Source organism: Gadus morhua, chromosome 23 (assembly GCF_902167405.1).
Source record: "Gadus morhua chromosome 23, gadMor3.0, whole genome shotgun sequence".
NCBI lineage: Eukaryota > Metazoa > Chordata > Actinopteri > Gadiformes > Gadidae > Gadus > Gadus morhua.
The window spans coordinates 16,841,272-16,912,891 of NC_044070.1; the positions used below are offsets into that span (position 1 = coordinate 16,841,272).

A 71,620-nucleotide genomic window follows, 5' to 3' on the forward strand; every position below is an offset into this window, starting at 1 on the left:
ATCAATAGATCGTCCGATATTCAAAATATGGATATATCAACCTTTAATCTCCACAAAGAACATGATGTAAAACTGTTAGTGTTGGGAGTGTTTTTACGGATGTGCTCTGTTGAGAGGTTTTAGAGGATTTATAAAGCGGTGATTGTGTTAATAAATTCACAACATTCCTTTCATATCTGTAAACAGATACGCCAAAATCGATATATCTCTGATAGGCAAATATTGGCCTTTACACATTGGCTAAAATTAGCCAACAAATAAATAGTTTGGGCTCTAGTATGAATGTCTTCCGGTCAGAGCCAGCTAAGCCCAGGTACTTATGACATACCTTTGACGGTACGTTTTGGGTCTTTCCTAGGGAGCTGGCAGCCCTCCTGTTTGAGGACGACTCTCTCGTCGACCTCGATGACCTCCTCATAGAGCACGTCAGGCATGGACATCTCCTGTGGTGTCATGTTCGAAACACAGGTTCAAAGCGGCCCCGCACTGTTTGCATGCTTACATTCACATCCCCCTGAGAACGTTAAGCGCTGTTTAAGTTTTAGGAAATGCGGCTTAAAAGTACACACACACACATGACCAGAAAAGTGTTAGCGGGTATTCTAAGAATAGATTAAGGCTGTATATTTCTTTAAAGTTGTCTTGTAAAAAAACAACTATGTGTTTAACCTCTGTATAGTGGACGGTATCTTTTGCTCTGACAAACGTAGAAAAGTATAACAGTCGACCCTTTTAAGATTAGATAAGAGCTGAAGCGATATGGTCAGGGTGGCTTTGGGGTTGTTCAGTGTAATTTATACATGTTTCGCACAGGGGGTCAGCTTTAGCTGCGCAGACAATATATAATTTACAGACATTAACAGCTGAGACCAGGATTTATAAGTGAGCACAGAATCCACTAATGGAAAACCGGTCTCGGGAGCAAACTCCAGCAGCACTCTCTTCAACACATTAGCTATTGGACCACACCAGCATGCCTACTTAGAAAACAGTCCAAACCCTGCATTCCTTTGGTTTGAGTCAGTATGTAAACCTAAATAATTGTCAACGCCAATGCTAAGCTCATAGTACTACATTACTGAGGCATAATAAAAAAGGGAAATAACTAAAGTATTGTTTTTTAGCGGCGTATGTTATGTAATCTTAACATTACTTTATTACACAATTTGCTGCTGATAATCATTGGCCCTGTCCCAGATCGGTAGTAACCCATCCATGAATTATCTATGATGGTGTACCATGGAAGTGATTTTCATAATAAATCTTAAGATTATGAAGTGAATGATTGACTGTCAAAAGAGTTTCAACACAGTGTCGTGTTTCCTAACACAACACAGTGGCATAACCATATTTATCAGTACTGATAAAAAGTCTGTAGCAATCGATGATGATGTGTATGGATGCTTGAGAGCTTCCTTCTGAAGACTTGACTAAGAGAGAAATAAAACCAGTTACTGCTAACCAGATCAAAGAGCTTGGGCCTGGCCTGTGTGCCGATGTGCAGCAGATCCTTAAACCCCTTCGTGACCAGAAGGGCGGTCCTTTCTCCTTCTCTTTCCAGCAGCGCATTGGTCGCCACTGTGGTGCCCATTCTGATCCAGCCAATCAGAGAGGTGTCCACCGGCTGCTCCCGTGGGAAAAACTTGCCAGTTTCCTGTCCAAACAGACACCAAAACAGCAACAACAAAAACGGTAAAAAGTATGGCAACAGTCAAATTGGGAAGCGACAATTATAAAATATATGCATTCAGGTTTAAGCATGCAAGCACATTTTAAAAAGGTTCAATAGACAGACAGACAGGGACACACACACACACACACACACACACACACACACACACACACACACACACACACACACACACACACACACACACACACACACACACACACACACACACACACACACACACACACACACACACACGTCCTTGTATCCTCTATTGGTTTACAGGTTATTCACGGCTCTGACAAACAGGCATCACTGCCAAGAGGGCCCAACCAAAGCCATTTCCACCACTCACACACACATACTTAGTACCGCTTCTCGTTCAGCTCACCTCCTCCAATACTCTGCGAATCCCCTCTGTGGGAGCGTCCTTGTAGTTCTGGGGGTCCCGAGACAGAAGTTTGAGGACGCGCTCGCTACCATCTGGAAGCCTGGCGAACACATCGGTGAAGGTGCCACCCCGGTCAATAGCGAAGTCGAACTTCCCCTCAGTTTCAGCCATCTTGACTCGACAGGGAACGCTATTCCTAAATGAGTGAAAAGATGGATCCAAGCTGAAACACATGCCGTTTCCGACGGTTATAAAATGCATATTGAATGACAATTACATGTTGAAAGTTATAAATACTATTTTTTAATGTCATTAATTTTTGTCTTGCAGTTATTATTTTATGCAAACATAAACGACACAACTGCAATGCAAATCGAACATGCTTAAACCTTAATTCAGGCACAAACACAAATAATGTTAAAACATAAAGATATATATATATCTATATATCTATATCTATATCTATATCTATATATATATATACATATATATATATACACACACACACACACACACACACACACACACACACACACACACACACACACACACACACACACACACACACACACACACACACACACACACACACACACACACACTACAGGGTGTATGGGCCACTGATGAAGAGCTGATATAAAGTAGGATAAATCTAAGTCGTAGATCAAGCTCTGAATGATATAACTCGAAATTGGTGGGTTTCAAATAGAAAGAATCAGAGAGTGAGAATACAGATGGGACATGCCGTTCTTTTCATCGTTGAAGGATACATTTCATTCTGCAATTGAAAGCCTACACTTCCTGACATTCAACCTGTAATGTTCCGAACCAAAACCTTTGGTAGAAAGCAGAGAGTAGAGACACAATCTATAACTTGTTGTTTATCGTAAATGAAAGCGAAGAAGGGCTGCAAGCGAGGTCAACATGTTAAAGTGTTATGGTGCAGGACAGCTATATTTAACCAGAAAAAGCAATACATTCACAGGATTGTGTTGGAGTTAAAACGCTGTGAACTCAGGCTGGTCATATCTGCAGCTTACATTTAGCATAAGCACTCATACAACTCCATAATCATAATAGGACATTATTTTGCCTGGTTTGACACACGTACCTCGGTGGTTATTGTGACTGCACGGGGTTCTTTCCAAAAAACTATCTCAACCTTAATTCGACCCTTCCACTATCCAGTCAGTCCTTGCATGCAAACTAATCGTGACTCGGAACCAGAGATGTCGGACACTTGATTTTTGTATTTTGCTCAAGCACTCGCTCCGCCCCGTCAACGCACTGCCAATAGCCTGCATGGATACTTTCTGTCTCCCCACAGACGCCGTAGTCCGGGTATCTGCCCCAATTTGACATTTGAGTCCACGAAATATTGCCTTTGGTACTGCAACCTTGAACTACATCTCTGTGTACTAGTCAAATAAGGGGTTTATTCACAGCTTTTAACCAATACTGTGGTTTAACAGCAATAAATATTTGTAATGTATGGTGGGGAATTAATTGAATAATTTAGAATAGTTCATGGAAGGAGAGGATTTCCATGCCTGCCCTCCGGCTCCATCTAGTGGCGAATAAGTGATCCACCCATACGTAGATATAATAGACGGATAATGCATCCAGGATAGATAGATAGATAGAGCCCCTTCTGTTTGTTTTTCCCTGACCGTATGCCTCTGCCAGTTGGATACAAATTAACGACTTTTGGTAAGCCGGTTAGCGGCCCTGATAGGGATCCTAATGTTTTTTTTATTTTTTTTATTAAAGCAAGGATAATAACCTTATTGCCTAGAGAGGATTCTTCTGTTTTCATATGTGTTATTACAATACAGTCCCCCTACAAGTGCCTTCCCGTTACAGCATGTTATTACCAACTTCCCAATGTCTCCAAGACTTCGTTGGATATACAAAATGTATATTACAGGACACATTCACTCACTCCATCAGAGACAGTTGGGAGACATTCTCACTACGTGATGATATTCGTGCCAGGGCCCTTTTTGTTTATCAGTTGGCAGTTTTTTCTATTGATGGTATTTTTCCTTTCACGTGACTAAAACGTTCGTAATAACACTCATAGCAACCAATCAACATCCATTTAGAATTATGCATTTACAAATATGACGTCACAATTTGTTTCCTAAGCGATATATTGTGTTGTGCAGAGAAAACATTTGACATTGCGAGTAGTCGAGAGAGAGCAGCTTTTGTTGAAAAAGAGAGATATTGTGCAAAACGACTTTCGACTTTTTTCTAGTGAAGTATGGACGGTGAGTTCCCTGCTCTGTGCAGACCAGTATATTTTTGGTGTACCGCTGTGAACGCTTCGGGTCTTCCGAGAGCGCCTCGGCTCAACACCGCCACCCTCAGTTCAGAGAAAGACGCACGTTCAATTTCGATACGAGTTGCAGTTGTAGAAAGATTAATCGAAAGAAAACTGTTTGTGTTTCAAAACTTGGCATCCTTTCTGGATGACGAGGATTTACCCTCACATCAGGTAGCTGGTCTCGACATTGAACATGCGTGTCTTTTTTTACCTGATGGGGGTGCTGCTTAAGACACAAATCATCGAAATGTAGGTTCCCTTGGAAGAACCTCCTAAAACCTTTTTTTGTGTTATCCCGGTTTATCAATTGGCGTTGAAACTGTAACGTTAAACTGAATGCTTTCACATTGCCGGGACATTTTAAAACGGGAGCGCAAATTTTGTACGTAGCCTAAAAAAAGAGAATGTGTTTATTTTCTTGTCGAGAAATGTATTCTCACATGCTTTATGTTTTGGTATTATTATTCGCTTTTGGAACTGGTGTAGAAAATAATCTCCAACCATGATCCATTTTTAGTAAAAATGGATCATGGTTGGAGATTATTTTCGAGATGATAATATAATTACCCATGTTATGTAAAAAATTTTTACATAACATGGGTAATTATATTATCATCTCGAAAATGTCTAGAATGCATGCTCGTGATTCAAACAATTCAATGATTGATAAAACAGTTGAGAATTAGTTAATCTGACAGAAAACAAACATAATTAATGTTCATCCCCATAGCTCATTAACTTGTATGCAGTCACGTAACTAAAACGTTCCTAATAACACTCATAGCAACCAATCAACATCCATTTAGAATTATGCATTTACAAATATTTCGTCACAATTTGTTTCCTAAGCGATATCTTGTGTTTGTGCAGAGAAAACATTTGACATTGCGTGTAGTCGAGAGAGAGAGAGAGAGAGAGAGAGAGAGAGAGAGAGAGAGAGAGAGAGAGAGAGAGAGAGAGAGAGAGAGAGAGAGAGAGAGAGAGAGAGAGAGAGAGAGAGAGAGAGAGAGAGAGAGAGAGAGCTTTGTTGAAAAAGAGAGATATTGTGCAAAACGACTTGTGACTTTTTCCTAGTGTAGTATGGACGGTGAGCCCATCAGGTGAGAAAAAGGTCGATACAAGTGCAACTTGTATCGAGATTGAACGTGCGTCTTTCTCTGAACTGAAGGTGGCGGTGTTGAGCCGAAGCGCTCTCGGAAGACCCGAAGCGTTCACAGCGGTAAACCAAAAATATACTGGTATGCACAGAGCAGGGTGGGATGGGCGCTGCTAAGACACAAACTGTCGAAATGTAGGTTCCCTTGGAAGAACCTCCTAAAACCATTTTTGTGTTAACCCGATATGATCAATTGACGTTTAAACCGTAACGTTAAACGGAATTCTTTCGTTAATGAAACATTAACGCACATTTCGTTAATGGCCCGACGTAGCCTACTAGAAAATAAAATAATCATAAACTAGTTAGCAATTTTTTTATTTTTTTTTACAATTACCGTACACAATACAATTTCTTTGCAACATTTACAAACCAATCTTCGGATGTTGCTTTCATGTAAATATAGGCGTTTTCTAATTCCTGTTGTCCTCTCTCTCTATATCTTTCCCCACGTCCTATTCTCTCTTTGAGTGTGTGTGTGTGTGTGTGTGTGTGTGTGTGTGTGTGTGTGTGTGTGTGTGTGTGTGTGTGTGTGTGTGTGTGTGTGTGTGTGCGTGTGTGTGCATGTGTGCGTGTGAGAGTGTGTGTGTGTGTGTGTGTGTGTGTGTGTATCTCTCTCTCTCTCTCTCTCTCTCTCTCTCTCTCTCTCTCTCTCTCTCTCTCTCTCTCTCTCTCTCTCTCTCTCTCTCTCTCCCTCCCTCCCTCCCTCCCTCCCTCCCTCCCAGATCAATCAGTCTCTGTGTCAAAAGGCGACCTGCTAACGACCGAGTCTTCCTCTTACCTGGTGGAAGACTTCCTTGGGGAAGGAAGCTTTGGGAAGGTGGTCAGATGTGTCCGAACAACCACTAATGAAAAGGTGGCTGTTAAGATCATAAAAAAACACCCGAAGCTGTTAGCTGCAGCTAAGCAAGAGGTAAAACAAAACACATTAATATATAGTTTTTTAAATATATATTGCTAAAATTCTAATTGTGTTTGTTTCTTTTTGGTACTATTTCTTCATGTGATATCGCATTGTAAAATATCTCTTTAACCTGCTCTTTATTCTCAGCTTATCATGCTGAGGTTGCTCAGATTTCTGGACCCGGACAGGTGTGGGATTGTGAGATGGATGGGGGTCTTCAAGCACGGTCCCCACATCTGTCTGGTGTTTGAGCTCCTGGAACAGTCTCTCATGGACTTCGTTGAGCAGACAGCAGACAACACTCTACCTCTGATGCAGATCAAACATATAGTAGCACAGGTGAGGTTGGACCTCGACCTCAACACAATTGTACTGTCGTCGTTGCTCTCGAAACAAAATACATTCTAGTATTTTGTGTTATCTTGCGTGTGTCTTATTGTGTAAAAGACTTTGGATTCAATCAATAAACTTTGGTCTTTGGTCCTGTGAAAACCGTCGTTTCACACCAAAAGCTGTAAATGATGCAAAATCGCCAAATAGCTCAAAACGCAACGCTGTCCAAATTATTTACAGCTCATATCGCTCTCGCGTTTTCTCGCGTATGTTTACTGGGACCACCCACGCCGACGAGAGATCTACATTCCGATTGGCTGGCGGTCATTTACAGCCGAAACGCTACTAGCTCATTTGCATAGAGTTGAGCCATTTTCAACTCTCATTTACAGCTTTACAGCTTTAAAGCTATCGCTCAAGCGTTTTTTCGCTCCAATCGCTTTATCGCTCATGTCTAATAGAAAGTGAATGGGTGTTTATCGCTCAAAACGCTTTACAGCTTTTGGTGTGAACGCACAGTTAGACATGACTCATGTTCTGTGCGTTCACACCAAAGGCCGTGTTCACATCTAGCGTTTTATGTAATAGGGAAAAGTTGGGCCGACCGTTTTTTCAACAAAAAGAAAAGCTGGCAGCGTTTTTTGCCCTAAAAACGCCAAGAGCGTTTTTCTATCGCCTATAGCAACAAACCCATTCTAGACCCGACGTTACTCGCCTACTATGTATCCAGGCTAGGGCCCATTAGGCATGTCGTAGATCTCGACATGTTCTGTAATTTCAACTATTAATCGCTCCAACGGCACTTTCCCGAGTGATTTATCTGCCATTGTTTCTTGTTTTGACAGTTGAGAGTTTCCTTCGTGACAAAGTGTCAAAGTTCCGCTTGTGATTGGTCAGTTGCCCAAAAGACGCCGGACGTCGGCCGCTTTCTTCCTGAAAGTTGACCTTTTTCAACGCTCCGTATGGCAGAAAAAAACTCTGGGAGAGGCGTTTAAAAAAACGGCCGCGACTTTTCAAAAACGCTCTGCTCCATAGGAATATAATGTAAAACAAGCGCTGGCAGATTTGAAAAAATGCTAGATGTGAACACGGCCAAAAGCTGTAAAGCGTTTTGGAGCGTAAAAACGCTTGAGCGATAGCTTTAAAGCTGTAAAGCTGTAAATGAGAGTTGAAAACAGCTCAACTCTATGCAAATTAGCTAGTAGCGTTTCGGCTGTAAATGACCGCCAGCCATCGGAATCTAGATGTCTCTCGTCGGCGTGGATGGTCCCAGTAAACATACGCAAGAAAACGCAAGAGCGATATGACCTCTAAATATTTTATACAGCGCTGCGTTTTGAGCTATTTGGCAATTTTGCATCTTTTACTGCTTTTGGTGTGAATGCACAGTTAGTGTAACTGTTATGAATGTTATACATGAACTTCGCCACACAACCTAGCAAAATATGATTTCCGGGAAGCTTAACCGTCACTCAGACGCGGACATTAATGCCTCATTTCCACCGAACGGTTCGATGCGATCGGTGCGGCTCGGACCAGGGCGGCCGATTACCCACGACCAACGGGGTAATCGAACTAATTACTGTTTCCGTCGTTACAACGCCGTCAGCGTTACTGCACGTTAAATGCGGTGCGTTACCATGAATTGATTGAATAAACTGGCTCTAAACACAAACTGCAAGTGAGGAGACCGGGTGGATTGCCAACGAGATAAGAGATTATGATTGGTTAAGGCAGAATCATGCTTCATGGTAGCCAATCTGAGCCAGTGTTTTTACACACAAGCCAGGACATGCGCGCCACACACGCACACGCACACACCAAACAGATTCGATGAAGCAGCAAAAATGGCGAGTCCGGCCCAATCTGATGAAAAGTTGGCATTTTCTGTAGTATTCGGCAGATTTTCCACAGCCTTTGCCACCAGGCAAATTAAAATTCAGTTGGAAGTATATCAGGGCCTTGAATGGGCAGTTCAACCATCTAACACATTAAGGCCAAGAGAAAAGAGTGTAAAGAGAGTTATTCAGTTACTATCTCGGCTACTTTTTGGAACAAGTAGTGAGTAACTATAACTAATTACTTTTCTAAAGTAACGTTCCCGACACTGCCGTCGACAGACGGAGGTTGTGTGAACAAGGCACGTAACCGAGCCATCCTGGTCCAAGCCGCACCGATCGCACCAAACCGTTCGGTGGAAACGAGCTGAGACGCTCCTATTTTCAGTACTCCTCCGTTGGGATAGCAAGCGGTCTGAAAGGTTTTGCTACACATTGCCGTCACCTTTTTCTTTGGGCAATCGCACCCCCGTAAACCGAATTTAACGCTTACAAAATAAGAGAGTTGGGAAAGTCTGAAGTATGAAAGATAAAGACGTTATTATCAATTGCGAACAAGTAAGAATATTACATTACATGCGAGTTAGTTTGCAAAATAACCAAAGAACCACTCCCCAGACCTAAGCCTATATGCTCCCTTCTGTCCATCCATCATCCATATGTCATTACCTCATCCAATGCATTCTTCCCTTATTTTGACGTTTTCTGTACTTACAGTACGCTCTTACACTGCTAACCAGTGCTCCCAAGTCCTCCTCTCGGCTCACAGACTGTATCTCATCCTATATGGAAAATATTAGCAACACACAATAAACATTTCAAGCTGCTCCATCGGCAGAACACACTACTACACCTCGGTTCTTTGCAGCCATAAGGGTAGCATACTGTAGCTGTTCTAGGGAGGACGGAGTGGTAACTGTCAAAAAATATTGATTTTCAGCTGGCCTCAGCCCTTTACCACCTTGGCACCCGTGGGGTCATTCATTGCGACCTGAAGCCGGAGAACGTCATGATGACAGGAAAGGACACTCAAGTCAAAATCATCGACTTCGGCTTATCGATCCATGTGTCCCAGGCTAAAATTGGCCGCGATTTCGGGACCCTCTGGTACAGGTTAGTAACTGACAGCCATCCTGACTTGGTTGGTTCCTATTGGTTACTAATTAGAATGGTTGCTCCAATTTCCTATCTTTCTTTCATTTCAGATCTCCAGAGGTCATGCTGGGTTTACCATACACAGGCATGACTGATATGTGGTCCCTGGGTTGCCTGACAGCCGAATTGTTAATTGGCGACCCCATTTATCCCGGCTACACAGAGTATGATATGGTAACTCTAACAGCGTGTTTCAAAGTCAAAATACCAAAAACCTTTTACACTAAGACAGTGTCCAAATTACAAGTCTGAGTCTTTGGGGATCATTGGAAATATTTTTGAATGAACAATAATAATATTCTCCCACATAATCCAAGTGTTGATTGCTAACAGGAAGGATGTGTTCACGTGTTTCAGTGGGCATACATCATACAGACCCATGGTGAGGTTCCTGATGCTATGCTGGAACAAGGCGTCAAAACTCCTTTGTGCTTCACCAAAGAATCGCTCTGGAGACTCAAGGTATCGCTATACGTGTCTGTCTGTCCACCTGTCTAACAGTATCTACGGGTCAATAGAAGTTAACCAAAACAGAGGCTATTTTCCAGACAAAACGGGAGTTTAGGAAGAGTACGATGATCAAGGTGCCCAAGAAGGACCGGCCCAGATCGTTCTTTTACACCTCCCTGGAGGAGGTTGTCGAGGTAGGTGTTGATCCAGTCACGCTGTAGATGGAAATGCATTGGCCATTTGTGTCCCATCTGCTTAATCATTTCACTTTTAACCTGAAGTCAGGATATCGGCCAGGCCAACCTATCCCGCCCAGCTTCAAGGACCTGTTGAAGAGGATGCTCCATGTGGATTGTGACCAGCGCATCACACCACGCGCACTGCTGAAGCATCCCTTCTTCAGCTTCCCTGAGCCCACTATGGTCCAGCCCTGCAGCAGCTGCCCTGAGCCCAGTGTTGTCCAGCCCCACAACAGCTGCACTGAGCCCAGTGTGGACCAGCCCTGCAACAGCTGCCCTGAGCCCACTGTGGTTCAGCCCTGCAGCAGCTGCACTGAGCCCAGTGTTGACCAGCCCCACAACAGCTGCCCTGAGCCCACTGTGGTCCAGCCCTGCAGCAGCTGCCCTGAGCCCAGTGTGGACCAGCCCAACAGCAGCTTCAGTGAGCCCAGTGTAGACCAGCCCCACAACAGCTGCCCTGAGCCCAGTGTGGACCAGCCCAACAGCAGCTTCAGTGAGCCCATGATGGTCCAGCCCTGCAGAAGCTGCACTGAGTCCATTGTGGACCAGCCTCACAGCAGCTATTCTGAGCCCATTGCGGTCCAGCTCTGCAGCAGCTACACTGAGCCCATTGAGGTCCAGCCCTGCAACAGCTGCCCTGAGCCCAGTGTGGACCAGCCCAACAGCAGCTTCAGTGAGCCCATGATGGTCCAGCCCTGCAGAAGCTGCACTGAGTCCATTGTGGACCAGCCTCACAGCAGCTATTCTGAGCCCATTGCGGTCCAGCCCTGCAGCAGCTGCACTGAGCCCATTGAGGTCCAGCCCTGCAGCAGCTGCACTGAGCCCATTGAGGTCCAGCCCTGTCAAAGCTGCTCTGACCCATTTGTGGACCAGCCTCACAGCAGCTGTTCTGAGCCTATTGTGGTCCAGCCCCACAACAGCTGTCCTGAGCCCAGTGTGGTCCAGCCCCACAACAGCTGCCCTGAGCCCATTCTGGTCCTGCCCTGCAGCAGCTGCACTGAGCCCATTGATGTCCAGCCCTGCAGCAGCTTCATTGAGCCCATGATGGTCCAGCCCTGCAGCATCTTTCCTGAGCCCACTGGGATCCAGCTTCACCGCAGCTGTCCTGAGCCCACTGTGGTCCAGCTTCACAGCAGCTGTCCTGAGCCCGCTGTGGACCAGCCCTGCAGCAGCTTCAGTGAGCCCATTGCGGTCCAGCCAAACAGCAGCTGTCCTGAGCCCACTGTGGACCAGCCCTGCAGCCTACCTGGGAGCCACACACCTTCTATGTCAGAAGAACAGAGGGAGGCCCCATTAGACAACACAGACCGTGGCAAAGGGTAGGTCGGCCATTCACTCTTCAATGCTTCCTAGATCCGCTATTGATTTGCTTCCTAATATTATGCTTTCAACAATCATTTGGTCCTGGGCTCATGCACTGCTTTATTGTCTTTTTTATCAGGATTTGTTGATGGAATTAAAATATATTAAAATCTTTTCTCTTGATTTTTTTTATTTGATAGCACTGCATCAATACCTACTGCTTCCCTTGGGGTTGCGGCGGAGACTGTGGAGGTCAAGCCAGCGGTAGCAGACATCCCACTAGGTTTGTCAGAAGTCTAAAGCCTTAGTCTACTCATGTTTGTATTTTATGCTAAAACATTAATGTCCTGTTTTGGTGTCATTTTCAGATTTCACCCAAAAGAAAAAGAAGAAACAGGGCAGAGCAAAGCGGTTCTTCAAGTCGGTTTTGGGATCCTTCTTCTGCCATGGGGACCAGGAGTGACAGATTCACACATGGACCAGCCCAACAGCCGCTGCTGGCCTGAGCCCCGTGTGGACCAGCCCAACAGTTGCTGCCCTGTAAGCAGCCTGGACCAGCCGCTGCCCTGCCCCGAGTGGACTACTACCCCAGCCCGGTGTGGACTACTGCCCTGAGCCCAGTGTGGACTACTACCCCATCCCGGTGTGGAATACTGCCCTGAGCCCACTGTTGACTACTGCCCTGAGCCCAGTGTAGACTACTACCCCAACCCGGTGTGGACTACTGCCCTGAGCCCACTGTGGACTGCTGCGCTGAGCCCAGTGTAGACTAATGCCCTGAGCCCACTGTGGACTACCTCAAAAGGCAGCTGCCGCCCTGAGCCCACTGTGGACTACCTGTTGCCCTGAGCCCACTGTGGACTACCCCAAGGGCTGCTGCGCTGAGCCCACTGTGGACTAATGCCCTGAGCCCACTGTGGACTACCTGTTGCCCTGAGCCCACTGTGGACTACCCCAAGGGCTGCTGCGCTGAGCCCACTGTGGACTAATGCCCTGAGCCCACTGTGGACTACCTGCTGCCCTCAGCTCACTGTGGACTATCCCAAGGGCTGCTGCCCTGAGCCCACTGTGGACTACCTGCTGCCCTGAGCCCACTGTTGACTACCCCAAGGGCTGCTGCCCTGAGCCCACTGTGGACTACCCCAAGGGCTCCTGCCATGAGCCCACTGTGGACTACCCCAAGGGCTCCTGCCATGAGCCCACTGTGGACTACCCCAAGGGCTGCTGCCCTGAGCCCACTGTGGAATACCCCAAGGGCTGCTGCCCTGAGCCCACTGTGGAATACCCCAAGGGCTGCTGCCCTGAGCCCACTGTGGAATACCCCAAGGGCTGCTGCCCTGAGCCCACTGTGGAATACCCCAAGGGCTGCTGCCCTGAGCCCACTGTGGAATACCCCAAGGGCTGCTGCTGCCCTGAGTTCAATGTGAACTACCCCTAAGGCTGCTGCCCTGAGCCCACTGTGGACTAACCATGAGCCACTGTGGACTACCCATGAGACCACTGTGGACTACCCCAAAGGCTGCTGGCCTGAGCCCACTGTAAACTCCATTGGCAGATAAAACAGTCTGCATTTAACTGTAATAAACTCCAAGTCCGGGAAGCAAAATGTCTCAATGTCAGTGGTGGTGCACCATGAGTTACAGACATATATGCACACACTGCCGCCTTTATCCTTACCGGGGTCAGCTGTTTGGTCCGCGGTAAACAGTCCGGCCTGCTAGCTCAATAGCAGGGATGTTCGGAATCAGCCAGGTTTTAGTGAAGACAAAGCACAGCCACGTATCCTGTTTGAATGTGAAGCCTCAGTCCGAGTTTGTCGATCTTGTTGACAATAGACTGGGCGTTCCCCAAACTGTGGACCACCCCAAAGTGATTTGTCTGGTTTGTCTTGGATTTTATTTTAATATGACATTTTCTTTAAATGTGAAACTTTTAAGTTTTTATGCTGCCTTCTTGGCCAGGACTCCCTTGGAATTGGTACAAATGTCTGCACTAAGCCCTTCCTGCACGCAGTAATTTACTTGTCTTTACATGAATTTATCCTGCATCGTACCGTCACCTGTCTGGTATGTAGTATTTGATGGATTGAATGTGTTTTTACCTGGCTGATGCAATAAAAGGTCCCCTAGTGGGTTCATATTGATTTGACTCTTCATCCCAGATTATTTATATAAATCTAACTTTGAAGCTTAACGAAAAAAAATCCCTGAAACAAACATGGTCACAGCTGAAACAAACAAGAATTACACCAAGATTTTCTTTTAGCACCAAAAATAAGATATCACTGCATAAATAGTTTGCAGGCGTCAATATATCAATCGCTCATCGTCAGGCCAGGGGTAACTCTTGGTCCCTGTGCCGCAAAGTGGTGGCAGTTCAAGGCAATTCCCCATATATTGGGCTCACTGGTCACCACTTGAATGTGTATTGGTTTGTTCTTTTAAAAACATTTTGCCACCAATATCCGTTAAATCCCACTGTTGGCCAGCAATATTTCTCGCTGCACAATGTGGTTAAATTCCCTTGACCATCCCAGGTCAGAATCCCAAAGTAAATTAAAATTAAAATGAGCTATGCAACTGGCAATTTTCAAGATAACAGCAAATGGCTAATGCATGCTTTGAGACTGAGAGTAGGGATGCTGAAAATACATTCTACATGTTCAGGCATAAAAGCACAATTGGCTCATAAGAGATTCCATAATTATATCAACAATGTATGGACAAATGATTAAGCTATGTTATTGTTCCAGGATTTGTGATGCATGGCAGATGAACTCAATAATATAAGCACATTTAAAAATCACTTTGCTAGACTGGTTTAATGATGTGCCATATGCCCTTGTATTTAGCAGGGGTTAATCTAAACCGGGAAAGAGGGGCGCTGCGCCTCCTTGTTTCAACCCAGCGCCTCCTTGTCGAAAATTTTAAATTACTTAAAATCTCCCGGAATGGAGAGCGAGCGAGCAAGACCGCGCACAGGAGACAGACGTGCTCCTAACCGCGTTCGCATCTGTGTAGCGAGCGCGCAGCACAACAGAGAGGGATCTAGAAACTGTGCATGAGGCAGTGTGCACGTGAGCCTCAGGCGCCTCCTGATTGGCCTGGATCGGTAAGTCAACCAATCAGTTTACAGTGTAGGCGGGCTTTTATCTCTTCTCCCGAACCAAATTTATCAGTTCAGTTCAGTTAAATAATAAAGTGTTCTTCCAGCAGGTTCCCGAAGTACGTGTTTTTTTTTCTATATACATTACTGTATGTAATGTTCTGCATCTATGGTAACTTAGCCATTTTGAGTAATTTGGCCTTACTATACGAGTCAACATACTGGTCCTTCACAAGCCTCAGAATGATCCATTTCTACCTCACCTTCCCCCCCGCTCGGTCGCTTTGCTCCCTCGCCATTGATGTTTTCCCCCTTGTGAATTTTTTCTAGAAAAACCCCTGATTTAGTGATCTGGGCATAATGAAAGCTTTCTTTTAAAATCAAGGGAGAATCACAATCATCACTAAGATTTTGGAAACAAACTTTAATGGTGACTTCAGAGCGACAACAGTATTTCATATCAAATGATAAATAGCGGTACGCAGTACGGTTTGAACATAGTGCTCGGGAAGTGCCAGAGACAGTTCTAGAGCATCTTAGAACAGGGGAGTGGTGGTGGGGGATCTAGAAACCTGCCAAGTCTTCTCGCACTCCTGGGCCTGGCCTTTATTCTTCAACCTCGCCTGGGCTTCGGATGTCGTCGATCTTCAAGATCATCTTAACCACCTGAGTGGCCAGAGAGATCTGCTGCTTCTTGCCAATCAGTGTCTCAATCACGTGTTGCTGCTTCATGTCTGTGGAGGAAGAAGTTTGGATTTAGTTTCAGTTCGTCTATAATTGGCAGTCACAATTTTGGAAAAAAAAAGAAAGACAGATGAACCGGCTATCTTACCGTTGGTGTTAGCGTGCATGCAGTCGATGCCAAGGTGGGGCTTGTTCTCGGAGACCTGCTTGGCTCGGACCTCTGTCATGGTCTGGATGGGGTTCATTCCACTGTTCTCTGCCAGGGCCATAGGGATGACCTCGAGGGCATCGGCGAAGGCCCTCATGGCATACTGCTCCAGAGACGGACACTGAGGGGCAAAGGGTGGGCACTCAAGTTAGAGGGCGTGGTGCGTCCGAATAAACCAAACTGAACTTTTAACACTTGATTACAATATACCAAAACAGCATCACAATACAATTAATGTGCAACACGATGCAATACCTTATCTGCAGCCTTGTTGACGGCCAGGGCACATGCAATCTCAGATGCTCCACCTCCATACACGATGCGGTTGTCTCTGACCAAGTTGCGGATGACGCACAGAGCATCGTGGAGTGCACGCTTGGCTTCCTCGATGATCTAATGAGCAAAAAAAAATATATAAATAAATAAATGGAAATGCTTTGTTCCACTATCCAAGTAAAGAAATAAGGAACAAAGGGAAAAACACGCCCACCATCTTGTTGCCCCCGCGAATGAAGATGGTCACGGCCCGGGAGTTCTTGCACTCCTCGATGACCAGCATGCGGTCCTTGGTGGTACCGAAGCAGATCTCCTTCACCACACCGGCCGCGCCCAGCTTCTCAGGTGTCAGCTCGCTGAAACGTGGAACGATACGCCCTCCGGTGGCGATGGCAATGAGCTACGGAAAAAAATAATTATAATGTAAGGTTAGCGACTCGACACAAGTCAAGACTGGGCACAATACGGGTGCCCAGTGTCAGCCCCTTAAAGCAGGTAAAAAAAATTTTTTTGCACTTTTCCTGTACCTCAATCTCAGGCCCTCCGACCCAGCGCACTGCAGGCAGCTCATTCTGCAGTAGCAGATGGTTCGCCTCGTCATCAAAGCCCCACTGACAGATAGCCAAGGTGGCCCCATTATCCTTCACCTATGCAACACCAAAACATTAAAAGTCAGTTCAGATGGTGAGACGCTCAGACAAACGTGGCAGTCACTCCATTCAACACTTATGTTGGGAGGGCGTCGATGTAGCCACACTGACCTGCTTGATCATCTCCAAGAACTTTTCCTTCTCGTACTTCTGAAGTGCTCTGTAGTCCTCGACAGAGGTCACATCCAACTTATGCTTGGTCTTGGGCTTTGGGGGCTCAAACGGGCAGGTGAGGATAGCGATTTTTGTGTCTTTCAGAACCTGAAAGCAGAGATGACCAGCAATTAACATTTTGGTCACATGATGAAAACCGCATCTCAATCAGCATGGGTGATCGTACCTTTGGCATCTGCGGGTGGCTGAACTCTTTGTCCATGATGACTCCCTTAATGAGCTGCGTGTCCTCTAGTTTGCCTCCCACTTTGCCCTCCATCTTAATGAGCTCAAAGTCTACATCCTTTCTGTCCATGCTGGCCACGGTGAGGACAGCGTTCACTGCAATCTCAGCCATCTGTCTGTGGCACCGATTGATCCTGGAATACAACAGCCGATCATTATCCTGTCACTCTTCACTTTCATATTATTAAGAAAGAAGTGGCCGCAAATTATATATATTTTTTAAAGCAAATGACAAAATCCACCATGTAGAGGGAACTCACACTTTGGATCCCAGAGTGGTCATGGCAGTCTGGATGAGTGGTTCTCTGTTGTTGGGATCAAAGGGGAAGGTCTCGCCAATCTTGTCCAGCTGCTTAATTGCAATGGCTGCCGCCTGATCGTACCCATCGGAGATACGAATGGGGTGGATCCCCCGGTCCAGGAGAAGCTCAGCCTGCTCAAGGAGAGCCCCAGCCAGCACTGTAGGTCGGGGACATATCTGAATCAATACCCCAGTATTGAGGACTACTTGCTCCCGCATTGGCTGAGAGCAGATGGCAGATCCCTAAATATATTGCCATCAGCTAGTCATGCTGGTGGTGGTATGATATGTCACCATTAAATGCTACTGGCTAGTTAGCTGAAGAAAGTTTTTTTATTCACTCACTGAAACATATTTTGCTTCATGCATCTCCATCAACAATTTGGAATTGTCGTACTAATGTCAAATGCTTTGCACATATTGGAGGTGTTCTATTGCGTTCTTTTGTAGAATAAAAAACACAAAATCTGCAAATGGTAACATATTATACAATACACATTTGAACATGAAAATCCCCTCCATAAAGTAGAAATGGCATTCTCAGGGCGACGGTAAATTATTTTCTTGGCCTTCATATAAATATGATAACTTGTAACTTTTGAAAACATCTAAAATATAAATTGTTTAAATTGATAAGTAGCCCTTTAACGAAAACACCAGCTTTTTCAAGCCCAAGAAATCCCAAGGATCACTTAACTATTAATTCACATGATTTTAGAAATTCGAAGGGCCTGCATGTTAAACACATTATTTTCCCTTACCGACAACTCCAGTTGTTCCATCACCAATCTCATCATCCTGTGACTTGGATAGCTCAACCATGAGCTTGGCAATCTGGTGGTCTACATCCATCATGCCGAGAATGGTGGCGCCGTCGTTGGTCACCGTCACTTCTCCATCACGGTCGACCATCATCTTGTCAAGGCCTATTCGAAGACGATTGTTTAATCACGGGTAAATCGTGTCAGGCATTCATTTCATGTTTGATTGAGAGAAAAAAAAATTGTGTCAATGCGTCAGCAATAATTTAATCAGGCGCAGTTATTATAACGGGCCTGGTTGCTTGCAAATATCCACAGGGATAAGTATCCCTTTAATATAAATAGGCCTTAAGTTGTACCCACCGTTGGGGCCAAGGGACGTCTTGAGGGTGGAAGCCACAGCCTTGGCTGCCATGATGTGAGACTGCAAAACAACGCCAATGTGTCAATTAGCATTAGCGGTACCCCAAGACTTCACATCCTGCATGGTCATGGCAGTTAGTAGTTGGGTACCAACAAAGTCGGGATGCATTGACTGAATCAAGTCAGCAGGCGAATTTAATATGCATAAAAGACAAAGAAACCGGCAACGCCGCAGACAAGCACGGTCCAGACGTGAGGGAAAACATCTTGAAAAGCACATGGGCGGATGGGTTAGCATCCGTTAAGCTCCGAACTAACATACGCATTTCTCTGGAGCTGGCTGAAACGATGTAGATGGCCGGGGTTTGCGTGTTACTTAAGATGCATTATATAAATGGATATGGCATGAAACGAACTAGGTTACTTTTCACAAATAATTCTGAGAAGCAGAGATCTATGTCGCACAGTGTGTAAAGCTAGCTAGCCCATTGTACCTTCAACGCGTCAAGGCCCGAGAGCCGTGTCTTCTTGTCCTGGTCCTTGATGATGATAAATGGCCTTCCATAGTCATCAAACGCCAGAGTCCCTAAACTCGACATGTTGCTGAAGGACTGAGACCCCGATGGAGTCGTGGAAAGTACAGATTATGATTTTTATGAGGAAAAAGTAGAGCGTGGCTTGGCTGCAAGTCACACGGGTCTGCCGGCGACTTCTGGAAGGATCTAGGGGCGGGGAGGGCGAGACCAAGTGAATTCCGGGAGACAAATCCCTGAGACATGTAAAACGGTTGGACTTTTCGAATAAATATGTCTGAATTAAAATTGTATGTGATTTATGTCTTAATGTATTAATTGAGTATGTGTATATTTTTAAATACGTTCTGTAATTACATTGTGATATTGTGTTTATACAATGTGGTTGCATCCAATATCGTGCTATCGCGATCTTTAATCACAGTCTCGCAGTCCTATCGGCATCTAAACAACTCCCTGGGAATTCTGGGATTGACTGAAAGTTACTGAAAACCGGCAGTATCTTTTGACAGGTACATTGTCACATTTTCCTATTTGTTTGGAACCTCCTGTGGATCAACATGTCGTATTGTAATCGATGTTTACATATCGCCTCAGATCAATGATGATCCGATTGGCAGGTAATGTCTTCGACACTTCCAATTGCTTCTATAAGCTATACATTTTTTATTTGGGCAGTTTAATCATTATAGTCCAGAAAATGTGTATTTTATTAAGTCCTCGATTTCTCATTAATGTAGACAAGTTGCTTGGCTCTCCGAGCCCACGTGTTCTGTGACTGATGTAACATCCGGGAGTGGCTGTGTTGATGTCAAACGAGGATGCTTTAAAACGTTATCAATATCAACTCTTAACCCTTTTTTGATTACTCTCCGGTTTGAGCATTATTTTGGTGAGGGGACTTATAATAAATATATGTGTGTGTAGGCCTATCTTTGTCTACATTTTATTCGACATGTATGCTTTTATGCTGCTTAGCCTAACAAGCACATCGACTTTGAACTCTGTGAATATTGAATACATTCATTCATCATAATTTCAAAAAGCCACTCATTAATATCGTTTTTGTGTTTGTATAAATTATTTGGACATATCTATCTGTTAGGTACAACCGCTTTGTAAATAAAACTAAACTCATGTGGTTAACAGCTCGAATAGATTAGGAGTTGATAATAGTAGCTTTAGTAAATAAACTATTTAGTAAATAGTATTGTAGCATTTTCATTTGAGCAAATTTTGTGAGTCAAACGTACCAACGGAACTCATTCCACCGGACCACACGTTAACCCTACAAAGAATGGGACAATAGGCTAAAATGCGAAGCAAACCTTTTAAAAAAGGCTAACAAGTATTACACTGATCTTTCTCCCAGAATGCCATGTGAAAAGCAGCCCCGGTTCTTGATTCTTTACGGTTCTCAGAAGGGGCAAGCTCAGTCCATTGCTGAGGGGATAGCCGATGAGGCAGCCGAGCATGGGCTGGTGGCGGAAATCAGCTGCTTAAGTCGGCATGAAGAGGTAAGTAGCCCTCACACTGCCTGCATCACTCTGCTTGCAAGCAATCCTTAATGTTATTAGTTTTATCTTGAATATGTAAATACAATGCAATGCAATTCATGTGCAACATTTTTGTAAGCACACACATGGAAGCAAAGAACAACAACTAACATATTGACATTGACATGGTTTGTGTTGAAAGATGCAATGACCTTAGAGTGTGTAAGCATACCATCCAAAGAGAAAAAAAAAATAGGTTATTACCTAATCGGTCACAATCGCCAAACATAGTGTAGGCCTATGACAATACAGCTGCATTGCAAGTTCACCTGATTACTGATCAGATACATCCTTTTGACAGTACCGTTTGGAGAGGGAGAGTGCTCCTGTGGTCTTCATAGTGTCTACTACAGGAGATGGAGAGCCACCCGACACCACACTTAAATTTGTGAAGACCATCAGGGCGAAGACCCTGCCCAGTGACTTCCTTAAAAACCTTCAATATACACTCTTGGGTAAAGATAAGTTCATGCAGGGCTAAGCCTATGTTCAGTTTATATTTATTTCCAATTAAAGTGTATGCGTGTGTTTGTACTTACATGTATATATATATATAATATGCTGTTCAATACATATATACTTTCAATCTAATATTTGGCTTACAGGACCACAAGTGTGTGTAATTGTGAGTTATTGCCATTACAAGAGATTATCCCTGTCTTTAATAAGCAAATATATACTTACATACGTGTACATAGGTTCCAGTAGCCATCAGATTAGGTTATAAAATAGTGTTCCCTCAAATGTATGTGGCAAATGCTGTTCACACCTATAGATCCAAAACCACTCTAATAGGTGATCCAAAGATAGAGCATCTCCTGGAACAATTGTACTGGTATATTCCCTTCATGCAGGTAGGCGTACCCTTCTCAATGTTTAAGTGTCCTATTTTTTGCCCCGGCCCACTGTAGCTTTAGGAGACACAAACTATGCAAATTTCTGCAACTGCGGGAAAACCATTGACAAGCGGCTACAGGAACTCGGAGCCAATCATTTCTATGCAACTGGACACGCAGACGACGGAACAGGGTAAGTTGTGGAGAAAATGGCAGGTGACTGATTACTTATGTATACGGCTGATTCGTGGTCACGTCTCTACATTTACATTCAGGGCATTTAGCAGATGCTTTTATTCAAAGTGACCTACACAGGTTCATACATACATCCACATACCGACAGTGGCGTCAAACCCAGCAAGGCGACAGCGGAAGAAATTGGGGTTGGGTGGCTGGGGATCGAAGTAGTAACCTTCCGGGTTACAATTCCACCCGCTGTACCTCCTGAGCCAAGCTGGCCTCTGCGATTTTTGATTGATAGTGGCTGCTTGTGGCTGCGTCTGTTGTTTCAAAGGCTGGAGGTCGTGTTGGATCCCTGGATAGAAGGAGTGTGGGACGCGATCAAAGCAGCCTTATCAAAGATGTCATCCAGCAGTCATCCGCCACTCAAAGAAACCCTCAGTGACATGACCAAGGAAAACCCCGCCCCCACATCTCCACCACATGTGGAACTGAATCGCCTGAGTCTTGCAGACAACAAGACCCAAGACTCAATCAAAGCGCCGTTCGACTCAGACTCTAAATTGACGTTAGGCGGTTTGCCATCCACGGAGGTCACGGGGTTGAGCTCTGAGTCGGACGTGGCTGCTGCTAAATCGGCGCAGGAAGCACAGACCGACCAGGTCAGAGAGGAGTGTGTAGTGGCTGAACCCTCATTGACATATTCCCTGCCACCGCTCTCACAGTCCTCCCTCAACGTTCCCGCATTGCCACCTCCCTACCTGGAGGTCACACTGCTGCTGGAGGACAAGGCAGAGAAGGTAAGTGGTTCTGTTCAATAAACAGTCAGATTGACAGGTGTTCTGTCCATCAGATTGTTCTTTCTATCAGTCTTTTAGGCATTTCACAAGGCCTTGTACAAGCAACGACTGTCCTGTTTTTGTCGCTTACCTGTCCTTTTCTCCGTTAAACCTTACAGTTTAATTCATCATTGCATACCGAGACGTTTTATGAAGTGCCTGTAACCAACGCCGTTCAGATGACGAGAGGAGATTCAGTTAAGAAGGCTCTATTGCTAGAGTTGGATATCTCTGTAAGTATAACTCTAACTTCAAATGAAAAAAGGTGGCCCTTTTGTTCTTAAAGTAGTGTTAGATATATGCAAATCATGTATCTGGCTCCTTTTATTGCGGGCAAATGTTTTTTTTGTTATTATAGCGCGGCTTCATTAAAGTAAAGTGATTTCGATTTTTGGAGGTAATTAGAAAACGCTGCAGTGGTTTGAGACAAAGAATGATTGGCTTTGCCTACTCAGTCATATTCAATCATATTCCTATTACTAATAAGTGTGAGTACGTTTTCCTTTTGAACTGTCAAGCCGACAATCTGCAGCTGTTGCGTGGCAACTGCGGCACCTCCTGCACCCCCGTCATGAAGTTTAGTTTATTTCGTCAACTTGAGTCAACTCGGATATTGTTCAAGTTGTATAATGAAGGAAGTGCACTCCGAACAAATGTGTATTCTTTTCCTTTTTTTTTTTGTCACTTGCATCAAAAAGACGATTCCCTTAAAAATAGAGAGGATCTATACAAGAATAAAGGCCAAGCGTGTGTTTCAAACATTCATTGTAAAAATGAAATCCTTTCTTAAGGCCCATCCGACGATGACCTACATGCCGGGGGACTCGTTTGACGTCCTGTGTCCGAACAGAGCGTCTGAGGTGGACGCTGTCCTCCTACGGTTGGGCCTGCAGGACCAGAAACACCAACGCGTTCAGCTGGCTGTGCGGAGAGACACCCAGAAAAGAGGTTAAATCCAGCCTTTTTTATTAAAGTGTATGTAATTTGAAGTTTGGTGGAAGAATGAATTTACATGATTCATAAAATGTCACACAGCTTCCTCCTCCCCCCCCCATCAAGCAATTTAATATCTTGTCAAAATATATATTTTGGTTTAATATTTTCTGTCTGACAGTATAATCTGGGTCTGGGTTGTTCTCTTCGGGAATAGTGCCAATCATGTTGCACAGAAGTAACACCTCTTGTTCTGTGGTTTAAGGCAACAACAAAATGAAATGTCACATTTTTGTTGTTTGTTACTCTCTTTTACCATCTATTTAATGAAAGTAATTGTATAACTAAGTGAATGTGTGCCAGCCTAACATTATGACCAACGTTAAACTGCTGGGGCCTGATCTATTTTGACACCAGGCAGTAAGCAACTCCCACCAGCCATCCAATCACATCATTTTCCCCAGCCCCAATGTCCAGTTCTTGGAACTGTGGCCCATTAAGGGAGCAAGATGGGCCCCGGGTTCCATTCCATGTGTCCTCTGACGCTTATCTTGTCCTGCCCCAAATCTCTCATCCCCATCTCATGCGCCAGCCGCTGGGTGATGCAAACTTTTTAATACATGCCTTCATCCAACCGACCACATCTTGAAATTCAAACTGCATTCAAATGAATGCCCGACCTTGTGGTTATATATTCATATGCTGGTGAACATTAGCTTCTATCTTGTGCTGAATCTTTTTTTACTTCTTCACTCCTTGGCTCCAGGTGCTCAGACACCGCCACACGTTCCTGATAACTGTACTGTGCAATATCTGCTCACGTGGTGCCTGGAAATCAGAAGTGTTCCCAAGAAGGTTAGTTAAGCTTTGTTCCCTTCTTTGGGACTACTTGGCTACTTTCAATTTCCACGATTTTGTTACTCATATTATTTAGTTTGGGTTCTTAACAATTGAAGTAAATATTCATCCAGCCTTCATGTTCAAAACTGATCATGATATACAATATTATTTTGCTCTGAAGTGGTTAAGGCTGAATCTCACAAATTGAAAGATTGGTCTGATGTAGTAAAATATCTTATGTCCCAATGAATTGGGGGAAATTGCGTGCTTGCTTTAATCAAGCAGGAGCTTGATTTTGGGATAGGATTTCAAAAGCCAAAATATTGTAACTTTTATGCCTTACCGAATGCTATAGCTCATTTTATGCACATTTTGTATTTGTATGCAGTGATTTGTATGTTTATCCATCTTTTTTCTTCTTTCATTGCTTGTTTGTTCTATGTGCCGAATGTCGAATGTTTATCTTTAGTAAACAGAATATATTTGTAATCTAAAACACATCTCCATCTAAATATATTCACTTTAATGCTTGACCGCCTATGAATAGGCCTTTCTGCGGGCCCTGGTGGACTGCGCAGGGGACAGTGGGCAGAAGAGGAGGCTACAGGAGCTATGCAGCAAGCAGGGCTCTGCAGACTACAACAGGTTCATCAGAGACTCGTCCCTCTGTCTGCCGGAGCTGCTGACAGAGTTCTCCTCCTGCACGCCTCCTCTGAGCCTCCTCATAGGTGAGGAAGCCCACCATTTATCCCCTCGTACCATATTAAACATTGTCATGTTTGTTAGTCTCCTAATATGGATTTAAGGTGTGTGTGCGTGTGCGTGTGCTGCATACATAATGCATGTTGACGGGGAAAGATGTGATACTGGTGAGTTCATTAAATTAGCCCAACCCACCCGCTGAGATGATGACAACAAGAAAGTAGACTCCATGTGGATGAAATTGTGATCGTTTCTTTAGAATTTATTTTTGATGGATTAATACTCAGTCAGTTTTGAATTAACTTTTCCGGTGGTGTTCTCTCGCCTACCCGCTCTTTGTCTTCATCCGGTGTGGTCACAGCTGTTCCACCTCCGCTGTTGTACAGCAGCAGGCGGAACAAATGAAAGCAACACAGAGGGCCTTTCCCGAAGACCTTGCTCTGGAAAATATCTCAGTTCAGGCTTTACGGCGCTGACAGTGGATGTGAACAGGACGAGCCAGCACCGCAAAGCATCAGGAAGTTCTTGAATTATTTAGTGATCAGTCTTATTTATAGTCCGGGTTCCTGCCTTAAGCTAATAACACTGAGCTTGACAACGCAAGTGTCTTCAGTGATAATTATGATTGACATAGGTGGAAGGTGGTGAAATGATGGCTTTTGGCCAGGAGGACGCCTGGGTGTAGGATATTGGTGTTCGTTACACATCATCATGTACCTCACATATCCCCCAGGTTATGTCAATTAAGTCCTAGCGCACATTCCTTTCCATATTTTTTCTTCCACTTGAAAATACTGTCAGTGGCCACTAGGGGTCAGCCTATCTCTAGTTGACTTTTAAGTGTGTGTGTGTGTGTGTGTGTGTGTGTGTGTGTGTGTGTGTGTGTGTGTGTGTGTGTGTGTGTGTGTGTGTGTGTGTGTGTGTGTGTGTGTGTGTGTGTGTGTGTGTGTGTGTGTGTGTCCGTCCATTATGTTACATAAAATTCATGGACCATTTTTATGTCAGTGGTTTCAAAGAAATGTCACTTGCAGATCAATGCCGGTTTTAGTGCTGGACTTAAGAGTTTTATGTTTGTTTGACTCTTGGGCCTATCTTTTATTAGGGATCTATAATGAGATAGTTGTAATAAAGGGCTAAAACATTGTATTCAGTACTTAAACCCCTCCCCATGTAAAGTTTGATCACAGACTGCAGAATGCGGTTGAAACCCTTGAACCAGCAACACGATTGCTCGTTCTATACTCCACAATCTCTCGACAATGCTGTTAGTGTCTATTGGCACCTTGTTGCGTGGTTGATACCACTGTGGGTGGCTGAGTATGTATAGTGGTATTTTAAAGTAGAGCTGGCAAAAGCACTCTCCGTGACCCGGTGGTTAGAGAAGCGCTGTATAGTACGAAGGGAGTTTGCAGTTAGTTCTGGTCGTCGCTGCAAGCTTGTACACATGGTTGGACTCTTGGGCTTACCTCGGCACCGTGCATCGTTAGTCTCATCGCTACTTCAACCCTCCAACTCAAATATTTATATACGAGGCGATAAAGGTTTCCATCACTTCATTAGATAGTCATCGAGTATGGATCTAATACGCTCAGGCCGAGAACTACTAGACAGTGAAATTAGCTGGATACTATTATGCAGAAGTTCAATTATAAAAAAAAAAAAAAAAACGAAAAAAGAGCTGTGTCACACTACCAGGCCTTCCCGATGTTGGATAACCTCTGTCACCTCACTTGCACACTGCAGCACCTTCCTCCATTCCCCCCCAAACCCCCTCCCCTCTCCCCCCTTTCCATTGTCCTATCGCAGAGGTGAACCAATGCAGAATTGGCGTTCAGGACCTCCTCTTCCTCTGCTGCTGGGCTCCGCAGGGCAACAGCTGTTGGGTGCAAGGCTGACGTCGGGGTGTAGCGGGGGGCGCCGGAGCCGGGGTGACTTTTCATCGGGGGGGGGGGGGGGGGGCAGGCTCACTTTCCCCAAGGACACCGAGCACGGAGGGTCATCCAGGAGGCGTGGGTTAATGGCCAGGGCTGACCCTGCGTGTGACCATCGCGGTATGTTAGCGGGTCACCGGGCGCGTTTGTGCTTCATTAGCCTGAGCCGTAAGGCACTGGGTATTTTTGCTGACCAGTGTTCACTCAGGTATATGCATCCCCCCCCACCCCCCCCCCCCTCAACCCCATCCCAACCCAACCGTAAATAGTAAGGGCGAGGAGGCGTGCACGTCCAGATGTCCGCGGCCAGATGCCAGTCAGGTGTGAACGGGAAAAGCGTTAGGTGTGAGATAGGGATTAAATATCTGCCTCTGACGGGATCTGCAGCCTCCGCCGCGTTGTCATGTTTCATGGGGTTTTGTCGCATAAAAATGTGGTCAGTGTTCACGTACCATCACTGGGGAATGGAGTCTTTTTTTCAAGCTCACGCTTTTCATTTCTGCTCCCAACAGAGGCTTGTATGACACTGCCTTTGGACTAGTTTAATCCTTTATAGTATCCTTTATAGATGAAAGAATATTACACCTTCTGGAAAAGGTGTGAAGATATACATCTATGTCTATATAGATATCTACACATCTATCATTGATAGAGATGTGTATATATATATATATATATATATATATATATATATATATAGGTGGATGTGTAGATTCGTAAGATAAAGTTATTACTGAATCGTATTCAGATGTAGTACGAAGTACCTAAGTGCTCATCTTTTGCAGTCAAAATGAATACCACGTGTGTGAATGTCCCAAATGGGTCATTTCAAAGGCTGTTTCAAATGATTGCCACTTTACGTCTTTGAATATAGTCTGACTCTGTGACCAGCGTCTATAACTAGTGTTCTTCGGGGGGGCCTGCGTCAAACTTACCGGCGGTTTCATCCTACTGATCACCAGTGCGCTGATGCAGACCGGTGATGGATGGCTCTCCATTACTTTGTGTTGCTCAGTGCGAACAAGTTGCTGCTCTGCATTCTGCCTGAAGTTAACAAGCACGCCACGTGGCAAGCTGCTCTGCAAAAGTGTCTGTTTTGACCCTGTAGCACTATTCTGGACGATGGTGGGATTGGTTGTCCAGAGAGATTTCGTTCTTTCAAGATGCCTTGGAGCCTTGTTTGTGGTTTTATAACAAAACATCGACCACTCATTATAAATAAATTAGTGGTCTTGGAAGTTGTATTAGAAATGCAAAAAAGGGATTTTTCCCTTGGTGTTGATGCATACCTTGCGGGCCTTCTTAGCAGACAACCTTATGTGTTTTTCTACACTCTTACCTTGGATCTCGGTATAAACAGTTGAAGCCCTTCCTTTCCACAAGTGCGAGATGGAGGGGTTAGTCACTCACCAGGGTACTTGTTCAATTAGTGAATGAAAGTTCAAGTTAAAATACAGTCATCCCAACCGCGTAACATCACAACGTGCTGTGAACTTCTTACATTTTCTTCTGTAGCTTAAAATTAACTATCCTTTATCCTTTTAAAAAATGACCCCCTGGGAATTTTTATCTGGCCAACCATTATACACCTTTCGTTTAAATCCTTCCAGTAAAATGTGGCCCAAATCCATAATTTATCAAACACATCTGCAAGAGGGCGAGAAAGAATGTGTGCTTCACATGTCAAAGTGGGTATCTACCCGTGTAACGCCCTGAACTGTTTAGGTGTCAGCAAAGGAGAGAAGGGATTTAATACAGCTGGCAGTCTTCCCTTAGTGAACGGAAAAAGACCCAGCTTTATACATATGGCATGACTATACTATAAACAGTTTTGTTTATCATTGAGTAATTATTAGCAGACGGAGCATAACAAATTGGATAAGACTGTTTTTCTTGCACTTGACTTTGACTCCCTTGAAATCGGGCTTTAGTGCAGGGGAGGGGGCGGTGGGAGGATTATACATATTTCTCATGTGCCACCATTTCTATGCTGCTGAGAAACAGGCCACCTACACGGTTCGACATTGCAAGAAGGTCTGTTACCCACGGGACAGACGTATGAACACTTGGGATTCAGTCGCCCCGATGTAAATATAGAAGCGCGTCCTCCGAATGCGCCTCAGGGTGATGGCCGCTGGTCGGGAGTGAGGTTGAAATTAGGAATCTGTTCTTGGTGCTCTCCTGTCTGTTATTAATTCTTCGATGTTGCCCAACGACTCATGATGATGTATGCCGGGGCTTGTGCTTCATATTTCAGAGCATCTGCCGAAACTGCAGCCTAGGCCGTATTCAGCAGCCAGGTAAGTTGATGATGGGCATCCATTTGTAATAGCGTCTTTTCTTTTTTTTAGATTTTAGGCTATCCATAACTAAGCACGATGGAAAGCACTATGAATATGGGGAGGTCTGCTTTGAATTGCAGCACAGCGGTGGTGGTACAGCGGGTTCCACCATTACGTTGGCTTTGAAAAAAGTCTTGCGTCACACGGATCTTAAGTGCATCCAAAGCACTGTCAGAATTCTCCCAGCGCCCCTCATTAGCTCGCTCTCCTCTCTTGCGCTCGTATTTGAAGAGAGCGGTAGCCGAGATTCAAGGGGAGGGATGGGGGTGACTCGTAGTTGATCAGATCAGGTGGTGAGACACTGGGCCTGCATTATTGATGCTGTGGTCAATGGACGCCCCCAGTGGAACTCTGAGAGTGAGGGATGAGGCCACCCGAGAGTGCTTCCTCTTGTAATGAGAACCTGGGCGAGAGAGGCAGGGAGACGGTGGGAGAGACACAGGAAGAAGGTGGGAGGGCCCGACCAGTTGTATCTCTTAAGTGGGAACAAATTGACGGGCGTTTGTTTTGGAAGTATCGTCTGGTGTGTCGGCCGCCATCCTGTTGTCTTTCGTCCTCCCTGGACGACATCTAGGGGGGATGTCACGTGCATGTGTGTGTGTGTGTGTGTGTGATTTCTTTTAAACTTTTTACAGAAGCCTTCGGGAGGTTGTTTTCCGAATTGACCTCTTCATTTCATCCTCTATTTTTGTGCTTTATATATATATATACCTGTCACCCATAACACACACCTGGGGACATCCTTCTCTCTCTGATTTAGCTCCACTCTCAGACACCCCGGGAGGCTGCGTTTCATCTTCACCGTGGTGGAGCTCCCAGCATGCCCCGGGCGACCCGAGGGCCGGCGGGGTCTGTGCAGCGGCTGGCTGGCGGACCTGGTCGCCCCCGTCCTGGTGTGTCCCGGGACCGACGAGTCATCATGCGGCCAAGCCCAGCTGCCACAGGTAAGAAGTGAAACGACAGAGGCAGAAGCGCGTAGGACTGAGAGTGCTCATCGGGCATTCGATGCGTGCCGGACCACTGGCCCGGGACCTTATTTCCATGTGGGCAGATTGGGTGGATGCAGAGGGCCCAGAGAGGTTGTTACGTCAGCGGTGCTTTTGGCTTAAGGCCCCATGCAATCTAAAACCAGACGCTTCGTTGCTTTTACTGCAGACTAGGCTTGCAGATTCTGGACATTGTTGTTTTCTCCGTGCTCGCTCTCTCCCACCTACTCTTCAGCCAACGCTGTAGTCTCTCGACCAGGTCAGAAAAATACAGACGCATGCAGTTTTTAGTTCGTATTGTCTTCCATTAATGACATTCTTAAGAGGCCCTCTGGTGAATTATGTCTGGAGAATGCCAGACATTGTGTGTTCAGTGGTATTTCTAGTGAACCAAAAAAAAAAGAAAACGTGTACTGAAATGCCTAGGCCAATGGCATTAGAATAAGGAAAATGCCATCGCTTTTGTCTTTGCCTTCATTTCAGCTTCTTTACTTTCTTTATGAAGAAAAAACCTCAAGATTTCCTTCTCGCACATCATTCCAAAGGGAAATCTAAGCTGTTGTTTTGCATGGTTGAATAATAAACAGCAGTGTGAACCAAGCGTTCTGGCTCTAGGTTTGCCATCAGTGCTGGTCAGGTAAGCCATTAGTAAAGGCTTTTGCATTAATGGAATAGTATAGATTCTGGATGATCACGGTAATGGGTCTCATTAGTCTAAACGCTCTCGAATGATCTCCGACCGTAGATCCACGTGAGAATGCGACCGAGCGGGACCTTCCACGCCCCCACGGACCCCACCGCGCCCCTGATCATGGTGGGACCGGGGACAGGGTTGGCCCCCTTCCTCGGCTTCCTGCAGCAAAGGTACCCCAACTCATACCCCCACACCACACTCTCCACACTACACACTCCACACTCCACACCCGATCGATGGAAATAGGTTCTTTATTTATCCCCCAGTGGAAATAAAGGCGGCACACATAAGCACATGGGCAATGTGCAAATTAACAAAACCATCAGATAAAATCGCTAATTCAGACAAAAATAATGCGGTCCCAGAAGATAGCAGTAGTTGCACGGTACCATTCCTGTGGTGAGGGTTGTTATGTTTGTTAATTTCTGACTTTTTTTTGTGTGGGCTTATTTTAGTTCCACATTAAATACATGAAAAGTTGTCCACTTAATTAACAAAAGGATACGATAGTTGGCTACCGATCTGGCAGGTGCTGTTTTCTTTATAATGTAGCTACGCAGTGGACAACATTTTCAGCTGAAAGCAGGCGTTGAAAAGTTCACCGCGCGAAGGCGGACGGTAAGCAAGCACCAGCACCAAAGAGAATTATTCCAGCGTGAAATCCACTATCATTGGATGACAACTTGAACATCCAAACACTGAAGCGGGGCCCTTGAGTGCAGCTTGTTGTGCTTAAGCCTTCTTCCCTCATAGGCGGTCTTGCATAACGGCACGTCTAGGTCAAGTAGGTTCCACCGGTTTATCTGCCCGGCGCGGCTGCGATCACATCAGGGATCGTTTCAGAAGCTCCGCGTCTCCTCTATGGGAATAAACCCGGGATCACCCCCTCCATCAATTCCCGTGTCGGGGCTTCAGAGCGCAGTGGTCGGAGCGCGGGGTCAAACTCGAGCACAGATGAATATTGATTCAAACGTAAAGACTTCAGCGGGCGACGAGGCAAGCGGTTAATGTAAATCATTACCAGTAATTGTGGAGGAGTTTGAGCGGGCGTATCGACTGTGGGCCGCGACCCCCCCCCCAACCCTCCTCCTATTGGACCAGGTCGTGGCCTCATCTGACTGAGACGTGGAAAGTTGGATGACTAGATATGTGTTCAAGTACATTGGATTACTTTGTTTGATAAAAACGTGTACATCTTAAACCTGTACGACGGTTTAGATCTTAACCACACACTGCGTGGGAGACTGATACCGGCCAGGATCACATGAGGTCAGGTAGCTCAACCACTTTTTTCTCTCTGAGCGAGTGAGTTTGGAGACCCCAAAAAATCCTCTTAGCTTCTAAAAGTAAATTCCCGTGACCCCGTTGAGAAGCTCTTGACACTCGTTGCCCGTGTCATCGAGAGAGCGATCACGGCCTCCTGGTGACGACCGTGACGCCAGAGGGGAATTGCACGTCTTCGGAAAGCTCTCCACTCACTGACTCACTTACCAGAAGGAGCTGTCGGGTCATCTCCGGGTCAGAAGGGAGCGCTTGGAACCGTGGCTTCCGGGCAATATCCTGTGCCACCGCTGACACGATCAGGAAGTGACCCGGTCATGCTGCTGGAGTACCTATCTGCCGCAATCAGCGGCAGAGATCAAAGACGTGCCACAGGGACACCCGTACCTGGGTGGACGTGGGAGTGGCGCGGACTGATACCGGTACAGCTCTTGGTCATCACACCGGTACCCATATATTACTGTCCAAATCTGATACTGACTTTTCTCATTAAAAGTTTTTCGGATTTTTCTCATTTTAGAATGGATAAAATATTCCAAACCTAGCCAAGTGTAACTTTTTTCTTAACAAAGGCCAGTAATTATGCATGTCCTTGGCGGTGAAATAACATTGAATACAATTTTTTGGCTTTATTAAAAAATAAAAAATAATTACTAGTAGAGAGGAAGATGCCATGTTGAACAAAGCCAACTATTTATTTAGTAACTGGAATAGACGTGCTATGTATGACACCCTGGTCACGATGAAACGGGCCTAATTTCCGGTCAGAGAAATGATGCAGATTCAGTTTATTTCCACTTCTACAATTATTTATTTAATTATCAATTTCATAGGAAATCCTCAGTAGTGCAACAGATGGTTGGTAGGACATTTGAGTGTGTGTGTGTGTAAGGGGAGGCTTCTCCATTGAGGAGAGGGAGGAAGATCCTCCCTAACATTGTTGAGAATAAAAAATTTAGATTGCCCCGACTATTGTAATGAATTAATGCCCTTAAATATGACTACTTTATTGCCTTTGAATATATAATGTTTGTTTCCCTGGGTAAAGGGACATTAGCACCCCCTATCGCCCATTGACAATTACTTCAGTGAGGAACGTCCTCCCTCCGCCGCCGTTCACTCCCATTCATTTTCCCGAAAGTACTGGCGGCCGGTGGATAACATGGGTTTCAATGGGAGAGAGGAGGAAAATCCTCCTCTGAGTGGGTGGGACCTTAAGGGGTCTGATTCGCGCAAAAATCTATCCGTCTGCGCTATGAACCAATAAGCAGGATCCCTGGATGTTGAGCAGTGTTGCCAGATTGGTCCGATTTCCCACCCAATTGGGCTACTTTTAACCATGTTAGGCTGGAAAAATTATCATTGGGCGGGAAATCTGCCCAATCTGGCAACACTGTCGATAACAAACCCGGTCTGCGTTGCCGCGGTGCTCAGTCTGAGAGACGCAGAGCAAGTGAAATCTGCGATAGCGAGATCCTAAATGCACAATGGAAACATTGGAAACGGAGGACATTGTTAACGTCTTATTACAAAAACCATTCCATTCATTCAGAAAGAGGTAGACCACTTCCCAAAATCAAGGTCATCAGAAGTAATGGCAACGTCAGTGTTGTGAGTGCTACATGGTTTGCTAGGTACGCATGACTTACTGGTAGCATTACAAGCAATTGTAACTGAAAATAAACATAGCTAAATAACTTCAGTCAGTGAGGGCAAAAATAGGCCCAATAATAGGCCCAGATTTTTTTATTTACTTTTACAAATCAATAGTAGGCCTGATTTGACTAATATGCTTTGCATCCTTTCCTTCTCAAATTACAGTGATGCCACTGCTGGCTTTGTATACATTTTGTTCACATAACTCCCTCCCTGCTATTTTGTAGTTCACCAAAACACCCTGAAACAACTTGAGTCTCACATTCTTATGCCACCATACACCAACAGTGCAAGCAGGCCAATGGCAACCAAGCGCGCAGTCCTTCCTCCCTCACTTGAAAAACCACCAGCCGCCACTGGTGTGTGTGTGTGTGTGTGTGTGTGTGTGTGTGTGTGTGTGTGTGTGTGTGTGTGTGTGTGTGTGTGTGTGTGTGTGTGTGTGTGTGTGTGTGTGTGTGTGTGTGTGTGTGTGTGTGTGTGTGTGTGTGTGTAAGCACAGGTGTGCACAGGTGTGTGCAGGTGTGAACAGGTCTGTGTATGTGTGGTTCCTGGAAGGTCAGAAACAGAAGAAATTAGCCAGGGGCTAAATCATTACATTACACTAATGTGTAATGTGTGCCTCTTGGCTAAGTGATAAGCAGTACGAAGCCTGGGGCAGGGTTATTCAACTGCTTTTTTAAAGGGGCCATATTATTGAAATCTAAGAGGGGCCGGAAAAAAATATTTGTTGCATTTAAGCACTTAAATGTTACCATAAATAACTGAATAAAATGTTGAGTCAAACATTTCTAGATAGACCTGTGTTCTTAATGTATTGTAAATGTATTTAAAAAAAAAAACAATAAAAATAAATGGCATCAGCCATAAATCAATTCAGTAGGTGATCAGGTGATAAGACACTTGTATTTCTAAGAGAAATTTATGTTGTTCACTTAATCAGTCACTGCATCTTCGAGGACATCTGGCTTGCAGTCTTTCACTGTTTAAGAATGGGACAAAAGTTATATTTTTCTTACCAAGAATCCATGCAGCATGGAGTGAGGCTATGATACTCCTCTCTTGTTGCGTACACGACCTGTACCCTCTGTTGATAATTCAGAGTGAGCCTCTGCACTTTGATTCAAAGAGTATCCGAGCCCTTTGGATAAGTTCCCTTGAAGTTGAGTGATGCTGCGCTCCTCAGATTGTATTATTGTGTTACTGCGATTGCCTCGTTGCAGATCAAACGTTTGGTCTTTGGACCCAATTTACAAAAACATATTTTACAGTCGATTCCATGCCTCCACACCGCCTGCCCTTGCACCTTCTCAATGTGGATAACAAGATTTAAGTCCTCAAACGTGTAGCAAAAGCAGAGACACTTGTTAGCGCCCGCACAGAGACGTAGGTCGTAGGGGAGGGATAAAGCAGATAAAACACTTTCCTATTGGAAGACATTTAACAGGCTCTCCATCATGCTTAGAACCCAGCAAGGGGAAAATGTATTCTGATTGTTCTAATAAATCATCTGCATGCCGCCAGTTGAATAGGCCTGGCCTAAGGTGATCAAACAATAACTGGTATTTGAAGTCCTCAGGTAAATCCCCATGTGGGCCAAGAATGGCCCACATGGGGCCATTCAAAGTCCTGTCTTAAGCATCGTCCTCATCTTCCTCCTGGAGCTGAAGGCATTATGTTAGGAATACTGTAGGCCGATGTCAAAAGCCAATTCCATGATTCTGCGAATGATAGGGTCATTGTATGATTTGCTGGTCCGACCTGAGGGTAGCAAGGAGTAGACTGGGGGGGAAAGCTGGTGCAGGATCATAGAATAGATTTGCTGGCAAGCAGGAGACACTGCACTGGCTGGTTGTTGCTTTGCTAGCAAACCCCTCTTGGGGAGCAGAAATGGAGGCTGTCGCGGTTACTTTGTGGTTAAACCGGGCAAGAGGGAGAGCTGGCTGTGGCCAAGATGGCCGAAGGGCAGGACTGCGGCTCGCAGCTTGGGCTAGAAGTGTCTGTGGCCTGGTCAGGGGGAATAACGGCAGGAGCTGAGCAGAGTGCAGCTGGCGTGATGCTGGTGTCTGTCGAGCATAGGAGGAGTGGTGGGAGTGGTGGCTGTCTTCCGGAGCTTGACTGTAGGCGAGGGCATCTGGTGCAGTGTGCAGGCGGCTCCCATGGTGAAGCCGGTCTGGCAGGCTGGGGGGGGGGGGGGGGGGGGCGGGGTGGGGGGCAGCAGCTTTGACTCTGAGAGGTTCAGACACACGGTACTGGATGCCCACAGCAATGCAGGTGCTCTGCCTTGTTGGTTAGCACGAGGGATGATGGGGAGATTGAAGTAACGGTCGGTGGATATGGGCGGTGGAACTCACTGGAGGGAGGGAGGTAGTTGAGCAGAATATCTAGTTGAAGAGGTATTTCCTTTAACACTCTCTGGGCCCTATCTTGCATCTGGTGCAATTGACTTAATCGCTGGCGCATGTGTCGTTGCTAGTTTGCAACTGGCGAAGAGCGTTCTTTTCCCTCATGCGCCACGCGTCGGTAAATTAGGGAATGATCTTGCGCCCCAAGGGGCGGCTCGGCGAAAGGAGGAGGCGTGTTCTGGCGCAAACGAGGAGGCGTGTTCTGGCGCAAACGTTCCCTGGTGCTATTTTGACGTTTCAGAAACCACTTGCGCCACAAACCAGGAAATACCTGGTTTAGTCAGTGGCGCGTTGTTCAGATGCTATTTTAAGGGCGCATGCATAATGTTACTTGTGCGCCTCGCGCATACACTTTCCTTCTCTCACCTACCTAGCCACACATTCTTGGTAAATTATTTGGGAAATAACAGCTGATGCAGCGGTAATAAGTTGTACGTTTAAATCAATGCATCTGCAAACACCGTACAGCGAACACATATTTTCTTGACAGACATCATGTACACGCCCATAACTTTTAGGATTGATGAGTATTTGATCGTGAGAAAATATTGTTTTACCGCGACTGAGTGTGTGTGTTAAAAAGAATGAATCAATGTGGGCGCGCGTGACACACACACGCGCGCATCCATCTGTTTAAACACACGCAAACTAAAAACGTAACGCACAATACGTCCTTGGCAATGTATATTAAGGGGGGGACACATGCATATTAGGAACACAAGTCAATAACGACAATGCATACATACTGATAAGAAACAATGTTTATAATGTATTGCGTGTATCATTAAATAGCATTAAATAGAACCACATTAAATAGGACTCAGTTGTGGAAGAAAACCTTATTCCATGTGTGAATTAGGCCATATTATTTGGCCATAACTGAGCCATTGGAAGTTTGAAATTCATGTGCATCTGTCTCATCGGAGACTGCAGACGCGCTGTCAAAATATCAACTCGTCAGATTCAGATGCGCTCATGGCTCTTAAAGGGGATGGGAGCTTGCACTCTCATTGGTTTATTGCACGTTACGCCCAAACCCCACCTACGGGTAATTAGGCTACTTCAGACCGACCCTTTTTAGATTTGCCCCGGGCGCAAGACTCATTTTTTGCGCCGGTAAACTAGCGACATCGCCATAGAACCGCCCACAAAGCTACTTGCGCTTGGCCCTTCTCACTTGCATTTCAGACCGTTAAAATAGGGCCCTCTGTATCAATGTGGAGCTCCGTCAATTGGTTGGTGACCTGCATAATGCAGGCCTCCCTCCTACCCCTTCTGTCGGTGGTGATGCTTGGCTCAGCAGCTACAGCAGAGCTTTGAGGTGAGGATAACCTGAGGAAAATGTACCGGTGGGTTGTAGTCTGAGGGATCCATTGCTGAATGATGATATTGTGGTGGCGGTGAATAAAATAAGATAGTCTTTGTTTTTCCAAAGGAGGTTTGCCTTGGACATATAAAGTATCTTGGGTTAAATCTAATAACATATTGTGTACATACAGTACATACACAGGTGGTCACCCATACACATTTCCACATGCATGCACAGACTGCGATAAACAAACATATTGTGTACTGAAACATCGTCCGACACGCCTGTAATCACATAATGATATTTTCATTGAATTGTATTTTATGGTTTGGTCCTCTCTAGTAAAAGTCTCTTGAAGAAGCCATGGCGCAGCAATAAGACGATCCGACTTGACGGACGGCTTGTGATAGACGTGCTGTTGACTTTGGTCGTGATGAAACGGTTTGATTCAGTTTGCTCGTAATCTACATTGATTGATGTGATTCACAATGACAACTTCAGTGGTGCAACACAGGGAACCTGTGGCATTTGAATACGTATGAACAAAGGTGTGGTTTTACGCACAGGTGTTCTGTTCCTGAAAGGTCAGGAACAGAACAAATTAGTCAGAGGTAAATAAGCTTTGCATCACGACACAAACATAATTCCAGTACTTCTCTAAATGACAGGCTCAACAATAACAAATAATGAAACTCGTAAAGGCCGATTGCAGGGCCCCAACATCACGCCACCAATCCCCGGTACGAGATTTATCCTGTGACAGCGACTGCATATATGAAAGCGTATGGGGTATGCCTGAAGGGAGGGGAGGGATGTTTTTCAGTTGGGTACAAACATAAAGATGAGTTGTTGTGTTTAAATAAACCAAATGACATGTGGCATTTAATGCTTGCAGCTGTCGATCATTATTGCCGTCTAACAGAAGGTATTGTACGGGCAAGAAATCAACAATTTCTTGGTCATAAAATGCAAGCTGCTACAAAGTTGGCGCATGCTGAACAACAGGTAGGCCTGATGGAGAGATGTGCATCACGCTTGAATATGCACATGCAGGCAATGTAACAAGGGTTCAACGCTTTGCTATATGGGCCGACTCTGTCTGTCTGTCTGTCTGTCTGTCTGTCTGTCTGTCTGTCTGTCGGCCAGCTGAGTATCGTAGCGACAGCTGTCAATGAGGACCTGTCTCTGGGGGACCAGCATGCAACAGAACCTGAGAGAACTTGAGCTTCCAAACAAAGCCTCAGATTCCGCTGCGCGATAAGAGATAACAATCGCCATCTTGTCAGCGGGATGCTGTACACGCGCCTCAAGGCCGGTCGGCATGACAACAACACGCGGCACGGTTTCGATCCTGTCCTCTATAAACCCGTAGCGCGGCCTTCACCACCTTCCTTTGCTAATCGATGCCGCTGCTTTCAAAACTCTGTCGTATCGCCGGCATCAGGTGCAATAGGAGGCCTGGCATGTGATCAAAGCCACCCTTGGTGGCACCTGTGATGCTTTTAGTGCACTCTGGGAGCGTCTGGCATCGATTACTTTGGTCTAGCCTCTATCGAGGCTGAGGAATGGAACGTGCGGAAAATTATTTCCGAAATGTCCAGATGTAGAAATCTGGGAACAGATAAAAAAAAAGTTGGGGAAGGCGTCGCACTGCCTCACTAACAAGCTTCCAAAGAAACTTGTCTCTCGCGTAACATTGTTTAAGTCAGCTCAGGCGAAGGGCTTAGCACATTCAATATCGCAGTGTGAACGAGCATAAACAAACACCAGGTCTCCATTTATCATTCCAACCAGACAGCTGATTACAATTATAGCCTGTGTTGCTGCTCCTGTATTCGGCTGAATGTGATTTAAATTCAACATGCAGGAGGGTAGAGGAGAAAGCTTGTAAATGGGAGTAATCATTTTGCACAAGCCGCTGATTAAGCCCGGAGTAGCGTTGTTTAGCAACTTGCGTTGTTTTTGTTTGTCTTTGGTTTAGTCGTTGTTGCTGTTTCGTCTTCCGCTGTGCCTTGGAAGAGTGAATCTTCTTCCCGCTGAGCTGCCAACGTCATTCATGCCACTGATGGTGGACGCGAGATCACGTGCGATAATCACTGTGTTTGCCTGGTCCTCGGGGCCCAGCGTGCTTCCCGCGTGCTTCCCTTACCACCCGGCGCTCATCTGAACGCCGCTGAGAGGCAAACGCCCCCCGGGACACCAAATAGAGTTCCACCGCACATTCTGCTCTTCCCCTGGCGTCGGTCCTACATTCTAATTTATATGTGTGTGTGTGTCTGTGTGTGTGTGTGTGTTTTTGTATTTCCACCGTAGGTATGCATCGCGATCTGATTTGTATGCAGGGAGGGCGGCCAGAGTGGTCTGCTCAGAATGGGATCCAGGTTTTTCATATTGGTATTGATCCCTCCAGGGCAGACGAGAGAGTTGAAGAGAGGGAGTCGGGTAGAGAGAGAGAGGGGGGGGGGGGGGGGGGTAGGGGGCTGATGGGGCAGAGGTGCCTAACCGAAATGAGTTTACTCCAGGCTGTTTGTAGATCAGAGGCAACTCTTCCCTGATGCTAATGGTTGGAGGGGTCTGGACTGGAGGGAGCTCTGCCCCCCCATTCCTCTCGTTCCCCCTCCCACCCACTTCTCACCTTTCCCCCTCCGTAGGTGAATAACAAACTTCCTCTGCCTTAACATTCCTACTAATAGAACAAATTAGTCTCATCTACTCTTCGCTTTTTGGTATCTCTCCCTCCCAGTGGTTCAGCGGTGTTTGTTGTATTTACCGCGCGGTCTTAATGGGTGGAGGAGTGAAGGTTGGGGTGCATACGGCTCCATCCTAAACAATATCCGTTTGGGCGTTTTTACGAGCGCAAAGAAAGCGCTGTGGAAGTAAAAAGGCAAACAAAGTGGTGCTCTATCTCCCGGTGAACGCCCGCCCCCCCCCCCCCCCCCCCCCCCCAGGAGGGCGCCGTAGCCTTTCCTGGAGATGCAGCAGCCCGACATAAGAAGCCTAATCTCCATGTCTCTCCGGGGAGGCAGATCCCCCCCCCCCCCCCCCCCCCGCGCCTTCGTCTCTCCTCCCCCTTTCCACCCATCAACTCCCCCCTCCCTCCGTCCTCCTCCCCAGATGGGGGTATCAGATAAAGCCGTCCCACCATTAAAGGGTCATGTGACTGATTGCTTCATAAAAAGCGCCGCGGCTCCACTGTGTCATCGCGCCGGCATTACTTGCTGCAAAGGACTCTGGGAGAGTTGCCAAATTCACACACGCGCCCTCGCACACAAACGGGAGGATTCACGTGTCCATGCGACATTTGAGTCGTCCTTTTTTTTTTTTTCACGTGTGCGGCTTCACACGTGCACATACACGTGCACACACACAAACACACATGTACACACATACGCACGCACACACTGTGGACTGGCCTCCCAAGTGCCACCTCCCTCAAGCCGCTGGCGGGGGACGGCCTCCCGTGTCGTTGTTGTTTGGGTGCGAGTTAACGACTTGGTGTTAATGTCCTCATCGCCCCACACACACACACACCGAGATGATTCATCCGCTAATTGCCAGCGTTCCCTTCATTCTTATTACAGACAATTAATGGCAGCGCTGCTGCCGTTTACTCTCTGCAGCCCCTCTGTCCGCATTGATTATCCCCTGGAACCCATTGTTCGTTATAGTTCTACGTGTCTTTTTCCCAGGGAAATTGAGAGGCGAGACAGCCCCGAGGTGGCGTTCGGCGAGACCTGGCTCTTCTTCGGCTGCCGCCACAAAGACGGGGATTACCTATTCAGGTGAGATTGATGGCCGCGGTGTTTTTAACGGGCTGTTCGGGACACACACTCATTTGCATAGAGCCACAGCCATACACATACCGATGAGTGTTTGGGGGGGGGGGGGGGGGGGGGGGGATTGACAAAGCCGTAATGCTCCGTCTCTTTATGGATATATTCATTGTGGCAGCCCTCGTAAAGCGGCCAAAGAGTTTTGGTCTTTTCCCTTTTCTTTCCGTTTTTGATGAAATGCCGAAAACAAACGATGTGTGTTTGGCGGAGTGGAATTCCTCCCAGACTGCCAGGGAAAAGACTGCAGGGGGAGAATCCTGCTGGGATACCTTTTTTTTATTATTAATTTTTTATGTGTTCGATGCTGGACATTTTTCGACTTTCCCGCAGCATTCCTATGAAAATTTATGTATTGGGTTTTTCCAATATTTTTTCTTGACAGATTCATTTGTTGCAATGTATGTCGTTTATGAACGACATGCATACATTAAGGTAGAAGTGGAAACCTGATTTGAAATGGAACAATCCAAAACGGGACCACTGGCACACTGGTTCCAGGGTTGGTTGGCCTTTACCTTACTGAAGGAGTGCTGTTTTCTTATCAAGGCATTGATGCTTCCACATGAGTAATAAATGGTGCTTCTCCTGCCTCGAATGCGCAAGGCACGCTTATGTTTCCATGAGTAAAGATGTTAAGTAGTGACAAATTGGGTTTGGTGGTGATTATGGGGATTACATCCAGACCTTGTCTTTTTAACGATGCCGCACGCCTCGCAGCACTTTTCCCTCCGTGTATGCAACAATGCGTCCTCCAAATTGTTACACATTGCTTCATTTATCAACACAGACGTGTACAAATGTGACTTTACTTTCAGAATGAAGGATTGCTTGGTTCAGGCTTTGTACAAACACAGGCGTCGTTGCTGCATGTTCTGGGCAGAGTGGTGTTCTGTGTTTCCATGGCGAGGAGGGACATTCAGAAGATGATGTCAGGGACGTTTGTGCCCGGAAGTGTGCTCAGGGACATCTTCTGATTCACGCAGGGCATCGACAATGTGGTCATAAGCCATTCGGCTTTGCCTCCAAACAAGTAACTACTTTGTATTTGTATGGCTGGATGTTAATACGCCTTGCATGACCTCGGTAGAGCAAAGTAGATTCCTGATTGTTGGGCACGAAACACAATCAAATGCCATTATTGTGATTTGGCATTAATAAGAAGGAAAAAGCTTGACGCACGGCGATCACCGCCCCAATCCAATCACCACATTTGCTGCAATCAAATCGAGCCTCGAATTAAACTGAAATGCTGAAGGGGAGTGAGCTGAATTGGCATTGAGTGAGCAACCTTTAAATCCAAGACAACCCCAACAGTTCAGTACGGTTCCTGTTAATTGTTCTTTAGGGCCTCACCCACCGCCACACAAATGTTGTCCCATCAAACGCAAACCCCCTACCCAGTGTTGACCAAAGACATGGTAGTGCCCATGCTGTGTGTGACGTTCCAGTTACTGGATCCATCCAGGAAGAGAGTGTGTGTGTGTGTGTGTGTGTGTGTGTGTGTGTGTGTGTGTGTGTGTGTGTGTGTGTGTGTGTGTGTGTGTGTGTGTGTGTGTGTGTCATACTTGTGAGCCATTATTCATTGTCCCCATATCCATATCCTTAAAAATAAAAAAGTCACCAGTGGGGAATAAGTGGTCCGTTGAATTTCAACCAGGTTATAAATAGCGTGCGGTCGCCCCGACGGACTCGTGAGACAGGATGTAATGAACCCTCTTGTGTTTCCGAACCAAAAGTAAAAAAGTGTCAAGTTAAAATCAACCCCATTCACCCCCCCCCCCCCTCTCTGTATTTAACATCTGTAGTCGAAAGCTAGCTCAAATATTACCCTCCCCTCAAAAATAGTCTCCCTGTCTCTCAGCCTCTCTGTGACTCTCTCCCCTGTGCAGGGTTTATTTATTTCCAGTCTTTCCTCCCTCGCTCCATGGACTGTATTTTCAGGCTGCCAGGAAAAATGAGACGGCATGCGATCTCCTTCATTAGCAGTCTAGCCACATTGCCGTGGTCTGTTCTCTGTATAAACACATCACCGGGCTACCTGGCAGGCTCCCCTTCCGGAGCTCCTCCAATACGGTTACGGTTTTTGTAAAAGCGAGCCATTAGTACGACCGTGTGCCTCTCGGGGAAGGCTGGCATCGGCGGGCGCGACCCCACTCCACACCTCTCGTGCTAGGGGTTCAGGTCGCTCCGTCTCTCCTAATCCTCTTTGTTCGACACTCATCTCCTGTTCCTTTTTTTTCATGCAGTGAAACGTGAGGTGACTCGAAAACTTGAGATTTTCCGGTTATCTCTTGTGCAGTGTTTCTCTCTCCCGACATAAAGACCTGTTGGAGAACAAACGCAACCCGGTGTTTAGACTGTGGCCTCCGAACGTTGCTAAAACAAACCCGAGTCTGAGGATTGCTTCAAAACACACTCCTAAGGCAAATCCTTGCTGTGTGTTTGTTGTGTGTCTGTCTGTCTGTATGTCTGCTCTCTGAGATGAGGGTGTGCGTAGGAGGAGGTGTGTGTGTGTGTGTGTGTGTGTGTGTGTGTGTGTGTGTGTGTGTGTGTGTGTGTGTGTGTGTGTGTGTGTGTGTGTGTGTGTGTGTGTGTGTGTGTGTGTGTGTGTGTGTGTGCTGTTCCCAGCTGCTTCTTTAACTAAGGCTCCCCAAACTTTTGCTCTCTCGCTATCTGCCTTGGTCGTTTCCTCCCCACTTCTGAATCCGCAGCAAGCAAAGCGCTGGCGAGAAACCCACCGGGGAGTTCATGTTGGCAGCCAGTTCCCCGCTGGGCACCAAAGGTTACAGGCCTGGAAGGATTAATAGCAGAAAAAAAAGAAGAAATGTTACTGTGACTCAACCTGGTTTGATTTCGTATTTTCGTATTTAAGTGATACCTTGCCACCCTACGTCCTGTTTTATTACGAAACGTCTGTGGGTGGTAGAGCGGTTTACTTTGACCCTATTTTTCTTTGTTTCTTGCCTAGAGTAATGTTCTACCGAGGCGTGATTTTTCTCGCCTTTTTTGTTTTCGCTAAGGAAACGCGATAAGGAGTGGGGGGGTTATGTACCTTTAAACACGCGGCGGGGCATCTCCACGAACCACGCTGGAAAGCTGAATGCTTCCGTCGTCAAAAGGCCGCGTCTCACCAGGAAAGTAGAGCGTGCAGAGTGTTGATGTGTAACGACGTCGTCAAAGCAGCGCTCCAGACGAAAGTGAGCGCCACTTAAGACCGACGTCCCGGTGTTAGTTAACGCACCACCTCCCCTCACGTTCGCTCACTTTAACCCCCCCCCCCCCCCATGTTCACCCTTGTAACAAAAAATCCATCCATGTTGTGGATGCTGTCGCCTCACCACTGAACCCCTTCCCCTGCTCGTCTCGCTGTGTTTCCCTTCCCCTCGGTTCCCCAGAGAGGAGCTGGAGGGCTTTGTGTCCAGCGGGACTCTGACGCATCTCAAGCTGTGCTTCTCCAGAGATGCCGCGGCGGCGGCGGCGGCGGGGGGGGAGGAGGCGGCGGTGCCCGCCGTCTCGCAGCCGCCACCGGCGTGCCCCAGATACGTCCAACATAACCTGCGGCTCCACAGTCAGCGCGTCAGCCGGCTCCTGCTGCGGCACGACGCACGTCTCTACGTCTGCGGGTGAGCGCGGCCGCACCAGAGCGCTGGGGGGGGACGGGATGGTTGTGGTGGTGATAAAGATACGGGGGAGGAAGGTGGTGATAAAGCCATGGAGGAGGAGGAGGAGGAGGAGGAGGGTGACGATAGTGATAAAGGTGTTGAGCAGGATGATGATGTTGGTGGTAAAGCTGTGGAGAAGAGTGATGATGATGGGGATAAAGATGAGGAGTAGGATGGCGATGGGGATGAAGCTGTGAAGGAGGATGGGGGTGAAGTGATAAAGGAGTAGAGGATGATGTTGATGATTGTGATGAGGAGGAGGATGATGATGATGATTGTGATGAAGGTGTGGAGGAGGAGTATGATGATGATGATTGTGATCAAAGTTTGGAGGAGGATGATGGTGATTATTGTGCTAAAGGTGTCGAGGAGGAGGTTCATGATAGGATAAAAGATGATTTCATTTCTAAAGATGTGGATGTGAACAAAGATAGTGGTACAGATGTGGAGGAGGAAGATGAAGTTGATGATGAAGATGTGTGGAGGAGGGTGAAGGCGACCTTCTGATTATCTGGAAAAATGATGATGTTCGAACATTTTGACCAGTTCTTTTCTCAAGGGGTGCATTTACCGCACTCACTTACCTTTTGAGATCAGGAAAAGCCAATGTTTTTTTTGGGTCTGAAAGAGATTGGTACATCCAATGTACCACTTCAAAGAAAACAAGAAAAGAAAAAAAAAAAAACGGTGTTGGCTCTTCCTGACCCAAAAAGGTAAGTGAGTGCTATAACACGTCCTCACCCACGATAACCTCAGCTCTCCGTTCTTCATCATCAGCGATGCACGGAACATGGCGAAGGACGTGAACGACACGCTGATGGAGATGGTCAGGGCGGAGCTTCAGCTGGACCAGCTGGGAGCCATGAAGACACTGGCCGCACTGAGGGAGGAGAAACGCTACCTGCAGGACATCTGGGGCTGAGGAGGAGGAGGAGGAGGAGGAGGAGGAGGAGGGGGAGGAGGAGGAAGAGGAGGAGGAGAAACACTACCTGCAGGACATCTGGGGCTGAGGAGGAGGAGGAGGTGGAGGAGGAGGAGGAGTAGGAGGAGGAGGAGGTGGTGGTGGAGGAAGAGGTGGAGGAGGAGGAGGAGGAGGAGGAGGTGGTGGAGGAAGAGGTGGAGGAGGAGGAGGAGGAGGAGGAGGAGGAGGAGGTGGTGGAAGAGGTGGAGGAGGAGGTGGTTAAGGTGGTGGGGGCAGGAGTTGGGGGATAGAGCGCTTGGATCCCCATCTTTCCCCTCTATCCCCCACAAGGACAACCCTTATACAAAAGGATGTAATAATTAGGTCCAGCAGTAACCTTGGCAACTGTGGGGGGAGAATGAAAAGAAGTGCCGTTACTTAAAGTTGTCCAACTAATAAAAAACACATTTTTCTCGTATGGGAGTATGTTGTGTACTGGCCCAGGGACATCTCTCCACCAGGCCGGCTCGCGCCGTACGTTGAGAGGAAGGAATGACCTTGGGTGCGGGTTCGGCCCTGCCGGGGCTAAAAAAGGCTTTTAGTGTGGATGATGAGGCCCCCGCACTTTTCTCTGTTCTGGGGAAAGGCATTTAGTCCAGCCCAATCTCGCCTTCCCAATGTGAGTAGTAGACTGAAAGTGGATTTTGCAGGCGGTTTGGATGGTGAACAGCCCCCCCCCCCCCACCCACCCACCCACCCACCCAATCTGTGGCTCTTTTACCAACACCGCCGAAAGAAAATGTTGTAAGTTGTTACTTACCGGTATCGAATTACATCATATTTTTTTTTTTTTTTTTTATCAGCAGTCTCTTCTCCTTACTTTGTTTTTTTTATGCATCACTGCCAAACTAACAGCAAGCTACATCTCAGTATTTGGTATAACATTGTCCATTTATTGCCAACGATACATTTCCCATTTCTATCTCAATTTAATTGAAATGCATGTGTTTTAATATTACATTATTACATTGTGGACAGTAGTGATATCAGGACTATTAATATAACAGTTTATTGCTTTAGCTTCTGCTACTGTGCTGAGCTGCTATGGAAACAATGAATGGTTTCTCAAACCAACTACCCCACACCAGCAAATAAACCAGTGTAATGAAATGCAACTGTGCCCTGATGTGTCTTTGGGAACGGAATGATGATCATATGAAAAAAAAGTGTAGTGTTTCTCCAATAATCAGAACCAGCCGTCCTACTATATAGCAGAACTTCTGGGGGGGAGACGGCACAGAACTTGGAAACTAAAAACTGCAAGGTGTGGATGTATAGCTGTCGGTTGCTACACTCAATCTCCTTGGCTTTTATTGGGTTTCCCCTGACAAAGGGAACAGGTCGGGGATGTAGGAAGCCTGTTTATTTTTTGGTTTGCAGATAATGATTCACGACGCTGGTGCTTCATGTTGCCATGCAGGAGATCTCTCGCTCTCTCGCGGAGTGAGTGTGCGGTGACGGATGGTTTAACCTGTGCACACTGATGACTCAATGAGCAACAGGTGTGCATCCACACCCAGCCCCAGAGTCCAAAACTCAGCCAGGTGAGGCTGACCAAACCAGCCATCCCCCACACGCACCCTGCCTTCCAGTACCCATACACTACCATACTATTCAGTGTGCTAGAATCGCTTAAAAATAATAAAAACGTTAAAAGCGTCTGCTAAATCTAAACATAAGATACCAGGATGTTGTGATAGGTCCGGTGGTTGCACATCCGGTGGCAACTCAAATCATGCAAGCCAGCATGCTTTTTTTTTGTCAATTTTCCCCCGCAATCCTCTGCACACACAGCAGAAGATGGGACACATCGATTGAGCCTGCGATGGTCGATGGCGCCACTACAGGTGGGCAGCGAAATCCCCTGCGTGTCCCAATTGTATGCATACTGTGTGCAACAGTACATACTTTCTAAGGGTAGCAACAGTGGGTACTCGTACCGCAGCTACCCTTACAAAGTACCTACTGTGTTGTTGCACACAGTATGCAGTGTGTACTACAGGTAAAAATAAAAAGTTTGTGATTTGGAAGGCCGCCCACACGCCGCAGTGGCGTTCCGCCTTGTTTCCCGTTCCGAAACGTTGGGAGTCCTGACAAAATGTTTTAGTTTGTCTAACCACCCACTAAAGTAAACCACTGCCGGCCAAGTTTGCGTTTGCGGTTAGCCAATTACCTGCTGCCAGCATCATGATTGGTCTAAATAAATATAAATTGCGAGAAAGTAAAGGGTCTGTTCCCCTGGATTTCAACGCGTCTGCTATTAAATAATTTATCAAAAGTTGGATTCTTGAGACTATTTTCCCACTAAAGCGTGCTGAAAGCAACAAGGCTGATATTAAGGATTAATAACCTGCCATCGAGCTTCACTTTAGCAGTCTAACTCGGTTTGGAGGTAATCGTGTTGTTCGGGGTGACCTTGGTCACCAGAGAAAGCTGTGGCAGGCTTGTTTTCTCTGTGCCGCTGTACACAGAGTCCCGGACGGCCGCTTCCTGGCATCTCATTCAGCATTTAGAAGGTCTTCTTGTAAGAGTGAGTCAGAGAAAGACTAGTTTCACCCTGTCAACCAACAGCACTCTGGATGACGTTTCACTCAATACACTGTCGTTCGGTCTGGCTTTGCGAGACTACACTGTTCCTGACGGATAACCAAACCTCGTAAAGTCAGAGAGAACGATCCACTGCAGTACATGTAATATATAACAGACAGCATTTGTTCAGCGCTTCTGTTCAAAAAAAGGCTCAATATGAGTACAGTGAATAACACGAGTGTACGTTCATTCTTAGCATGGGTGGGAATCGATCGCCCTAACCCCGTCGGTGGTCCGACTGAACGCTGCGCTCATACCAGCTGAGAACGAATAAGCGGGTCAGTCCACCACAGGCTGCCCTCTTGCACCCCTTTGCCCTTGCTTTTACCCTCAATCTCTCTTTGTCGTTCAATCCTCCCCCCCCCCGCCCCAGGTCTTTTGGGAAACAGTGCAGGTTTTCCCCCAGAGTGGTCCCAAGAGGTGAAAAAGATGGGTGGATGTTGTTAGCCCCGTGTCACCTCATCAAGACGCATGGCTCCCACTTAGCCTGGTACTACTCCGCTCCACTTTGTCGTTCGTGTCGGCGAGATGAATGATGTGAATTAGGAAGCGCGTCGCAACACAAACGATGAGCGTCGTCAGGACAACCGGACTCCGCTGAACACAATTAGTGGCGAAGAGTTATTTTTCATTCTTTAGACCGTCGGAAGGAAATGAATCACACACACAAACTCTCTCAACCACACACACACACACAGACGCACACTAGCGGCACGCACGCACACGCACCGCGTTGACCTTATTTATCTAGCCTATTAACATGCCCTCATGAAATCTAAATAATGAACCCCACCATCCCCTCCAGTCCCTCTAACCACAGAGCCCCCCCCCGCCCTTTCACAACCCCCTTCAACTTCTGTCCAATCACCCCCCCTGACAGGCACTCTGGACTGATGAACTTTCAAACGCTGGCGCCTTAATTAAAATGAAAAGGTGGGGGAAAGAAAATGTTCAAGGTGCCTTCTTATCCTGCAGCTACAGCGGGAGACGCGGACTATAGGGGACTCGGTATTGGAATAAATCACCGGTGTGTACAAGGTGCAAGAGGGGAGGGGGGCTGGGTTTCACCGAGAGGACCACAGTGGAGTTGGCTCCGTGATGGATACCAAGAGAGGGGTCTTAAATGAAGCAGAAAGATTTGTGCTGGAGATAATGGCCTTCATTATGGAAGTGTTGAGAGAGGGATCAGCAGAGAGAGGGGTTAGTCTCCTAAATGGAGGGATGCTGTTTTAAGTCCCAATCAAGTTTGTACATGATGGTGTGAAACCCTTAGTAGAGAAGGCCTGCTTCTACATGTTAGATGTGTCTGTGTGTGTGCGTCTGTCTGTCTGGGTGTGTGTGTGTGTGTTTGTGTGTGTGTGTGCGCGCGCGCATCTGTGTCAGTGTGTCAACTGTGTCTGTGTCTGTGTGTATGTGTCTGTGTCTGTCTGTCAGTGTGCGTGTCTGTGTGTCAATGTGTTGGTGTCAGTGTGCACGCTCATCTGTTACAGTGTGCGCGTCGGCTGTGTGTGCGCGCCTCCACTGCAGCGGGAGCGATAATGACTGTAAATCCAGACATGTACACGCTGCTCCTCCTTCTCATCGGCATGCGGCACTGAGTGCTCCTTAATTAGACGGCTTGACGATTTATGCAATTCGTTTGGCTCAGCTCTGGCAGGATTTGCCCCACTATTCAAACAAAGCTGCCAGTTACAGATAGAGAGCCCCTGTGGTGAAGAAGCTAAATCCAAACTTGGATTGCGAGGCAAATTCCCTTCTTCGTGACAAGAGGGGGTTGAAATGGCAAATAACCCGGGGCTGGTGTGCGGGGGGACGGCTTTGATAACATTGCGTGACCTTTAGCGGTAAGGAGAGCCACCTGGGGAGCTTGATTTGTCAGGCGACATCATTAAGTAGGCATACAAGCGAGGTGGGAGTTTTTAAATGATTTACGACTCTAGTCAGTGATATTACTCATGGCCGTTAAGACAAACGGTTACTATCATGTTACAGTCCCCAGGAGGGGGGCAGAATGCACAGTATCCTTGTTTCATTACGGGCGAGGAATTGACATTGTTCCTGGATGTCGTCAAGGTGCTGCTGTGCAGATGGCAGCCGGCTTCTGTTTTTATTTGTCTCACCTGTGTTTTATTCTGAGAGGAACCGGACGTTTTCACTCCCCCGCCTGTGTTGTCCTTTCCTCGGAATCTATCACCCGAGAATGTCAACTCAGCTGCCTGATGCGGCATGCAAACACGCACACACACGCACACGCACACACAAAGTGTAAATTAGCATGGCCCAGCTCCAGAGTCCCAGCTGTGTGGGAACACAAACTTCAGCAAGTGTCAGCAGCAGTGTAAGAAAATCTATGTTTCTCCCCCCTCCCCCCCACACCACCCAAAAAAAGAGGTGCCGAGGCACTTCTATTGAGTTGGTGTTTGTGTCCCCACCGAGGAAGCGGTGTACTGCTTTGTGTTTATTGATGAGGCCTGCGATGCCCACATGCTTCTACAGAGCAAACATTGGGCTGTAATTGGACCTGGCAGATGGGGAGGATGTGTTCAATAACACACCATTGTTCGGCGGGACGACCTGGAGGATGTCAATTGTATAGTTAAACATTTACCGCAGTACACTAACTCGCAAAAAATAAATAAGAAAGAGGAATAACAATGGTGCGAACGATGACGTAACACGTCATCAATATTAAATGTTGGCTTGTCGAGATGAATAAGGTGCAAGCGAGGGGCGCCCTCCAAAAAGCATACTCTCTGACACGGCGACTTATCAACAACAAAAAAGCCTTGCGGCTTTGCAGTATTGGGTTTAACAAATCAGAAGTCCCGCCGCTGGAGGACGCGGTGGACGTTCGCTCAATCTGCATTTGTCAAACACATAAAACCCTCCCCCGTCCCCCCCTCCCCTCGGATAAATTGCCTGAGCGTTGGCAAACTTGCAGCCATGCACGAATACTTTCCAGGATTTATCGGCCGCTCGGCGCGTAGGCATGGAGTAACGGTTTATGCAAATGAGAGTTCAATGATGGGATGCGTCCACTGAGGTATGTAAGTGATGCACGTGCACACGCAGATGGATGTAAGGCAAAACGGATTGATTCATTGATGGATGGATTGCAAATATATATATATATATATATATATTATATATATTGAATGACGCATTCGTACGCCAAATGCATGCAGCCAATGTGAACACTTCGTACGTACGCAGACATTTATAACCACAAATTGAGAAGGGATGCAGGCATATTGAATAACCCTGACACACAAACTTTCTTTCCGCGAGCCACTTCACTGATGTGCCTGAACTGGAGATCATTGGGATAACAAGTGAGCCGAGTTTGCATCGCACTGCCGGCAGGTGCGGCCCAGACGGGCTGCAGCCTGTGTAAACACGGGCTGACATCGCGGGCGGCTCGGACGCTTTTCTCATTTCCTCCGTGTCGGAGACCGAGGATGGCACCAGGACTTCCCCTAATCTCCAACAAGCCCACATAAGCAGCCGTGATCCCAAGTGTGTGTGTGTGCGTGTGATGTGTGTGTCATAACGCATGTGTGTGTGTGTGTGTGCGCGCCTGCATGTGTGCGACGGTGTGTGTGCGTCTGCGTGTTTGTGTGTGCACATCAAAGTGTGAGTGGGTGTATGTGTGTGTGCAAGCTTAGTGTTCACCTTAATCCACCTTGCGATAGAGAGAAAGATGGCGAGAGCTTGAGAGGCAAATGGGATGAGGGGGGGGGGGTTGACTGACCGCTCTGAGCTGCAGAGAGAGTAATACACAGCTCGCCAAGGCAAGGGAGTGAAAGTGAATGGCACAAAAAAGTACATCCTACACCTTCCAAGAGCTAAAGGGGAACAGGAAAGGAGTGCAAAGTTGTCTCTGCATTATGAAAGAGAATAGAGAAGTCAGAGTTACGTGTGCGTGCGTGCGTGCGTGTGTGCGTGCGTGTGTGTGCGTGTGCGCAGGAGGGGGGGGCGGCTGGATGACCGACACACACTGCGCCTCGGCGTTGACTACATGCTGGGCGGTGATCTCCAGGTCCAACACTGACCCCTTCATATTCATCTGGCCCCTTAGTCGGACCCCCCATCACCCTGACATGCCCCCCCCCCCCCCCCGGACCCCCAGACTCTTGTTTCTCGATCCACTAGGCATGCTGGGCTTGTTGTAGTGGTGGGTGGGATGTGTGTGTGTGTGTGTGTGTGTGTGTGTGTGTGTGTGTGTGTGTGTGTGTGTGTGTGTGTGTGTGTGTGTGTGTGTGTGTGTGTGTGTGTGTGGGGGGGGGGGGGGGGGGGGGGGGGGGCACTCGGCATTCGCGTGTGAAAAGAAAGTTTATTTTATCAACAAGCATGAGAAGCAGAGTAAGTTGATGAACAGCCTCAGAGGGAGAATAAGGCTTTAGGGATGCATTTAAAAGCGAGTAAACTGTTGGAGCGATTAATCATCTTCCTATAAAGTGACAGCCCACATATGTAATGGCACAGCTGGGATTCCTCCCAGTGATCACTGCCTTATTGGGAAATCTCTTCCTACAAAATAGCAATTACCCACGTATCTGCGGCGACGCTTTGCGTTGTAGTTCCTCAATCTCACGCAACATTGTTCATCTAATGTGTATGTTTTTATTTCATTGAATTGGATTGCATTTTTTGCACCACACTTATGATGATGTGTGATGATGTGCATTCTATTTTAACTGACAGTTTTGTCGTGTTGACGCATCTTAACTGAAATGGAGGCAGATAGAAATGGCAGATAAAATGGCGGTTAAAAAATGCAACTAAAAACCTTAAAAACCTTAGCAGAAACCTAGGCAAGAGTTTTTCGTCAAATTTCTTTGAGATGGACTCCCCAGAGCCTTTAAAAACGCAGTGAACACACGCACTAACACACATATGTACAGACCCACAGACACACGCACACACACTCACACAGGCAGCCACACATGGCTAAGGCTTCCAGATGTTTCCTGATGTGTGGGGTGGTTTTGGTGTATCTGTGATAAATCAGTTTCTCTGACATGCATGCAAAGGGCTTGTGAACTGCAGAGAAATGATGAGAGTGAGTCAGAGCACCGCGGGCGACTGTGTATGTTCACTCCAAAGAAAACCTCTAAACATGTAATAATCCATATGAATGATTGGATTTATGCTTGGATGCATATGTTCAACTAATCAGAACACAAACCCACAAGCACGCATGCACGCAGGCACACACACACATGGACTGGTATGGACTGTATCGAGGGAATATCATATGTGTCAATACAACATGAAACTGTATTAAACAATACAAAACAAAAAAGTATTGCACAGATATTGATCTCCATACGAAGTAGATCAACAGAAAAGGAATAGCAACATCAAATATGAATTGACAACTTTAATGCAGACACTGAGCATGCTCTCAATCAATATGTAAAGACATAGTATGCCTGTTATAGCAGCTGCTGCTGTGTTATTTCTACTGCTAATGCAAAAGTTTGAGTGCTGCAAGTTCACTTGTTAGTCAGGTCTTATCGTAGACAGTAAATATTAAAACCCACCAGACATGCCGTGTTCAAAGAACGATTTATCGGAATTTGGAGTTTGATTAAAGGCTCAACATAAAAAGAACAAATAAATCGATGGCTCCACCACCCTCTCACACAGATTTAACCAAATCCATACAGTAAAATAGCCGTTCATTTAAGAACAACAAACATGTTTTTCTAATTTAGTTCATTTTAAACAGACTCAGAGAAAAACCAAAACAAACAAATCCATAATAAATCCACCTAAATATCTGTGCTACGTTAGAGAGAGAGAGAGAGAGAGAGAGAGAGAGAGAGAGAGAGAGAGAGAGAGAGAGAGAGAGAGAGAGAGAGAGAGAGAGAGAGAGAGAGAGAGAGAGAGAGAGAGAGAGAGAGAGAGAGAGAGAGAGAGAGAGAGAGAAGGAGGACGAGTGATAAAGATTCAGAATAAAAGGGCAACAGATCAGAATTGAATGTGGTTATGGTAGTGGATGTTGTAGTGTGTGGGCGGTTGAGGTGGTTAGGCGATGCGTGGGGGGGGGGGGGGGGGTGAAGGAGGCAGAAGGATAATTGCAAGGGCCAGATATGGAGAGCAAGCGGGTAATGAGGCGAGCTACTAATTAGCCACTGGTGTCACTGGCCTTTTCCGCTGTTGCCTAGCGAGCGCACGTGAGTGTCATAGTTGGGAACATAAATAAAAAGTGGATACCTGGATATAGATCATGCGGCCCGTTGTCGTCGGCTAAAAGGTAAAAGGCGTAGGGTTGGAAGCAAAAATTCAAAGCCGAAAAAGGAAAACTCTTTCAAGCTATTGCTGAACTACAACCACCTGCTTGCATGGGTTCAACAGACAAAGGAAACTTTTTTACTCCCCCCTCACCCAAGTAAGGAATCATTGTATTCATTCATTAAAAAGAAGAAAATTGTAGAACCCATGTGTAATAGGTCTATAATGGAGCCGCTCTGAGCTGGCCTCCTCATTCTGATCCCATCTCGGCCGCAGCTGAGCCGGGGTTAAACGCCCCCCATTGTCGGGCCGTGTCTGTCTTTCTTCTCCCCGGAGCTCCGCGGGCGAGAGGGGAGAGAGACGGAGAATAGTCGCCCGGATCGTCTTCCCGTCGCTCCCATGCTATTTCCCCCCCCCCTTCGGACTCCTTATCGCCAGGGTGATGAAGGGGATGACACTTCACTGTAATTTCCAGAGAGAGCCGAAATTTGGAGTGCAGCCAAGTTAATTGCTTCCCCCCCCCCCCCCCCCCCCCCCCCCCCCCCTCCCCCCCCCCAAACCCCGACATCATTCATCTTCCTTGGAAAGGATGTCGGTATCATTGACCGACGGTGAACTGATGTGGCCTTGTGGAGAGTCAGGGTTTGTCTGGTGCATACATAAAAGTGTGGACGGAATTAAAGAAGTGCAAGGGGAGCCTGGTCTCTGTGTGTTCCCTCTCCGTGCCTTTCTAACGGCTGAGTGCACTTTCAGACGTTAAGTGAATAACAATCCGCCGGCACAAAAGCAATTAAAACGCAATTCCGTGGATGCAATTTTGTGTCATTGTGGCATCTACAAACGTCTCAGAGTTAGAAGTTATATTCTATACCAAAAAATATAAAAGTTATACGAGACATTTTGTGAGGCGCTGCGTTAAACAGTTTAACAAATGTGCTCATTTCCCTCTTGTCGTTTCTTTTATTTCTTTCTAGTTACAGAGTAAGCTCTTGAGGCACGCGAGCTCACACACCAGTCGTCTCCCATACGGTTTGCGTGTCACTTTCGCTTTGACCTTTCGCAGGGGCTCCCCCTCAATGAGCTTCAAATCCCCCCGGCCCGTTCAAGCAACGCCGTGAAACACATTGGTGTTGAAACGCACGTCCTCAATCTGCACGTAGGCTAGTCGTCTCCTGACGCGTCGCTTTGATGGGCTTTGACAGAGAACCTTCCCCTTAAATGTATTTTTAAGGGGAATAACAACGGCTCCGTCTCGCACTTTGGGTGACCCACTGGAAACTATGCTAGTTTCTTTCTCGAGAACTACTCGTCGTGACTCTCATCAAGCCACCATTGATTCGGATGGATCTGCACCCTCACCCCCTCATAACTTCCCCTCGGTTCCACCTGTGAAAAATGAGTCTCAGGGGAGAGGCGGGAGCAGATGAAGAATACCAAATGCACCCACCCTCGTAGATGTGTTCAATATCTCGCAGCTCCATCCGACAGCGTCAATATTTTACAGCGCCATTAAAAATGCAGTGGTAAGGGAGATGCCTAATCACAGCCCAAGCAGATGTTTTGCGAGAGAATCTCATTAAACCTCCTTTTTTTTTGTTCATAATGAACGACACTGTTTCCCGTCAGCCTTTCGGTGCTGTTTAACAAGTCGTCTCATGCGGCTGAGATGACCCGTGTGTGAGTAACTAAACACATAGGACACGAGAAGCTGTTTTTTTTTCTTCCTTTATCGTGTATTAAAGACGGGACGCAACTAGGGGATGAAAAAGACACCGTGGACCGGTGATTTGATTGGAAAACGCCGTTCCCCGAAGAATCGTCGCCTCTCCTTCGGGAATTTTAAAGTTACTGTATTCTGCTGCTACTGTTTAAAAGTTGACGTACCGTTCTATTAATAACCCCTAAAAGCTGTTATTGACGTGTTCTTATGACGTGGAGCTTTTTTTTCTGCATCAGCTATCCCGTATCTTGAATGAAGTCAAAGGCCTACACATAGAATACAGCAAGCCATTATTTGCCCTATGCCGTATTAATATAACGGTTTCATCATCTCGACAATAGTGGCACCAAATCTATCACATGAACCGAAGGATAAAAAAACAAAACAAAGTTTTCTTTTTCTTATTCCCTTATCCCCAGATGAAGCCCACTTCATTTTAAACAGACTTATCGACCGCAGCACATTCTTACTGGCTAGTACTGAGTCAACGGCAAACACAATTCTCACTCACACACACACACACACACACACACACACACACACACACACACACACACACACACACACACACACACACACACACACACACACACACACACACACACACACACACACACACACACACAGCAGAACTCTGCTCTTAAGTAGCTATGAGCCCTTATCCGAGCCTACTGATAAAATACCCACACTGTCAGTCATGCACTGTTGAAGTACAAACGCTGGCTGATTTGATTAGGGAAATCGATAACGTATGCATCTACTCTTATCAACACTCGGATATCCCACCGGGAACAATACCTGACCCCCGAATCACCTCTTTATGTTTGTGTGGATGCTTGTTTGTGTATGTGCATGTTTGGGTGAAGCTGTGGGGAAGGTCGAGGTGGGGTTTGTGGTTAGAAAGACAGAGCCTAAACCGGTCGCGACCTAGTAAGGGAAGCTCAGCTTAAAGTCGACAAAGACGGGCAGAGCAACAATGCAGGAATAAATGCAGGTGTGTGTGTGGAAATGAATAATGACTATTTCAGAACCCTCACGGAATCCAGGCGTAGCTCGCAGCTATTTAAAGCTACAAAACTCATTAGTGGACTGTACACATCCAGGGGCAGGACTGCATCCATAATTTAGCTTGAAGAAGCTATTTTTCTTTGCTTTTCCATGCCTCTTTGTCCAGGCCACTATTAAGTGTCCCCTGTCAAAGCAGCGTTGGCTCATTGCTCCAGAGAGGTTTAAGTTAATGAGCTTTATCTTCACAGCGAGCGCAACATGTGCGTTCTTCTAAAGGTACTTCAACTTAAAAGCGTCCCCCTCACCTAAGCCGTCGCCGCAGCCAGCCAGCGTCCCTCTGCGTGAGAGCGCTTCATGTTTTACATGCCTTTTAAACTCGGATGTCATTTTCTTGCATCCTCATAGTGCACTTTGTAATTTCCACGCCACTTTGATGTGACCGTGTGTGTGTCTGTGTGTGTTTATGTGTGTATGTGTGTCAGTGTGTATCTATCTGTGTGTTTGTGTGTGTGTGCCCCTTTTCATGTGTTACGCTTGGACAAAAGAACGAGAAAAATATACAAAGCATCAAGAGATGGTGACATCATGACATTTCTACCAAAACAATAACACCCCCCGAAAAAAAAAGAAGACACAAAAGAGGACGAAACAAAGCGATGCAGCAATACAGTTTCACAGCGGGGGGGACGGAGGGGGACGGAGGGCGCCATCGGCCGGCTTTTTTTGTCACATTGTGTCCCGATGAATTGTTGCGTGGAGTGGAGCTACCGTGTGCACCAGGGTACTTCAGCTCTGGACTGACGCATGTCAGGCCCTACCACAGAGGAAGACCTCCCATCGTCCCCACCTGGGGTACGGGTGGGTGGGTCGGGGGTTGATGGTGTCAACGCACCCCCCCGGGTGAAGGGACTGAGCGAGTGGCTCATTAAAGGCTACAGCGGCCCTTAATCAAAGACCTTTCCTCCGGCCGGTGGGGGTGGGAGGGGGGTGGTTTGAGGTGGGTGGGGGGGGGAGACCAATATGCACCACCTTGACCTGCAGCACCAGCAGCTCAATCACACCCAAACATAACAGGCAAACAGTGCATGTGCATGCACAGGCGAACACACACACACACAAACACACAAACACAACCACACACGCACACAAAGCGTGAACACTAATGTATTCTAGTGTTGCTCATGTGATTTGAATGAGGAACAAGGAACAAGGCTCACCGAGTCTGTCTGTGTGTGTGTGTGTGTGTGAGAGAAGTTATAGATGTGGAGGGCAATTTAATTTGTCTCTTGGTCTTGATCGATCGCTGTATTCTCTGTGATTTATGTGTAAAGGGCCGTGTATGGAGATGTCTCCTTTGGCACAGAGTATGTGTAAATAAGGGTGAGTAGGCAAAGCCATAGATCATAGAGAGAAGATGAAAAAAAACACCCATGTTATGGCTCTCTTTGCATTAAACTCGAGCATTGTTCTCATTTAAATATGTTTCTGCGGAAGACGGCCTTTAACCTGCGTGGCCGCGAACAACGTCTTCATTATGAAACTCGGCAGATGGTTCTCCGAAACACAAACAGAGTAAAGACTTATGTTATCCCAGCCTCTGAATAGAAAGTACATCTGGTGAGCATAAAAAGGGAATGGCACGAAAAAGTTTCCCTTTGTTTTTCTCCGCTCGCTGTTTCGATCACAACACCTGGACACCTGAGTCACTCACAACAACAGAGTTGCATCTGCCCCTTTACAGTTTTTAATTTTTTACCGTTTTTCACCGTGCTTGAAATACTAAAATAATACTGCAAGGCAGGAAGCTTGTCTTCCGCAAATAAGACATTAAACTAAAGTTTTGTACAAGGCTGTTATTATAATTCATTGGCGGTCATGATTTTACATATTCATGTTTCCAGCACTGCTGGTGAAGCAGTAATAAACATGGAGGATTTAAACTCTCATGGACTCTTGCTAGTTAAACCAGAACACCACTATTTCTAATGCGCAGTGGTTAAGAACAATTTAAGAGAATCTCTTCCTCGGCTGTGTGCCCGGTTGGCTGTCGTTCCAAGTGCGTTTTCTTCATCTCATTTGCTGCAGGGACACGTGTCCCCTGCAGTCACATGCCCCTACCGTCACAAATGTGATAGAATCTCAGAAACTCAGAATTCAGACCTTTCATTAATACCAAAAGTTTGATGGCAGAATCCAAATCTGGATCACTTTCTTTCGCTTCATATCTGATTCAACCAAATACGTTGCCAGAGGCGGAGATCTGTAAGCGTGTAATTGACAAACAGAAACTCGGCCAGCAGTAAACTGTAAAGAACTAAACGTGTCAGTGGTTTTAAAACAAATACACTTGTTTAAATCCCCCTCTGAAACATTCATCCCCTAGCATGAATGAATACCCCCATAACAAAGCAAGAAACAAGCTTTAAGGCCGCTCCTTTCAGTTTCGACCCCTAGCAGTTCTGCCATAACATAGTAAGACAGCTGTATCTGAGTATACATGCCATGGACTATAAAAGTGCTATTGACCTGTTGGCCATGGAACACATGGTGATCAAAGCACTCACTATATGGATGAACGGTCCACTCTCACAACACAAGCGAGGCCAAACACCACACAAAAATGATGTGTTTCTCATGCACTCTGCACAGAAGCCTACACTTAAAAAAGCAGTCTTTACAAGATGAAAAATATATTGATTGATCGCCAACAACCTATCAAGACGGCGAGTAGGTATGAGGACAAGCGTGGCTGCTCGATCCACTAGTAGATTGACATGTTCTGCACAACTTAACCGAGGCTTAAACAAGGTTTGCGGTGCAGCAAAGTAACTCTTATTTTGAAGCCGGCCTTCTTCTTTCGGCTGCGGTGTTGTGGTCGCCATGGCCTCTGGTTAATTGGCCCGGTGACATTGATGCCTGCCCACCAGCGGCCCACCGGCGTCAGTAAATGAGGTGGTGTCTCTTTTATATGCACACCCCTCTCCGCGCGGCGTCTTTGGAGAGCGGAGTGAAGTGGCTGTTGTGTTGTCGAGCACCACGCGAGAAGAGCACCACGCTCCGATGCGCACCACCACCCATAATAACACATAATGAACAGCCGTTTGGTGTGTGTGTGTGTGTATGTGTGGTCGAGGGCTTTTCGTGTGTGTGTGTGTCTGTGTATGTGCATGAGTGAGAGTCTTTTTTTCTTTTCGCTTATCGTTGTGTAGAAAGGCACAGAATTGCCTTGTTTTCTATCTCACTCTACTCCATGGCTGTGGTGGGTATTTAATCACGACGGTGTCAAAATATCGAAAAAAAATTATGTTTTGCCAGGGAGTGTGTGGCCACATATCTCCCAGGTATACCGGACAAAGTAATTAAAACAGTAGGTAAATTGAACACAGAGCCAGGGTTATTATACAGCTGAAATACGGCACTGACCCCTAGGGGGCCCTCTGCTGCCAAATTAACCCTGGGTCATTATAATTTACGAGACAGGAGACACAGGCTCTCGCCAGCTCTCTTGTCATCATTCACCACACAGCTCGTCATGGCAACGAACCCCCTCCTCCCCTCACACATACGCACACGCACACGCGCACGCACACACACACACACACACCCCACACAGACATTGTCTGTTTTGAGTTCTGCCATTGCTATACCCTAAAACCACCTCCTTTTGTCCTTTCCTTGTCCTTGCTCACCGAAGGAGAATCTTCAGTGACAAACCTTTCATTCAAACGTATGAACTAGGACACAAGCTGGAGAGTAGGCCAACGCCGCGTGCATGCATAACTAATACAGCCTTAACTTTTACTTTCTCTTGCTTTCTCTGCAGGTTTACTTTCACCTCGTTTCACTTGTGGTGGATGACACTTCAATGTTCACCCCCTTGCCTCAATTATCTTCTGCTTTTGTCAATAGTATTTTTCCTGTGATAGGGGAGGCCGAAGGTACAGGACAGCATTCTTAAGGATTCTTCCCTTTATTTAAATGCTAGGCTACTTTTTGTCCAAGGACTCATAGTTTTTCAGGTACTTCAGGTAATTTTATTCCACCCAAATGCTACTTTATTTTTAAATACTAATGTTGGTAAGGGTGTATTCCACCCAAATACAATTTCCTGTCTCACAACTTCTAGATTTAAATGTTTCTTACGTCGTCTAACCATTATGTCTATATTTTTAGATGCCATTGAAAATAGATGGAGGGCAACACACTTATTGCCATTTGATTTGATTCCATTTAATCAAACCTGATTGCTTCTTCAGCCTCTGTCTCCTGCTGTTATCATCTTGAAGTTGCCAATTATTTCATCGCAAATTCATCTATTGGTTTATTGTTTATTTTCTCATTGACTCGATTTCAAATTGTCATCATTGTAAATTGCCATTAGAAATGAACAGAGCAAAACATTGCAGACCTCCAACTACTTTGCTGATAAGCATTCAGAACTTATGGCAATGGCACTTCTATGTTCATCCACAATCACGCATATGGAGTATAATGCGACAGATACTCTCTCCAATCCATGCACATCCATCTGTAGTAGGCCTACAGATGGAGGAAGACATCATGGCTGCTCAAAATCTCTCCTGAGTGTAGCTTTGCAATACAAATTAACAAGAAACGTTCTTTGCCTTACTGATTTATTCATATTTAAACATATTTTATAATGAATCTCATAATGAAATTGTAATGATTATAAAATGATTGACAGTTAAAGTTGATTACAATAGGGTACTATAACATACAAAGGAACAGTATGAGAAATAATTAATTAGAATATTAACGTACAGCTACCTTATTTTTTATCTTCAATTACGTATTTGTAATATCAGGCAATGTAGTATTTAGTGTCATGTTCAATATAGAAGCCATTTTGTCTACTCCTAATAGGTAATATTATCCAGAAGGCTAATATAGGATTATTAGTCAAGTTCCCATATTTGTTCACTAGCTGGTAAAATGAAGAAACGATTTGCAATATCGCATTTCGAATAAACACATTTGCCACCTCGTCGCTTGACAATTTTGGAAAAGTCTGGGCTATACTGTTGTACATTGCATCGAAACATCTGATATACCTCACAGTGTCAAATCTATAGTTGTACCGATCGCAACATCGATTCTGCAGGAGTGTGGAGAGTGTCTCCAGATTCGAGTTCCTTGCTGTGTTCATCAACGATGACCTTGGTCCAGGCTAGCAGACTCAGGAGTAAAATCCGCCCCAAAAGCACCTATTCTGAGGAGACGCAAGAACTTCAGCATGTCTATCGAATCTATCCCTGGCTCTTATTGGTGAACCATCCAGACTCAGACCCTCCTCTCTGGCTGCGTTACCGCCTGGTCCGGCAGCTGCTCCTCACTGATCCCAAGGCCCTCCAGAGGGTGATGAAGACAGCCGAATGCATCACTGGCTGCCCCCCCCTCCCCTCCATGCAGAGCATCTACCACACGCGATGCCAGGAAATCAGAGGAAAAGATCACGAAATCCGACAGCCACCCAAGCTATGGACTATTCACAATTGCTGCTGTGGGTCAGACGTTACCAGAACATCTGGGCATGGAATACCAGACTTACAAACAGTGGTTTACCCCCCCCCCCCCCCCCCCCCATGACAAGGTCACCCTGATGTAGGCACTGATCACTTCCTAATGGACATTGGATGCACATCCCCACATTGCAATGTTCCTATTCCTCAGCACTCATACCATTTATATTTATAAAATGTAAAACTCTTACTCCGTCCATATTTCCCCTATCCTTTCAGTCTGCTGTTAAGGCTTTTTATAACTTATGGATATTTCTGTTATATCTGGCATTTTCTTTTTCTATTTTGGCCCTTATTTATGACTCTTTGTAAAAGGAAGTTATCGTTTTCTATGCCTACTATTGTTACTGCCTTGCACTATATTATTCAGAAGGACCCTGTGTGAAGGACTGTGAATTCGACAAGTCAAACACTCTGACGTTAACAATAGATTATACATTTATAAATACAAAAACTACGAATCCCTCCTTGTGCCCCCCATTATAAATAATAATAAGCCTACTTGATTTCATGACTCCCTGCCGTCCCTCGCAACACGAGAGACAACCCTCTGAAGAATCTCTTCCGGGCGGGAGACCGGCATGCTACGATCGACAAACGGGGGAGCAGTATCCTGGAGGTGGCTGGAGGCCTTCGTAGACGCCCACTTTGGGAGCGTGGGAGCGTGGGAGCAGGCTGTGGGAGCAGGCCGTGGGCTCGGCAGTGGCTGATTATGTCACGGAGCCACGGAGGAGAAGAAGCTCTCCAAGACGGACATGCTGGAGGAGATCCAGAGGGACCTGACGGAGGTGAAGCAGAGTATGGACAAGTGCTGGAAGATCATGCAGGAACTCATGGAGGCCCACGAAGGAGAACAGCACCATGCGGAGGAGGATTCACAAAGGGTAACACTACCGATGTTCACACATTACACATTATTTTACACCATTTCTTAAAACAAAATAAAACAAAAAAACGATGTGGAAAGCAATTACATGTGGGGCAAGATAAAAAACTGTTTAAGTGGTGGTAATCCCACAGTTTAACTATATCTCGATGGTGTTACCATTGATTCGAGTAGATAAGATATTGAAACAATATAATCAAACAGTTAAGGATTACTTATGGACTGAAAAAGAGGCAGAGGATAAACTTTTAGAAAATGTGCACCGTTGGGGAAAGGGGAGGATTGGCACTCCCAAATATAGATTCAGCATTTGGAATGGCCAAGTTGTCTCTAGACGCTGGGCAGAGTTTGATTCTCAGCTAAAATGGATAAAAATAGGGAGATCAAAGACAGTCCCTTCAAACCCATGAAGAACCGTTCAGAAATGAGTCAAACGGAAGGAGAGAAACCCCTGCATTGAAACACTCCAACTGGGTGCAGACTGAGGTGCATACAAATAGAGGGACATTTCAGTGAAGGCAGAACTATTCTTCTATAGAGTAATCCAGCGGTCTGGAAGCGTTGTTGTATTTGGGATACCCGCAGTAGAAGGGTATATGTGTGATTAATGAGCTCTGAAGAGACACTGAAGTCCTATCAGGAGTGAAAACTGTATCAGTTTAATCTGAAAGCGAAGGTAGACTTTTGATTTACCTGTGGTTATAGAGTAGCATAGGGAGTCTCTGGAGACTTAAAGGAAAACAATGTTATGCAGGACTTAACGCACACCATAGTGCATTGCACCTCAAGATTTATTCAAAAGTTATAAATACTCAAAGCGGTACATTAAAGAATTAAAGGTTAATTTTACAAAGCCGACTGCCATGGGACAATTGTCGTTTTTGGTGCCCGGTTAGGGCCCTATGAAATCCGCGATAACGAAAACGCGGACGGAATCACGGAATTGGACAATAAAAACGGAATCAACTGATAATATTTTTTTATTATTTTTTTTTTTATTTTTTATTTTATTAAGCAGGAAAGTATTAAAAGTAACAAAGTTACAATTTAAAACGGGCCTGTCTTAGTAAAATAACTGATTTCCAGCAGGTTCCTGTTTTTCAGCACATATAACATGCAACAGGGACAAGGCACATCAGACGTCACATTTACAATATGCAGCGGAATGCAGCGGAATTCGCCATTATTTTGGTGAAATTCAGTTTCGAGGGAAAAGGGAAACAACACAGGTGACATTAACGTCACTGAATGTTTAGCAGTCACTCGCACAACAATGTTAAAAAAAAATCCCCGGTCCACCACGCAAACAATAGGTCCCGCTCCTAACAAGAAGCCGAAGAAGAAGTTGAAGCGCCCGTAATTCGGTTCTAACCCCAAATTCAGAGCCGAACAATATCCAAAACACTTCTATCACTCAGGTGTTTTGTAGAATATGTCAACATACTATCGATTGGAAACGCAAAGATACGTGCGATGACCACTTGAAGTCCAAAATCCATATGAAAAACAATGAACGCCGTAGCCAGGGCACGCCCCTTCAAACAACACTTTGAGTTTATAAAAAAATAGTTTATAAGCACTTTAATATTTATGTCATGTTTTTATTTGAAGCACTAAAAACAGTGCAATATTGTGATGTTTTAATAAATGTAGTCTTCTATCTGATTAAATTGTATTCGTTGGCACTTATTTGACACTCGTTCTGATGATTTTAAGTGTAAAAACGGAATTAATGAAAATTAAAACGGAAAAAACGGAATTTGGAAAAAAACAAAACGGAATTTGGAAAAAAATAAAACGGATTTCATATGGCCCTACCCGGTTGTGGAGTTAAATTTCACTTTAGGTATGGGTTTTTGAAGCTGTAAAAAAGTATTTGTAGTTATTTTCAAAATATCGTGAACTTGGTTTGTTTTCTCAATTTGTGTAAATCTGTATGCAATCATGCTGTATTGCATCAGTTTGCAAATCGGGAACCCAGAATCCAACATCATGTTCCTGCAATAGAGAAGGCTGCAGTTTAAGGTCCATTCATAGGCCCCTCGTGTTTTTTTTATGGATTAAAACTACTTTCTATCAAAATAATAAATGATAATGAAGCAGTTTTCAAGGTTTATTTCTCCTTTCTATCCAACTCAACTTCGTTGCTTCGAGTTTCATGCTTGGCAATTTGTGTTATTAGCATAATGATCTTATAAAACATAAATAAAGTGAATGACCTCGCCTTTGCCCATCAGCTTGATACATAGCGGTTTCACGCCTTCATCCCACCTCAACACTTAATCCGACCCTTCATCCAACCTCACCACACCACACCCATCCCTTCATCCGACTTCACCACGACATCCAGCTCTCCATCTCCCAGTCCTCCACCATACCTGCAGCTCTATCCCTTCAACCCACCCCTTAGTGGTAATACTTCATTCATATTTGACACCTAAGCTGTGTCCATGACATCACTTCCTATAGGCTATGCATTAGATGACAGGATCGAGCATGTCGCAGCACGTGGTGTAGGTCTGCAGTATAGGCCTACATAATAATTAAAATGACAACAGTCTCAATAAACATTACAAAACAAATAATAAAATGAGGGACCGGCTGATAACTGCGTAAACAGGCAGTCAGCACAACGATTATTTAAACTTAATTAAAATGGTAAAACAATATTAGTTTTAAGTATTAAACAAGCATTCACACTGAAAACAGTAAGCTACTGCTGCTTTAATGTGGCTGACAGACATATCGGCACGCTTTTGTCATCTTTTGAAGTTTAATTAATCTGCTGGACGGTATAAATTATCCTGGTCGTTAAGTCAACAATAAATATAAGACACCCAGTTGGAACTGCCAAAACCACACTTCTGTTTCGTAAAACAAATGAACTAATAGGTTTATAGCCAGCAGTTATCAGATGATTGTTTGCAATGCCTTTAAGACTTCTCACTCACTTAAATAAACATTGCACAAATACATAACGAAGACTGACTCCAAATCAGTACTACTCAGACTCTGACCATGTCATCCATGCCATCAATCTCGTCAAAGTCTCCTGAAGGCAGTGTCGCAAAAAAACAAGGGTCCTAGAAATGCGGGGATAGAAATGCCACCCAAGGACTACGACCCATGAAACTGCAGCCTCCTCCGCGGCAAGAAACGTGCTCCTCGCTTTCGTTTGCCTTTTTTGAACCCACTCCAGCAGCTACACTATCCTTTATTTCGGCTGCGAGCGGTGCCTCACGTACGCCCTTAATGGATTGATCCGAGTGTTGCCCGGGTGCCTTGCCGCGGCGCTGGTGGCTTGTTATTCTTTATTGCAACAGAAGCCTGGCCTTGAGGCTACGGGGGCATCATCTGGTGTCCCCCAGCGGGGGGCGGCGGCAGCGAATGCCCCCGGATAAGACGCTGCATCCGGGCTCATTAGCCGAGCAGATGTGAGGTGTCAAACTCACGGCATATCACGGTATCAGCCGACACCTCTCACGTGGGCGCCAGTTACATGGCAGATTTTTGCATTAACGTCTCTCTCTCTCTCTCTCTCTCTCTCTCTCTCTCTCTCTCTCTCTCTCTCTCTCTCTCTCTCTCTCTCTCTCTCTCTCTCTCTCTCTCTCTCTCTCTCTCTCTCTCTCTCTCTCTCTCTCTCCAGCCTTCTCCCCTTCACATCCGTCCTCACCACGTGCCGTCGCTCCAAACCTGTGAATAAAAGCTGCGAAGTCGAATAACAGCGCTGCGCCGCTTCACCTTGCATCTGGGCTGACAGAGGCGTGCCTGGGTGCGTGACGACAGCCGAAGTGGCTGTACACAACACAGCTGGAGTCCCGTTGGAAAAGTCACACCGCAGTGGGAGGTCTCGAAGGATAAGACCACTAGAGAGAGAGCGAGACGGGTGGTCTCTGTGTGTGTGTCTGTGTTTTTGTGTGTGTGATGTGTTTGTGTGTGTGTTTGCGCGTGTGATGTTTGTGTGTGATGCGTGTGCGTGTGTGTGATGTGTGTGTCCTCTGGCGTTGCTCCAACTCCTCTTTGGGAAGGGGAAAACTGATTTGATTGTGCCCCTGTGTGAGCGGCCCAAATCACATCATGTTTGTTTTCCTGAGCTTGATTAAAGGACTAATTGAAACATATCAATAGCATAAACGCAGCGAGGGCCCCGGCCATAGGGGACCACTGGCTCGAGATTACGAAGGACTTTGGGGTTACCCGAGTTTCACGCCCCTCTCAGGGTGTCTCGCACACTCTCCCTTCTCCATTTTTTTTTTTTAATGTATATATATTTTGACATGCACTCGCAGATGAGCTGCAATCTAGCTCCCAGCGCTCACACGGCATAACGGAGCACTTTGTTGAAACCTAAACCTTTATGGAATTTATTATGAGAATTACCTCACACATCATTTGGAAACTTCCCCAGTTTTAGAGCTAACCACTGCCACTGGTGTGTTAAGAGTTTTCTGACTGATGTTGTTAGACATTTAAAATCATACATTAAACTCCACAATATACAATGGAAATGAACAAAACCTGAAGAGAAGACCGGTTGTGTGGATTTATATGCTGGTAATTTGACAAGGGATACAGACAGTCGAGATCGATTTAGCAAATTCATTGGGTGAAAAACCATTTTATGTTTCTAATGGAATGAAATGAAGCAGGCATGTATGGTTCAGTCAACCAGAACCTACATATATTCTGGTCCTGTGCATTGAGGTTTAACTTCAGGCTGAAGACAAACTGTGTAAATTGCCTCCACCTGGGCTCCTTTGACCAGACTCCATCAGCGTGTTTATCATCCATATCTCCCGACCGACCCCAGCTACATCCTTCATCCGTGGAGCGAGAGGCCTTCTATATCTCATTACAAATGTTAAGAATGTTGTTGTCTTAACGGCATTGACGTACCTATCCTCGGCCGTCGGGGCTAAACATCATCAACCGTCAACATGGCACCTCTCTGGCATGTGGATGGAGAGGTTGAGAAACAGGTCTCTGCAAGGGCGTCAGTTTGTTTCCAGAAGTGGTGGGGACAGACAATAACCATAAGCTTGAGTGTGGTTTGAAAAGTGCTGGGTACCCTTATGTAAGCTATTCCTCCATTCAACACTGCATTACAATATGCTCTACAGTGTATTGTCAGGTGTTGAAAATCCTATTCGAACAATAAAAGTTGAAAACCACAGTTTGTGTTTTGGCTTGTTTTGCAAAACGGCGTTGGAAACACCAGGGTATTGGCTCGGGATATGTAATACTAATACACACAGGACAAAGAACAGTGTTAGCAATTTAACACTTATCTTGACATCAACAACGTTTACCAGACAAACAATGCCAGACTGTAAAGGGGGTACGAAATGAAACGAGGTGAGCACCAGCCTTTTGAAGACGCGCAAGGGCTGCTGGTAGCATATGTTATGCTGCATTAAAAAAATAAAAAATAAAACAAGCGCCCAGAGGAGAATTGCATCTGCCAAATCCTGACCACCAGTAAACACTTGCGAAGGACCAATGTAGACTTCACTCGTTACAACATCATAAGCAAATTGCCCGCAAATAAAATCCCCTACAGTTTAGGATAATCACACAGGTTATGCGAGAACATATTTATGTCAGGATAGGCCTACCAGGCTCCAAGTCGTTACATATCTCAATCAGACAAAACAACTAACCACATTGGCATAGCAATCGCACCGTGTGTAGCTGCTACTAGCTACAATCTATATAATACACAATGCATACTAGCTGGAGCACCAACCAGAATCAGATAACAATCGCTTAGGACCGTGGGTAACCTTTGGCCAGGTCATCACGAGCAAACAGAACCAGCAGCAAAGTTTACGTAAACCAATTTCTTACCTTATGCGGCCCTACACATGCAGGAAAGATGATGTATCCATATTGTTATCCAGTGTCACAAATATGCTTTTTACAGGAAGCAAAGGGACCGGCTATTTTCTGAATAACAATGACAATTTTGGCTGTCTGTCTTGAAACTTCTCCAGTGCGTTCACTGTGCGTTCACAACTTCACACCAAACGCGACGGGGCGACAGGATCCCATACAAAGTGAACGTATATCATAGACGCTTATCGGGCGAATTTTTCGCGAGAAAAAACCGGCGACAAGTTTTGATTTGTCGCGCTATACTTTCGCCGTGCACAGGCGAGCGCGTTCACGAGGATTTGTGCCGCGACAAATTCGCTCGAGTTGAAATATTTCAACTTTGACACGAATTTCGCGTGATGACAGCCAATCAGCGTTCAACAGCGTGGCCACTGAGTGACATGTGTAACGTAACAGCCAATCAGTGTTCAACCGTCAAACTCAGTGCAGTGCAGTCCGGGGTGAACTGCAGCATGGAGGAGAAAGTGATTGTTGCCGTTTGCGACTCTCAGAGCTCTATATATAATAGTATATAATATAATATAATTGTATATATAATATCACGGCCAAAAGCTCTGTGCGCCTCCGGATGGCCGGAGCGCGGGGAGCTCTTCAGGGATGGGGCTTCTCGGGGTTTGTTTACTGGCGTTGCTATGGGTTCCGGTCTTGTGAGTACCAACGGTTTATGAGGTAGGCCTATCTAATAAATGATGTCTTCGAGCGCGCCTATCGCATGATTTTAGACTCGACGATTTCGGTTGAGTATGTGGGGATTTTTTCAGTCGCAATTGGTTTGCACATTTTCAAAAGTGGTGGGGACAAAATTCGTATTTTAAATAGTGGGGGGGACATGTCCCCCCCGTAATCGACCTATGGGTCTCTGGTAACAGAACCACTCTTCTGTGTCCTTGTCAAGACCCAGGAGGCGCAGCTTTTTCCAGTGAACTCCACGGTTTTCTGTGGAGATCGACGACAGTTTTATGGTGGTCTTGGAGCAGAGCCTGAGACCCTTGGTTCTAATGGTGCGTAATCTGTCGTACTGTAAACATCAAACGGACAATTCAAAGTGCATTAAAGAGGCAATGGCTCAATTAAACCCTAAGGTAGTTAATAACAATTACTACAACTCGGCCTCTAATCTGGACTCATCCCCTAGCTATAATCGCTCTCATTAAACTAGGGGCATCGGTATTACATAGTGACGTTTTTCAGCACTCAGGTCTGCAATATCCCTTCTCCGCTTCCAACCCCCTCCAATGTCTCTGGTAGTGTTATCGATGTGCTGCAGCTGGGTGATTGCAAATCTCCAAAAACACAAGACACCCGGAGCGTTCCACAAGGGTCATTTATCGGCCCCACTTTGTTTACATCTAGTTAACTCCCCCTAGCCAGCCCATTAGCAAACATGAGCTGGGCATGTTTACCCCATTTCGGGTCCTTATTCTTCAACAACACTGGACCCCTACTAAGTTCTGTACAAAAGGACATCAATCCTTTTTTATTTAGCAGTCGAATACTCCTCCTGACCAACTGAAGGCACCTCAAACCCAACTCACCTTAAACCTTTCTTGTGTGCCGAACCAGTTATTTTTGTTCTCATGAAATTACTTTTTATTATTTTTTCACTTCGCCTATCTATGAAAAATAAACAGTGAAGCAGCAGTTTCCAGCCGTGGGAATAAGCGGCTGAACATCTCTGAGCCACTTCAGCCCACTTCTCTCCGTGCGCGGGGGTCATATTACCACTGCAGCACACTGGGACGTACTGCTTATA

General features: G+C 45.9%; 3 protein-coding genes across 7 annotated transcripts in view; 1 reads left to right on the forward strand and 2 right to left on the reverse strand.

Moving 5' to 3' along the window:
* oplah (5-oxoprolinase, ATP-hydrolysing) overlaps positions 1-3,353 on the reverse strand; it is a 17,190-nt gene extending 13,837 nt beyond the window's left edge. The window contains exons 1-4 of one of the 2 annotated variants that reach the window (XM_030349341.1): positions 3,172-3,353; positions 2,061-2,283; positions 1,463-1,654; positions 329-443 (exon numbers count right to left, since the gene is read on the reverse strand). In XM_030349341.1, the coding sequence (XP_030205201.1) occupies positions 329-443; positions 1,463-1,654; positions 2,061-2,231 (478 nt within the window). In that variant the 5' untranslated portion in view covers positions 2,232-2,283; positions 3,172-3,353. The remainder of the gene's footprint in view (positions 1-328; positions 444-1,462; positions 1,655-2,060; positions 2,284-3,171) is intronic. The other variant, XM_030349342.1, reaches the window with a different exon arrangement.
* Positions 3,354-15,275: 11,922 nt separating this feature from the next.
* On the reverse strand, positions 15,276-19,265 carry cct5 (chaperonin containing TCP1, subunit 5 (epsilon)). The gene is made up of 11 exons (XM_030349009.1): positions 19,008-19,265; positions 18,514-18,574; positions 18,151-18,315; positions 17,349-17,547; positions 17,030-17,222; positions 16,801-16,950; positions 16,567-16,686; positions 16,254-16,439; positions 16,019-16,156; positions 15,704-15,884; positions 15,276-15,605 (listed from the first exon to the last, which is right to left on the reverse strand). Exons 1-11 carry the CDS (start codon positions 19,110-19,112, stop codon positions 15,478-15,480), a joined length of 1,626 nt encoding a protein of 541 aa, XP_030204869.1. The 5' UTR covers positions 19,113-19,265; the 3' UTR covers positions 15,276-15,477.
* A 191-nt stretch (positions 19,266-19,456) lies between these two features.
* mtrr (5-methyltetrahydrofolate-homocysteine methyltransferase reductase) lies at positions 19,457-45,974 on the forward strand. 4 transcript variants are annotated; one of them, XM_030349005.1, is made up of 15 exons: positions 19,457-19,558; positions 20,419-20,563; positions 20,904-21,057; positions 21,514-21,631; positions 21,953-22,418; positions 22,577-22,690; positions 23,249-23,405; positions 24,157-24,245; positions 24,778-24,958; positions 29,121-29,163; positions 29,966-30,149; positions 30,937-31,055; positions 41,223-41,315; positions 44,762-44,989; positions 45,806-45,973. In XM_030349005.1, exons 2-15 carry the CDS (start codon positions 20,420-20,422, stop codon positions 45,948-45,950), a joined length of 2,235 nt encoding a protein of 744 aa, XP_030204865.1. In that variant the 5' UTR covers positions 19,457-19,558; position 20,419; the 3' UTR covers positions 45,951-45,973. The 4 variants fall into 4 exon arrangements, with proteins under 4 accessions (XP_030204865.1, XP_030204868.1, XP_030204867.1 ...); XM_030349007.1 differs by having other exon boundaries at positions 19,499-19,666; positions 45,806-45,974; XM_030349006.1 differs by lacking the exon at positions 19,457-19,558 and adding an exon at positions 19,825-19,938 and having other exon boundaries at positions 45,806-45,974.
* Positions 45,975-71,620: the final 25,646 nt, after the last annotated feature.

Coding starts and splice junctions, on each gene's coding strand:
- cct5 (XM_030349009.1), bottom strand. CDS start 19,112: ATGTCGAGTTTAGGGACTCTGGCGTTTGATGACTATGGAAGGCCATTT. Junction 18,575..19,007: donor CGGGCCTTGACGCGTTGAAG/GTACAATGGGCT, acceptor GTTGTTTTGCAG/TCTCACATCATGGCAGCCAA. Junction 15,885..16,018: donor TCAACAAGGCTGCAGATAAG/GTATTGCATCGT, acceptor TTTGCCCCTCAG/TGTCCGTCTCTGGAGCAGTA.
- mtrr (XM_030349005.1), top strand. CDS start 20,420: ATGCCATGTGAAAAGCAGCCCCGGTTCTTGATTCTTTACGGTTCTCAG. Junction 21,058..21,513: donor CCTTCAATATACACTCTTGG/GTAAAGATAAGT, acceptor GGCCCACTGTAG/CTTTAGGAGACACAAACTAT. Junction 24,959..29,120: donor TCCTCTGAGCCTCCTCATAG/GTGAGGAAGCCC, acceptor TTCATATTTCAG/AGCATCTGCCGAAACTGCAG.